The sequence below is a fragment of the Leptodactylus fuscus genome, chromosome 9, assembly GCF_031893055.1.
Source record: "Leptodactylus fuscus isolate aLepFus1 chromosome 9, aLepFus1.hap2, whole genome shotgun sequence".
In the NCBI taxonomy this organism is placed as follows: domain Eukaryota; kingdom Metazoa; phylum Chordata; class Amphibia; order Anura; family Leptodactylidae; genus Leptodactylus; species Leptodactylus fuscus.
This window is the reverse complement of record NC_134273.1, coordinates 11,644,009-11,716,097: the sequence shown is the minus strand read 5'-3', so window position 1 is coordinate 11,716,097 and position 72,089 is coordinate 11,644,009. Positions and strand designations below refer to the sequence as shown.

The window sequence follows — 72,089 nt, the reverse complement described above, 5'->3', positions numbered from 1 at the left end:
TAGGAGTCTGACTACAGTGACCCATCAGTCTATTGCTCCCTCTTATCACTAATGGGATTACAGACAGGAAATCAATGGCAATCCCCACCCCCCTATAGCACTTAGTATACGTCACATTATATAGTGAACTCACACTCACCTCTCATATAATCATACGCTAAACTCACACTCACCTCACATATAATCATATGCTAAACTCACACTCACCTCTCATATAATCGCCATCGTCTTTCCATACACTGGTCTCACACTCACCTGTAGTATGGCGAACTCACACTCACCTCTCATATAATCATACGCTAAACTCACACTCACCTCTCATATAATCACCATCGTCTTTCCATACACTAGTCTCACACTCACTTGTATTATGGTGAACTCACACTCACCTCTCATATAATGACAATTTTCTTTTATACACTGAACTCACACTCACCTGTAGTATGGCGAACTCACACTCACCTCTCATATAATCATACGCTAAACTCACACTCACCTCTCATATAATCACCATCGTCTTTCCATAAACTGGTCTCACACTCACCTGTAGTATGATGAACTCACACTCACCTCTCATATTATTACCATTATCTTTCCATACACTAGTCTCACACTCACCTGTAGTATGGTTAACTCACACTCACCTCTCATATAATCATACACTAAACTCACACTCACCTCCAATACACTATGGATATCAGCAATACTTTAAGCTCACACTCACCTCTGAAATAGTGATCACCAGCAACAAACTCAGCTAATACTAACCTCTGATCCACTAGGGTCAGCAGTGACACAGTGGACTCACACTCATCTCTGATTCACCATGCTCACTACTGCTATGGTAAACTCACACTCATTTCTTATACTGAGGATGCAATCATCTCTCGTACACTGAGCTTACACTCACCTGTAATATTCTACACTCACCATCCATATTGTGACAATCATCTAACAAACCTCGCACACTCACGTCGCATACACTGAGCTGACACACCTCTCATGCACTAATCTCGCACACTCATCTCATACATTGAGCTCACACACCTCGCACACTCACATCTCATACATTGAGCTCACACACCTCGCACACTCACATCTCATACATTGAGCTCACACACCTCGCACACTCACATCTCATACATTGAGCTCACACACCTCGCACTCACATCTCATACACTGAGCTCATCCAGTATACATAGATAATAAGACCACAAGGCGACGGGTCTTGTGCAACTGGTTTTTTTTAACTAAAATTACTTCACACTCACCTTTCATACATTCAGCTCACTCTGTTTAGTGTGAGTTCACACTTATACAATGACCACGCACTCACCATTCACACACTCAATTCCATACTACTCCATATCACAAAGTCCAGGAAAATAGATGTATACTACACAATAGTACGGTACATAAGGAGGACAGATGGCAGTGAGTGCACAGACCGCCACCACATGTGTACATCAGACCGAGGCCACTAACAGGGCGACACTCACCTCTCATTCTTTTAGCTCACTTCTGGTACACTGACTGTCATCCAGCTCACACTCATCTTTTGTACTCTCAGCTCACCATCGTCTCTTTTACACTGAGTTTACACTCACTTGTAATTCTTTAAATTGACTTCAAACCTCTTACACACTGAGCTCACACATTTTCCTTCCTTACTCACAGATTACACTCCCCTATCATACACTCAACTTACAGTATTTGTGCTCTCAGCTCACACTCACCTCTCATACACCTAGCTCATCAGCCCACACTCACTTCTCATACACCTAGTTCTTGTACCCTCAGCTCACACTCACCTCTCATAGCCTAGCTCTTGTACCCTCAGCTCACACTCACCTCTCATACACCTAGCTCATCAGCTCACACTCACCTCTCATACACCTAGCGCTTGTACCATCAGCTCACACTCACCTCTCATACACCTAGCTCTTGTACCCTCAGCTCACACTCACCTCTCATACACCTAGCGCTTGTACCATCAGCTCACACTCACCTCTCATACACCTAGCGCTTGTACCATCAGCTCACACTCACCTCTCATACACCTAGCTCTTGTACCCTCAACTCACACTCACCTCTCATACATCTAGCTCTTGTACCCTCAGCTCACACTCACCTCTCATACACCTAGCTCTTGTACCCTCAGCTCACACTCACCTCTCATACACCTAGCGCTTGTACCATCAGCTCACACTCACCTCTCATACACCTAGCTCTTGTACCATCAGCTCACACTCACCTCTCATACACCTAGCTCTTGTACCCTCAGCTCACACTCACCTCTCATACACCTAGCTCTTGTACCCTCAGCTCACACTCACCTCTCATACACCTAGCTCTTGTACCCTCAGCTCACACTCACCTCTCATACACCTAGCGCTTGTACCATCAGCTCACACTCACCTCTCATACACCTAGCGCTTGTACCATCAGCTCACACTCACCTCTCATACACCTAGCTCTTGTACCCTCAGCTCACACTCACCTCTCATACACCTAGCTCTTGTACCCTCAGCTCACACTCACCTCTCATACATCTAGCTCTTGTACCCTCAGCTCACACTCACCTCTCATACACCTAGCTCTTGTACCCTCAGCTCACACTCACCTCTCATACACCTAGCGCTTGTACCATCAGCTCACACCCACCTCTCATACACCTAGCTCTTGTACCCTCAGCTCACACTCACCTCTCATACACCTAGCTCTTGTACCCTCAGCTCACACTCACCTCTCATACACCTAGCTCTTGTACCCTCAGCTCACACTCACCTCTCATACACCTAGCGCTTGTACCATCAGCTCACACTCACCTCTCATACACCTAGCGCTTGTACCCTCAGCTCACACTCACCTCTCATACACCTAGCTCTTGTACCCTCAGCTCACACTCACCTCTCATACACCTAGCTCTTGTACCCTCAGCTCACACTCACCTCTCATACACCTAGCGCTTGTACCATCAGCTCACACTCACCTCTCATACACCTAGCTCTTGTACCATCAGCTCACACTCACCTCTCATACACCTAGCTCTTGTACCCTCAGCTCACACTCACCTCTCATACACCTAGCTCTTGTACCCTCAGCTCACACTCACCTCTCATACACCTAGCTCTTGTACCCTCAGCTCACACTCACCTCTCATACACCTAGCGCTTGTACCATCAGCTCACACTCACCTCTCATACACCTAGCGCTTGTACCATCAGCTCACACTCACCTCTCATACACCTAGCTCTTGTACCCTCAGCTCACACTCACCTCTCATACACCTAGCTCTTGTACCCTCAGCTCACACTCACCTCTCATACATCTAGCTCTTGTACCCTCAGCTCACACTCACCTCTCATACACCTAGCTCTTGTACCCTCAGCTCACACTCACCTCTCATACACCTAGCGCTTGTACCATCAGCTCACACCCACCTCTCATACACCTAGCTCTTGTACCCTCAGCTCACACTCACCTCTCATACACCTAGCTCTTGTACCCTCAGCTCACACTCACCTCTCATACACCTAGCTCTTGTACCCTCAGCTCACACTCACCTCTCATACACCTAGCGCTTGTACCATCAGCTCACACTCACCTCTCATACACCTAGCGCTTGTACCCTCAGCTCACACTCACCTCTCATACACCTAGCTCTTGTACCCTCAGCTCACACTCACCTCTCATACACCTAGCGCTTGTACCATCAGCTCACACTCACCTCTCATACACCTAGCGCTTGTACCCTCAGCTCACTCACCTCTCATACACCTAGCTCTTGTACCCTCAGCTCACACTCACCTCTCATACACCTAGCTCTTGTACCCTCAGCTCACACTCACCTCTCATACACCTAGCTCTTGTACCCTCAGCTCACACTCACCTCTCATACACCTAGCGCTTGTACCATCAGCTCACACTCACCTCTCATACACCTAGCTCTTGTACCCTCAGCTCACACTCACCTCTCATACACCTAGCTCATCAGCTCACACTCACCTCTCATACACCTAGCGCTTGTACCCTCAGCTCACACTCACCTCTCATACACCTAGATCATCAGCTCACACTCACCTCTCATACACCTAGCGCTTGTACCATCAGCTCACACTCACCTCTCATACACCTAGCTCATCAGCTCACACTCACCTCTCATACACCTAGCTCTTGTACCCTCAGCTCACACTCACCTCTCATACACCTAGCGCTTGTACCATCAGCTCACACTCACCTCTCATACACCTAGATCATCAGCTCACACTCACCTCTCATACACCTAGCGCTTGTACCATCAGCTCACACTCACCTCTCATACACCTAGCTCATCAGCTCACACTCACCTCTCATACACCTAGCTCTTGTACCCTCAGCTCACACTCACCTCTCATACACCTAGATCATCAGCTCACACTCACCTCTCATACACCTAGCGCTTGTACCATCAGCTCACACTCACCTCTCATACACCTAGCTCATCAGCTCACACTCACCTCTCATACACCTAGCTCTTGTACCCTCAGCTCACACTCACCTCTCATACACCTAGCGCTTGTACCATCAGCTCACACTCACCTCTCATACACCTAGATCATCAGCTCACACTCACCTCTCATACACCTAGCTCTTGTACCCTCAGCTCACACTCACCTCTCATACACCTAGCTCTTGTACCATCAGCTCACACTCACCTCTCATACACCTAGATCATCAGCTCACACTCACCTCTCATACACCTAGCTCTTGTACCCTCAGCTCACACTCACCTCTCATACACCTAGATCATCAGCTCACACTCACCTCTCATACACCTAGCTCTTGTACCCTCAGCTCACACTCACCTCTCATACACCTAGCTCATCAGCTCACACTCACCTCTCATACACCTAGCACTTGTACTATCAGCTCACACTCACCTTATAATTTCAGCTCACCTGTTACACACAGCTCACACACATCCCTCATACTCTTACCGTAATTCACAGTTCTCATACTCTGCTCACATCATACACTCACCTCATATTCTCAGTTCACTGACGATAGACTCACCTCACACTCACCCCTCATAAACTCAGCTCACACTCATATCTTACACACAGCTCCCACTCACCTCATCCTCTCAGCTTCCATACACCCCTCATACTCATCTCACACTCACCTCATCCTCTCCGCTCACACTCGGCTCTGTCATCTTCTCCCTCCATGCCCAGCATCCCGCCTGTCTGAGCCCCGCAGTCCTCCATCTCCTCCCGGCTCCCTTCGTCCTCTAACACAGCGGTTACCTTCAGGATGCCGGCCATGTCCTCGCCGTCCCAGGATTCCTCCGGCACGATCAGGCGGTCGCTCCTTCCAGCTCAGCCCGAGAAGCGGCCATCCGTGGCCGGGTACCGAGCTCCTGCTTCCCGGCTGCGGCGCCACCTCCCTCCCCGCAATGAGAGCCAGTGGCCTGGAGCCAGCGCGGCGCCTCCCCCGGTCACATGGGGCTCGGTGTACCCCCTGCCCACTACTAGTATATATACAGCGTACCCCCTGCCCACTACTAGTCTATATACAGCGTACCCCCTGCCCACTACTAGTATATATACAGCGTACCCCCTGCCCACTACTAGTATATATACAGCGTACCCCCTGCCCACTACTAGTATATATACAGCGTACCCCCTGCCCACTACTAGTATATATACAGCGTACCCCCTGCCCACTACTAGTCTATATACAGCGTACCCCCTGCCCACTACTAGTATATATACAGCGTACCCCCTGCCCACTACTAGTCTATATACAGCGTACCCCCTGCCCACTACTAGTCTATATACAGCGTACCCCCTGCCCACTACTAGTATATATACAGCGTACCCCCTGCCCACTACTAGTATATATACAGCGTACCCCCTGCCCACTACTAGTCTATATACAGCGTACCCCCTGCCCACTACTAGTCTATATACAGCGTACCCCCTGCCCACTACTAGTCTATATACACTGTACCCCCTGCCCACTACTAGTCTATATACAGCGTACCCCCTGCCCACTACTAGTCTATATACAGCGTACCCCCTGCCCACTACTAGTCTATATACAGCGTACCCCCTGCCCACTACTAGTCTATATACAGCGTACCCCCTGCCCACTACTAGTATATATACAGCGTACCCCCTGCCCACTACTAGTCTATATACAGCGTACCCCCTGCCCACTACTAGTCTATATACAGCGTACCCCCTGCCCACTACTAGTCTATATACAGCGTACCCCCTGCCCACTACTAGTCTATATACACTGTACCCCCTGCCCACTACTAGTCTATATACAGCGTACCCCCTGCCCACTACTAGTATATATACAGCGTACCCCCTGCCCACTACTAGTCTATATACAGCGTACCCCCTGCCCACTACTAGTCTATATACACTGTACCCCCTGCCCACTACTAGTCTATATACACTGTACCCCCTGCCCACTACTAGTATATATACAGCGTACCCCCTGCCCACTACTAGTATATATACAGCGTACCCCCTGCCCACTACTAGTATATATACAGCGTACCCCCTGCCCACTACTAGTATATATACAGCGTACCCCCTGCCCACTACTAGTATATATACAGCGTACCCCCTGCCCACTACTAGTATATATACAGCGTACCCCCTGCCCACTACTAGTATATATACAGCGTACCCCCTGCCCACTACTAGTATATATACAGCGTACCCCCTGCCCACTACTAGTATATATACAGCGTACCCCCTGCCCACTACTAGTATATATACAGCGTACCCCCTGCCCACTACTAGTATATATACAGCGTACCCCCTGCCCACTACTAGTATATATACAGCGTACCCCCTGCCCACTACTAGTATATATACAGCGTACCCCCTGCCCACTACTAGTATATATACAGCGTACCCCCTGCCCACTACTAGTATATATACAGCGTACCCCCTGCCCACTACTAGTATATATACAGCGTACCCCCTGCCCACTACTAGTCTATATACAGCGTACCCCCTGCCCACTACTAGTCTATATACAGCGTACCCCCTGCCCACTACTAGTCTATATACAGCGTACCCCCTGCCCACTACTAGTCTATATACAGCGTACCCCCTGCCCACTACTAGTCTATATACAGCGTACCCCCTGCCCACTACTAGTATATATACAGCGTACCCCCTGCCCACTACTAGTCTATATACAGCGTACCCCCTGCCCACTACTAGTCTATATACAGCGTACCCCCTGCCCACTACTAGTCTATATACACTGTACCCCCTGCCCACTACTAGTCTATATACAGCGTACCCCCTGCCCACTACTAGTATATATACAGCGTACCCCCTGCCCACTACTAGTATATATACAGCGTACCCCCTGCCCACTACTAGTATATATACAGCGTACCCCCTGCCCACTACTAGTATATATACAGCGTACCCCCTGCCCACTACTAGTATATATACACTGTACCCCCTGCCCACTACTAGTATATATACACTGTACCCCCTGTCCACTACTAGTATATATACACTGTACCCCCTGCCCACTACTAGTATATATACACTGTACCCCCTGCCCACTACTAGTATATATACAGCGTACCCCCTGCCCACTACTAGTATATATACAGCGTACCCCCTGCCCACTACTAGTATATATACAGCGTACCCCCTGCCCACTACTAGTATATATACAGCGTACCCCCTGCCCACTACTAGTATATATACAGCGTACCCCCTGCCCACTACTAGTATATATACAGCGTACCCCCTGCCCACTACTAGTATATATACAGCGTACCCCCTGCCCACTACTAGTATATATACAGCGTACCCCCTGCCCACTACTAGTATATATACAGCGTACCCCCTGCCCACTACTAGTATATATACAGCGTACCCCCTGCCCACTACTAGTATATATACAGCGTACCCCCTGCCCACTACTAGTATATATACAGCGTACCCCCTGCCCACTACTAGTATATATACAGCGTACCCCCTGCCCACTACTAGTATATATACAGCGTACCCCCTGCCCACTACTAGTATATATACAGCGTACCCCCTGCCCACTACTAGTATATATACAGCGTACCCCCTGCCCACTACTAGTATATATACAGCGTACCCCCTGCCCACTACTAGTATATATACAGCGTACCCCCTGCCCACTACTAGTATATATACAGCGTACCCCCTGCCCACTACTAGTATATATACAGCGTACCCCCTGCCCACTACTAGTATATATACAGCGTACCCCCTGCCCACTACTAGTATATATACAGCGTACCCCCTGCCCACTACTAGTATATATACAGCGTACCCCCTGCCCACTACTAGTATATATACAGCGTACCCCCTGCCCACTACTAGTATATATACAGCGTACCCCCTGCCCACTACTAGTATATATACAGCGTACCCCCTGCCCACTACTAGTATATATACAGCGTACCCCCTGCCCACTACTAGTATATATACAGCGTACCCCCTGCCCACTACTAGTATATATACAGCGTACCCCCTGCCCACTACTAGTATATATACAGCGTACCCCCTGCCCACTACTAGTATATATACAGCGTACCCCCTGCCCACTACTAGTATATATACAGCGTACCCCCTGCCCACTACTAGTATATATACAGCGTACCCCCTGCCCACTACTAGTATATATACAGCGTACCCCCTGCCCACTACTAGTATATATACAGCGTACCCCCTGCCCACTACTAGTATATATACAGCGTACCCCCTGCCCACTACTAGTATATATACAGCGTACCCCCTGCCCACTACTAGTATATATACAGCGTACCCCCTGCCCACTACTAGTATATATACAGCGTACCCCCTGCCCACTACTAGTATATATACAGCGTACCCCCTGCCCACTACTAGTATATATACAGCGTACCCCCTGCCCACTACTAGTATATATACAGCGTACCCCCTGCCCACTACTAGTATATATACAGCGTACCCCCTGCCCACTACTAGTATATATACAGCGTACCCCCTGCCCACTACTAGTATATATACAGCGTACCCCCTGCCCACTACTAGTATATATACAGCGTACCCCCTGCCCACTACTAGTATATATACAGCGTACCCCCTGCCCACTACTAGTATATATACAGCGTACCCCCTGCCCACTACTAGTATATATACAGCGTACCCCCTGCCCACTACTAGTATATATACAGCGTACCCCCTGCCCACTACTAGTATATATACAGCGTACCCCCTGCCCACTACTAGTATATATACAGCGTACCCCCTGCCCACTACTAGTATATATACAGCGTACCCCCTGCCCACTACTAGTATATATACACTGTACCCCCTGCCCACTACTAGTATATATACACTGTACCCCCTGCCCACTACTAGTATATATACACTGTACCCCCTGCCCACTACTAGTGTATATACAGCGTACCCCCTGCCCACTACTAGTATATATACAGCGTACCCCCTGCCCACTACTAGTATATATACAGCGTACCCCCTGCCCACTACTAGTGTATATACAGCGTACCCCCTGCCCACTACTAGTGTATATACAGTCACCTTCTGTTGTGCTAACATACCAGACCATTAAAGGGATTCTACCATTAAAATCAATTTTTTGCTCACTACCACGTAGGAATAGCCGTAAGAAAGGCTTTGTGTCTCCTACCTTTAGATGTCTTCTCCGCGCTGCCATTCGGTATATAATCCGGTTTTCTTTGGTATGCAAATGAGTTCTCTTGCAGCACTGGGGGCGGGCCCAATGCTTTGAGAGAACTCTCCAGCGCCGCCTCCGTCCTCTTCACCCGTCTTCTTCCAGCGCAGGCTTCAAACTTCTAGGCCTCAGGCAGAGCCGACTGCGCATGGCCACAGGCCACAAGAAAATGGCCGCTTACTTGAGAACTCATTTGCATACCGACGAAAACTGGGACTTCTACCCATTCTAGATAGTCACCGGAGCGTAGGGAGGATGACATGGACTGCAGGGTGTAAAGTTAAATCAAGTGTCTTACCTTCCCCTACTTTCTCTTTTGCAGAGCTGTCCTGGTTCTACGCTAAGTTTCCTTCTTCTTTAACTTGTCACTTCCTCTCTCCTCCTCTGAGGTTTGCTGGGTAATCCCCCTGCTTAGCAGTGGGGCTATGGTATGCTCCGCATATGTTTTAGGTGGACACGCCTCCTCCATCGTCCTCCCCCCTCCCCCCCTGCTAGGGGGGCGGGGTTTTGATTTGGTACATCCCGGATGGTCTTAAACTGGGACAGGCGGCCATTTTATCCTCTCCGGCTGCCTGTCACCGACGAGTTGCCCACCTTCCTTCCCTTATGGCGGTGGTTTACTCGGTGGGATTTTATTAAAATAAAAAAAAAAATGTAATTCCGGTTGGGTTTTTTCCGGGAATGACCGAGGTGTTACTGTCGGCAGCTCTGTTGGTTTTGGTTTTGCTGTTGAACGCAAAAAATAAAAAACAATACTGGTTATATTTGGTTTTGCTTACGGGAAGATCGTTGGCCTTGATTTTCGTATGAGCTGCTTATGGTCTCTTTTGTTTTGCAGTCAATCCGCGTTTCTTGATGTCAAATCACAGCCGGCGTGCGGTACTTCAAAGGAGATAAGGGCCGGAAGCGGGGACGGGCTTAGCTCACCGGTTTATTGACAATACCTCTACAGTTGTTTTGATACAGTTAAATTTGCATAATTTTGCATAAACAGGTTATTGATAACATGGTTAATTATTAACCCCTTCCCGACATGCGCCGTAATAGTACGGCGCATGTCGGGTCTGTAACTAAGCAGTAGACAATCGGCTCTAATGCCTCCGATCGGTCCCCGGAGGCGCCATTTTCCCGGCGGCGCATGGGCGCCGCCATTTGGCCTGGGATCGCCGGCTCCTGGAGCATGGCATTAGTGATCAGACCCCCTGGGGTTCAACACCCCTAGGGGGTCTAATAAATGCAAAAATAAAATAAAAAAAGTAAAAAAAATATAAAAAGTATTAAAAGTTCAAATCACCCCCCCTTTCCCTAGAACACATATAAAAGTAGTTAAAAACTGTGAAACATATACATGTTAGGTATCCCCGCGTCCGAAATCGCCCGCTCTACAAATCTATAAAAATATTTTTCCTGTTCGGTAAACGCCGTAGCGGGAAAAATAGTCAAAAGTGCCAAACCGCCGTTTTTTCACTGTTTTGATTCCGATAAAAATTTGAATAAAAAGTGATCAAAGCAATAACATTTCCCGAAAACGGTAGAACTAAAAATTTCACCCGACCCCGCAAAAAAAGATGCCATATACATCCCCGTACACGCACGTATAAAAAAGTTACGGCTGTCGGAATATGGCGTCTTTTAGAAAAACATTTTTTTAACACAGTTTTGGAAATTTTTTTAGGGGTCAAAATGTAACTAAAACCATATAAATTTGGTATCCCCGGAATCGTAATGAAACACAGAATACAGGGGACATGTCATTTTGGTTGCACAGTGAACGCCGTAAAACCAAAGCCCGTAAGAAATTCGCAGAAATGCATTTTTTCTTCAAATCCTCCCCCATTCTGAATTTTTTTCCTGCTTCCCAGTACATTATATAGAATAATTAATGGTAGCATCATGAAGAAAAATTTGTCCCGCAAAAATTAAGACCTCATATGGCTCTGGGAGCGGAGAAATAAAAAAGTTATGGGGTTTAGAAGGAGGGGAGTCAAAAACGAAAATCAAAAAATGCCATCGGCGGGAAGGGGTTAAAGCCGTGGCCACCACTCGCCCACTTAAAAGAATCTACAGTGTCTTGTCTTTATTTCAGGTGAATCAAAAAGGGGGAGGGAAAAGGTTGGTTTGGGTTTACTTCATCCCTGCAGTCTACAGCAATCAGAGGGGGATTCGGCGCTCCAACCAGTATAAAGATATTCTGTGTTTATCTGGAAACAGTCAGCAAGCTGCTTCTGACAGATCTTCATATAATTTGGGCTTTGGGTACATAAGGGTGTCCTGTTGTTGGTCTTATCAGCTCAATTAAAAGGGACATTTTAATTACCTATTGCAAGATTTCGGTATCCACAAGCTACCTGGTGTCAACCTGCTTGCTGATGGTTTCCATACTGTAAACTCTTTCTTACTATACCGTATAGATACAAATAGCCTGACAATCCTCCGCTCTGCAGACGCGCCGGCGCGGCAGCTTCCATGTCCTGTATTTTCTGCCTCTCTGACATGATACGTCCAGCTCTTACCGATACGGCGGCGATGATTTCTTCTCAGTGTCGAGGATTATTATTGGTGCGTTTTATCATGAACATATCTCCTGCTGCACACACGGCTGACGGCAGATACCGCCGCCGTGATAGACCGCGCTGCCACGACTGACATTATCGCTGCTTTGCATCTTTTTTCCGTATTTTTTTCAGATGCCGCTTTGCTTTTCTCGTTGATGGATTTATCTGTTATTGCATTTTTCAGCTGGAATAATACGGTCACTTAGATATGGAAGCCACGGAACAGCGAGGAGCGCGCGGCAGAGGCGCTCACTAATATATTACTATAGGAGAAGATATCTACTAGACCCCCAGCCCCGGTCCCTTCACCAGCACTGATATAGTCTGACAACCACATGGAGATAAAACACAGCGGAAGAACGGCAGCTTGTATTGTTATTTTACTGCTTTTCTGCTGCAGATTTCATTTTTGCCGCCGCACTTCCCCAAATCACACACATGTGGTACCTGCATTTGTCACAGACACCAGATGTACCCATTCATTGAAATTCAGGTCTGCAAAAAAACAGCACCTTCTTTATTTTCAGAGATGACTACAGGCCAGGGTCGGACTGGCCTGCCGGTGTACCGGGGAATCCCCCGGTGGGCCCCGACTCCCGGTGTGCATTTTTTCAGATACATTGGTCAGGGGCCCTGACCAATGCATCTGCATACCTCCCGTGCCCACACATCACTCACTAACCGGGAATCCGGTACAGGATTCCTTGTTAGTGAGTGATAGCTGCTTTCAGCGGTATGTACAAATGTACTTACCACTGAAAGCTGTCAGTCGGGCTGCGGTCGCGCGGACCACAGCCTACACTGACTGCAGAATGACCTCTGCCCTGATGACTGACGTCATCAGCACTTGCAGCCAGAAGATGGAGGAGGACGCGCGGCTGCTCTTCGTGGGACGTGAGACTTAAGGTAAGTTTAATACTCGGGGTGTGGGGGGCCCACTGTGGGGCAAACAATACTGTGTGTGGGGGCCCCCACTGTGGTGCATATAATACTCTGTGGGGGCCCAAAATGTATTATTTAATACTGCATGGGGAGGGGGCCACTGTGAAGCATATAATACTGAAGGTGTGGGGGTATGAAACTGGGGGCAGAGATGGAGGTTGGCGGATGAAAGGGGGCAGAGATGGAGGGGTATAAGAAACTGGGGAAAGAAATGGAGGGGTACATGAAACTGGGGGAACAGATGGAGGTCGGCGGATGAAAGGGGGCAGAGATGGAGGGGTATAAGAAACTGGGGAAAGAAATGGAGGGGGGACATGAAACTGGGGAAAGAGATGGAGGTAGGCGGATGAAAGGGGGCAGAGATGGAGGGGTATATGAAACTGGGAGCAGAGATGGAGGTCGGCGGATGAAAGGGGGCAGAGATGGAGTGGTATATGAAACTGGGGAAAGAGATGGAGGGGTACATGAAACTGGGGAAAGAGATGGAGGGGTACATGAAACTGGGGAAATAGATGGAGGGGTACATGAAACTGGGGAAAGAGATGGAGGGGTACATGAAACTGGGGAAAGAGATGGAGGGGTACTTGAAACTGGGGAAAGAGATGGAGGGGTACATGAAACTGGGGGAACTGATGGGTTCACCTCCCTTAGGCTAATTGTAAAAAAAAAAAAAAAAAAGATTATACTGGACAACCTCTTTAAAGTGTCGCACATTAGCAGGTGTATATTAAAGGGGTCGTCCAGGCATAATTTTTTATGGTTTATCCTCAGGATAGGCCAGTGATACCTGATCTGTACGGGGCCGATACCCAGCCCTTGGACTGATAAGCTGTACAGAGCCACTTCTGGCACCAGTCCTGTACACAAAATGGGGCCAGAAGCAGAAAGTTCAGTCTACTGTATATCAGCCGACACCTTCACTGCATCTCAGCATTTATTGAAGTCAGTGGGAGCTGAGCTGCAGTGAAGGCGCTGGGTGGCTAAACAGCGGATGGAGTTTTCTGCTTCTAGGCCTGCATTGTGTAAAGAACAGGGGCCAGAAGTGGCTCCATACAGCTGATGGGACCATGTGTCAGCCCCCTACTGATCAGGCATTTATGCCCTATACTGAGCAAAGGACGTAAAAAAGATTGACATTGATTTGGACAAATCGCACATTTTAATGTTCAGTCTCATGGCGACGCCTCATTTCTGGAAATCCTGTACCTAATTGGTCTTTACAGTTACATGAGGTGCAGGACTCCCAGCAAGAAGGCGCTGGCACAAGACTGAATGGACATTAGCAGTGGACAACAGTGTGCCGGGGACTGATGAGTATGCTTTTTATTTATTTATTTTACACCTCATGCCTTCCACATCGGTTGCTCCTCTGCAGATCAGCTTTCCAGGACAGAGCAGCTACAGGTAATGGTAACAATTCTAGGAGTCACGCTGTTCACTTTCCATCCAGGGTGTTGCAGTAGGTTTAGGTAGTGCGTTGTTCCACATGGTATAATGGGTGAGCAGCATGGCTCCCGACCTGTTATTACCTTTAGCTGCCCTGTCTCGGTACCGCTGGTCAGCAAGGGTCTAGATGGTGGGCCCCTAGAAACAATTCCATTGGTGGGCCCTAGACATCCCAGTCCGACCCTGCTACAGGCCATGAGAAAATGGCCGCTTACAATACTGTGCAAGCGGCCATTTTATAGTGGCCTGTAGGCATGCGCAGTCTGCTCTGCCCAAGGCGCCTTAGAAGTTACAAGCCACCGCCAGAAGAAGAGGCTGAAGATGACGCTGCTGAAGAAGAGGAGGCGGCGCTGGAGAGAGTTCTCTTGCAGCATTGCGGACGCCCCCAGTGCTGTCTGAGCGCTGGGGCCCGCCCCCAGTGCTGTGAGAGAGCTAATTTACATACCAAGAAAAACTGGGATAGTAGGCGAACGGCGGCCCTGAGAAGACATCTAAAGGTAGCAGAAGACTAGCCTTTCTTAAGGCTATTCCGACGTGGTACCTACAAAAAATTGTGTCTGACTGATAGGATCCCTTTAAAGGGATTCTATCATTAAAATCACACTTTTTTCTTGATTGCACATAGGAATAGCCTTAAGAAAGGCTAGTCTTCGCCTACCTTTAGATGTCTTCTCCACGCTGCCATTCGGTCGAAATCAAAGTTTTCTTCGGTATGCAAATGAGTTCTCTCGCAGCACTGGGGGCGTCCCCAATGCTGCAGGAGAATTCTCCAGGGCCGCCTCCATCTTCTTCAGGAACAGCCTCTTCACACGTCTTCTTCCTGAGTTGGGTACAAACTTCTAGGCCTCGGGCAGAGCTGACTGCGCATGCCCACAGGCCACAAGAAAATGGCCCCTTGCACAGCTTACGGTGTAAGCAGCCATTTTTCTTGTGCCCGCGGGCATGTGGCTGCAGGGCCCGGTGCAATTGCACTATTGTGTTGGAACTATTGTTTAAAGCGACCTTGCTCCAAGGCATATTCTGCCTGAAATTGGCACAAGGTTCACGACTCCGCACTAATTTGGCCTTTTCATCATCGGTGGAAAGCTGTGAGGGAATGCAAAAGCCATTACCGAAAAAGTAATTCCTCTTCATTTTCCACCATGTTAATGGCCCCAAGTCTGGAAAGTCTATGGCAGGGTATACACCAGTATATATCCAGTATGTGAGGACATGGCCCCAAATCTAAGGCAGGGAATACACCAGTATATATCCAGTATATGAGGACATGGCCCAAATCTATGGCAGGGAATACACCAGTATATATCCAGTATATGAGGACATGACCCCAAATCTATGGCAGGGAATACACCAGTATATATCCAGTATATGAGGACATGGCCCAAATCTATGGCAGGGAATACACCACACCAGTATATATCCAGTATATGAGGACATGACCCCAAATCTATGGCAGGGAATACACCAGTATATATCCAGTATATGAGGACATGACCCCAAATCTATGGCAGGGAATACACCAGTATATATCCAGTATATGAGGACATGACCCCAAATCTATGGCAGGGAATACACCAGTATATATCCAGTATGTGAGGACTGGTGAAATATCAGAAGGCAGAGACACCTAGTGGCCATTCTGTATAAAATTCTCAACCATGTTCAGTTCCAAATCTCTGCAACGTCCGTCTCCTTTCTAACAATAGTTAAGTCCATGGACACGTATTCTCCAATAATCCTGCTCTCCCCACCATGAAAGACGTTTCAAAGTCTACGAAATAAAAGCCTGATTAAACTGCGCACCGTCCGCCGGCCGAATGCTAAAGAGGCGCGACATATTGTCACTCTCCGGTTGAGATGACTTATTGTACGCCTGTCATTGTTTTAATGATGCCGCGTGCGGTCGCGCCGTTAATGGACTGAGCCGCCTGTACACTGAGTATTTACCCGCTTTTCGTCTTTATGCGCCATATGTTTGCCCGGCCCGACCTCCGTCTAGACGTTACAGTCTGAAATGTTAATATTCTTATCAGGTATAAAGGTAGATTTTGATTCGGCAATCCGTATTACAGCATTAACTTCGAAGATATGCCTTTTAGGATCCCGGGAAGGCTGGGTAACAACACTGTGTTCCTGGGACCCTGAAAGGAATAGCGGTCAAATTAAGGAACAATTCCAGAAGGTTTCCAATGTATCCAAAGTGCTCTGCAGAGGTGACCCCATTTGTAAATTGATAGACACCCCCCAAATGTGTATGTGTCTCCCTACTTTTATATGTATTCGAGGGAAAGGGAAGTGATTCATATTTTTAATTATTTTTATATATTTTTTTATACTGTATTTCCTAGATCTCTTAGCAGAGACTGATAACTGTTGCAATGCAGAGGAAACCCCTGCGGTCTTTCTGTGAAAGTGAAGTGGGAAAAACCGCAACGCGTTTCCACCACCGTTTGTTCCCGCAGCGCTTTTTTGTTGCGACTCGTTCCGAAAATGGTTGAAGAAAATCTGAAACTCTGCAAAGTTATTAAAATTTGCAAAAAAATTGTAAATTTAAACATGTGAAATGCGATTCTAGAGTATTCAGTAAGGTTTTCCTATTTGATTTTTGATGTGCAATTCCTAATTTTACCAGTGGGGGTGCTGTAGAGGAGAAACGTCCTTTCTGGATCCCTTCTATCCTTATCAATATCAGGTTTTTGGGAATTTTGTCAATCTCTAATGGTCGTGTGAATGTAGCCAAACTGACACTCCATCTACACTACAATGTCCAGTCGTGATGGTGCAGGACAACATTGTGATGTATGGATATGACTAAGGCTAGCTTCACACCCGTTCCCAGTCTCCGTTTGGGATTTCTGTCCCAAACGGACCCCGCGAATGGAAAAGCGAACACAGGTAGAACCTCGCTGCCAGTGGACATGCTACCGCCATGTGTGCAGGGCAGACAACTGATATTTTTCAGCCTGAATCCACAAGATGGGTCACCAATATGTGTCCGAGAGTCAAACCGGCACAAATCAGGTGTTGCAGTGGCCTCTGGGTCTGGAAGCTGCTATTAGACTGGGAGGGTATGTAGCATTACTCTTATTCATGTAATAGGATTGGTGCTTCAGTTCCCCAGGACCACCACTAATCAGTGGGTGGAGCTGCTGCACCAGTGCCCTTCCAGCACTATGAGGCAGCTGCAAGTGTTGATCTGTGTGGCGTCCTGAGAATAGGTCATTAGTATAACAATTATTATAAAAGATCCCTGAGTATAATGATCAGAGGACCAGAGAAGGTGCGCAAACATAAAAACCAGTGTTACTCACCCCTCCTGGGCTCCGGCGGGACTCCCTGCTGCCTGTGGGCCTCTTTAGTGACATCACAAACGTCACATGGGTCAGGTCGGTGTCATGACACATAATGTCACTAGCATAAATGACATCATTGAAGAGAACTAGGAACAGCAGGAAGCCGCGCTGGAGCCCAGGAGAGGTGAGTAACATTGATTTTTATGCTTGTCACCTCCCCCAGGCCTCTGATCATTATACTCCCAGTATAATAATAGTTTATGGGTGGTGTACCCCAAAAATTTTGGGTTCTGCTGAACCCAAAATTTTTGCAATATCTGTAATCAACACCGTAGGGGCCACTATGGGGCATAATACTGTGTGCAGGGGCCACTATGGGACATTATACTGTGTGCAGGGGCCACTATGGGATATTATACTGTGTGCAGGGGCTGTTATGGGGCATAATACTGTGTGCAGGGGCCACTATGGGACATTATACTAAGTGTAGGGGCCGTTATGGGACATTACAGTGTATGTAAATAGGGCATTCTACCGTGTGGGGGCCAGGGAAAAGGCTGTTATGTCATGTAGGGGCCCTAAGTCAAAAGTTTGCTATGGGGCCCAGTCTTTGCTAGTTATACCCCTGATGCCACCTGGAACTTTTATTGCCCACCCACCCCAAATGTATACCAGGCCCCTAATATATGCATCCACTGCCGCTTCCATACCGTTCCTGACTTTTCGATCTTGTTATTGTTTGCGCCTAGATTGCATACCAGATCTTACAAGGTAACCTACCTGGATTTTGCTAAACTTTTGGGTAGTGCGACACTTGGACACGTATCCTCCAATCCTCCTTCTCTCCCCACCATGAAAGACGTTTCAAAGTCTACGACATAAAAGCCTGATTAAACGGCGCACGGTCCGCCGGCCGAATGCTAAAGAGGCGCGACATATTGTCACTCTCCGGTTGAGATGACTTATGGTTTTAATGACGCCACGTGCGGTCGCGCCGTTAATGGACTGAGCCGCCCGTACACTGAGCATTCGCTCGCTCTTGGTCTTTTTGCGCCATATGTTTCCCCAGCCCGACTTCCGCGTAAACGTTACAATCTGAAATACTAATATTCTCATCAGCGGCGTTAATGTTAATGGCAGTTTGTGTTAATTCACCTCTGACGAGTTTTTAATGAGTTGCGGCAGCCAAGGGCAGAGTCAGCGGACCTGAAAACTGCTAAACTGGAAGGAGAAAGGCGCCATTAACATTCATGGGCGGTCATTGTTCCACAAGTAACTGGACCTCTGTGTGCCCGGCTGATCTCTCCATTCTACTTCACCCTCGCTGCTCGCTCAGAGCGCGCCCGGCGCAGACAAGGAGCCTTTGTTTAATAATGAACAATCAGTTTTAGGAGGAGAAGTACCTAAGATGTTGGCGACGATATCACAGCGGCTTCTCCTGACCTATATTCAGTTCTTCAGCTCTTTTCATCCTTTATTGACTTTGAAAGTGGAAAACGGATTTATATAGAACCTCTATCACCGCCGCGGCCCTGGAACCTGCAGATTTTATCATTATACTGTCACGGTCAACTTTCCCCTTTGAATTCTAATTCGCCTCCGAAATCTGAAAATTTAAAGAGACTTTCCCATAAAAGGTAAGTCTGTGGATTCCGGCGATGATCACTTTGTGGTTGGAAACTTCAGGAACCGGAAATCTGAAGATCTAAGGAAGGAGCTAAGTACGAGGAAGGAATTGACTCCAGCTCCTATCTTCCATGTCCGCCATTTTGGCTTTAACCATGTCCACCTCTTCCTCCAAACTGTATGGGCGTCAATGAGTTGGTTATGGGAGGGAGTGAGCTCACCCATCCTATGCCCTAGGTCAGGGGTAGGGAACCTTCGGCTCTCCAGCTGCTGTGAGACTACAACTCCCATCATGCTCCATTCACTTCCATGGGAGTTCCAAGAACAGCAGAGCCAGTATGCATGCTGGGAGTTGTAGTTTTGCAACAGCTGGAGAGCCGGACGTTCCCTACCCCTGCCCTAGGTGATTTACTCGGCCTCCCAAGTCAGATATGGAGGCCTTTAATTAATAAATTATTCCGAGGCCGTTTGATAGTAATCTGCAAAAGGGTCTGTGTTAGTGAGAGACAGAGGTTTGGTGCTTCGGCCCATGGGGGTACTGGAGTGCTTGCGTGGTCGTCTCTTCTCCCGGATGTGTGGCATTTGCACCCGCCATATTCTGAGAGGTACCTGCAGGTGGGAGTCTCAGTGAATGCAGCATAGGAGGAGGTAAGTACCGCCGTGGGTCATACAGTTCTCTGGTATTAGTCAAGTGACCTTACTGGGGATCTGGATTGTCACTTAGAGTCCCCGAGTCAGGTCTATGAAGAGAGAAGGCTGAGCAGGAGAAAAATGGTGTCTCCTGTGCATGAGAAGAGTGCAAAACTAAAAAGTCTGGGGGCAACACGGTGGCTCAGTGGTTAGCACTGCAGCGCTGGAGTCCTGGGTTCAAATCCCACCAGGAACAACATCTGCAAGGAGTTTGTATGTTCTCCCCGTGTTTGTGTGGATTTCCTCCCATTCTACAAAAGACATACTGATAGGAAAAAGAGGTAATTGATATTGATGATCTGTCCACTGCTGGGTCATCACTATCAGATCGGTTGGGGTCTGACACCAGATCCCACCATATCAATTGTATTGGCTTCCAGAAGCCATAAACTAGATATATACAGCCTGAAGAAGGCCTGCTCCTATACAAGTGAATGAGAGCGGGGCTGCAGTACCAGATCTTACCACTACATGGCACAGCAGCCCCGCTCTCATTCACTGGACCAATGTGATACTGTAGATCAGGTATCTTCAGGTCCTGGACAACCCCTTTAATGGCTCCATGTTCTCAGTTATCTGCCTATGGCCCCAAAACACTTGGTCCCACCCCTGCAGTGAGAGGTGACTCTGGATAGTGAACCTGGAGATGAACCAAAACCACACATGAAATGCGATGATTGTGAGACATAGCGGCTACGACTAGGCCGGCTCTGAGACTATAGGTGCAGCGACTACTGGATCAGTTGTACGTGAGAGTCCCTGCTACCCTACGCTGCTGAATTTACTTAGACTACCATGCGCCTGTACTCCATACACCTGGACTGTGCTGCAAATAGGTGTGAACTGAGCCACAAGAATGCATTTAATTTGGTATGATGCAATAGCAGCATTGACCACATGAGGTCACTGTAACATATCACACAGGATTTATTAGGGGTCGACGTTCTGTCTTTTTGGATTTTTTAATAAAATCAAATTATTTTTTAAAAAATCTTATATAACTTCTTAGTGTCTGCAAATTCCTGATGGGGATTGGTGAGGACTATATTATTTAGTATTAGAATTGCCTGCATATAGTGAATGCAATCCAGCATGGATAGATTTTGCATACCTGCCAACCGTCCCGATTTCCACGGGACATTCACGAATTCGGTGTCCTGTCCCGTGATCCCGGTCGGCGGGAGGTATGTCTCGATTTCAACTCATCGGCTTCCTCCGGACGTCGATGAGTTGAACATATAAGCAAGTAAAGCAAGAGGTGTCGCAGCTCAACACCTGCCTTACCGCTGTGCTCCAGCTTCGGCACGTGTAGGCACGATGTGAGGATGTCACATCAGGACTACAACTATGTGAGTGGAGTGAGAGAGTGGCGGGGGAGCGTTGGAAGGTGAGTATAAGTATTTGCTTGTGTTAAACATTGAGGGGAACATAATGTAGGGGGCCTATGAAACTTGGGGAATATGGGGGGGGGGAGAACGGCATGACACTGGGGCAGATGAAGGGGCAGAGAACGGCATGACACTGGGGCAGATGAAGGGGCAGAGAACGGCATGACACTGGGGCATATGAAGGCAGGAGACATGAATCTGGGGGAAGAGATGAGGGGGGACATGAAACTGGGGCAGTGATGGGGGGACATGAAACTGAGGGCAGAGATGGGGGGACATGAATCTGGGGCAGAGATGGGGGGACGTGAAACTGGGGGCAGATAAAGGGGTTATATGAAACTGGGAGAGATGGAGGGGGGATATAATTTACAGGTGACTGTAGGAAGATTATACTGTGTGCGGGCACATGAAAAATGAATGAGAATGGGCGGAGTCAACAAAATTGGGCGGAGCTAAGTTTGGCGCAGGGCACGCCGCATATTTTGTCCCTCTTTCGGCTCTTCAAAAGTTGGGAGGTATGGATTTTGGCTGTCACATCCCTTTCAGGTCACAAGGTGACCATGTTCTGATCTCACCATCATCCAGTCTGTCTGGGATGACACGGAGACAGACAGATTGGAGCAAGCAACATCCACAGAAGATCTGTGCTTAGTTCTTCAAGATGGCGGCAGGAACAACCTCCCTGTTGAGCACCTATGTATGTCTGAACCAGGGCTGTCACAAGTCCTGGCTTGCTGACTTCCTCTCTCGGTTGCTGCCCTCAATCTGCAGTGTACGATACAATTGTGACAATTTAATAAAATGAAATCCATTCTCAGCTCTGCTACATCTGTACACCTAACACTTCATAGCTGGATACTGTAATATAAGCCGTATACAGAAGTGTGTCCCCCCCCCCCCCCCCCCCCCCGACAACCCTGCCTGACTATAGTCCCCCGCATAGGGCTTTGTCCCTCAGGCCAATCTCTCGGCAAATCACAATGTTTGTGTCCCTTGTGCTTTGTTTGATAGTTACCAATCACAGCTTTGCCCTCATTGTGCGGCTCTAGGTGCCTGCAGACATTTTTAGGACCTTGTGACTTACATGTTCGTCTATGAGCCTGCAAAACAGAGAGTCCTGTCTCAATGCAAGGACAAAACATACAGAAGTGACAAGCGAAGAGACCGCACAGCCTAAGACCCCCCCGGCGCTGAACCAGCATGTTCTTCAACTTAGTGGGGGAAAATTTCCTTAAAGCTCAAGTGCAAAACCATTACGAGAAGATTCGCTGCGATCTCTACATCGAGGGCGTCACCAAATGACACGTCCACTCCTTAGCTGGTATCAACCAGGGTATCAAAGAGGTGAGGGACATCTTAAAGGATATCCGGTCAAGTTCTGGACACTGTAATGAGACAGAGCCCAAATCCAAGGCGGGATGGAGCGCGGGGATGAACCAGCCAAATGGCGGACATCTGGGCGAAAGCGAAACACAAGCGAGAAGTGAGAATTTGGAATTGAGTGTAAGTAAGATGACAGAGAAAAATGGAGGGAATGTTCTAGAAGAAATGGAATATTCCATGCAAGGGAAGAAAGGAGCAGACGGTGATATGAATGGGGACAGGAGTGACATTGTCCCGGCTGGACGGTTGCTGAGAGATGAAATCCTGATGCTAACAGACAGCAGGAATGTGAGCGACAGGCAGGGGACAGACCCCAGCCCCAGTGCAAGAAACACCAATATCAAGGGATCGCAACTAAAATCCATCTCATCAGCCCATGGTGGCGACTTCCACAACACAACCTCTACCAAACCTACTGCAAAGAAGTTAGGATCCCTCACCGCCAGGACAGACACCCCCCTGGAATCTGCCAGACCTAACACTGCGCCAAGGAAAGCGATGGCCAAGGGCGAACTCAAAGAAAATTCCAGATCAAGATACTTGTCTGACACTGATGTGAAGAAAGTGAAAGTTCACGTGAGCTTTTCCAAGGCGGAGAGGAAGAAGATCCTGCAGGGGTTAATCTCCAGCTGCATGGTGCCCTGTGACAGGGGCGCGCTGGAACGGGAACGCCAGAGGCGGCTGCAAGAGAAAATTCACAAGTTTTTTGAGCTGTTGTTTGAGCAGGATGAGCTGGATGACGGCAGTGATATATCAGGGGACCAGTAATGGACTCACTGTGGTGCTAATGTGATATTTGCAAAGAAGTTGAATAGAAAGGGTAAGGCAAAGACAATCATATTAAGGAAGGGGGGGGTCACGTACTGAAAAAGTTGCATTTTTGTGGCCCCCTGTAACGTTCCATTATACCTATAGGAATACCGCCAGTACTAACATGATGCAATTTCCATAACTGCAGCGGTTTTGTAAATCACAACATATCCGCTGCACATATTTTTCCACGTCCCCTTCTCTGTATTTTTTAAGGGGAAACAGCACTTTTCTCTCTGCATTTTCCATACGGAAATCACACGGACCCCATTATAGTCTATGGGGTCTGTCGTGAGTTTCCTTAGGTATTTGCTTTTTTTTGCGTATTAGGTTTCTGTTGGGGGGGGTGTCTCCGAACAGAAACCCATGCACAGATGTGAACCAGGCCTTAGATCTCCTCCATGGTTAATAAACAGTAACCCCTCTCCCATTAATCCAATATATTCTACCAGGGCAGGCTGTGAGGACTGGACACCCTGCGATAGCTTTGTCAGATATGACGCAGCCAGCTCTGCTACGTACGTTACGTACCGATGTAAATGCATTCGTGGAAAATAAAGCTTCTGGGTTATGTGACAAATGTACAAACTGACTGTCTGTGAAAAGCAAATCCACTTTTTTTATTTCATTTTCTATACCTCACACGTCTCATTCATCCCTTTTTTTTTGCACGAAACAAAGACTTTCCTTGGTGCGACGCATCAGCAAAAGAAGAAAAAAAATATAGAACTTAAAGAGAACCTGTCACATGGTCATCAATGTGCGGTATTATATACCTCTAGAGCAGGGGTAGGGAACGTCCGGCTCTCCAGCTGTTGCAAAACTACAACTCCCAGCATACATACTGGCTCTGCTGTTCTGGGAACTCCCATGGAAGTGAATGGAGCATGCTGGGAGTTGTAGTTTCACAGCAGCTGGAGAGCCAAAGGTTCCCTACCCCTGCTCTAGAGAGTCGGCTTTGCGCTGATTTCAGCTCTGCCAGCTTTCCCGGTCTGTACCCCGATGATAGTGATATCTCCCCACTGTCAGAAAGGCAGGATCTTACAGCCTCTCGCCATCGCTGACAGTAGAAGTCTATGAAAGAGTACAGTTGGGGTTCCTCACAGCTCAGTGATGACGCTGAGGTTGTAAGGCCCAGCCCTTCTGACGGTGGAGAGATATCGGTGCCAAAGGGGTTGTGTCTTACTTATTGCACCTATCTGCGGTCACATATTAGGTTGGACAGGTGAACGCTCCGCTCCTGCGCAGTCCGTGAAATATTTGCTTTTCAGTTGCTTCATATAAGTTCTCAGACCGTCCGAGTCCAGCTGTGAATTCTTTGCGACCTGTAGGAGTCTTAGAGCTAGGTTATAGTCCGCCGTCTGTCTGGCGCTCTCCGGGTTGTTGCTTTGCTTTTGCTGTAAAGTAATTGATATTAAAGGCAAACTATGAGGGCACAGTATGGGTGAGGGGGGCATACACAGCTGGTAATTATAAGATATAAGGGTCCGACCACTGACATGCTAACCAATCATGAGAACAGGGGTCCTGGTGCCTCGTTTGAATAGAAAGACAGGAAACACATCGCTTGGCGATCTCCAGCTGTCAAATAGAAGTGACACATAAGCAAGCTTACAAAACCTACGTACATAGGATCCCAGTTCTCATAATGGGTGGGGGTCTCAGCAGTCATGACTCCATTCATCCTCTAGATTGTGCATTGAGGATAACTTGTAAATAATGGAACAGCCCTTTAAGTGACTGATCACTGGAGACTTGGAATAGGGGATATCTCTTTAAAGGGGTTGACTACTATTATAATAATGGGCCTGCTTATATTCCAGATACAGCGTCACATCCACCCATGGGTGGCTCTACTATTCTGGTATATAGGACTGAGCTACAAACCATATATAGCCTATGGTGGTGCTGTTTCTGACTTAGGCCTTAAAATTCACTTGACTTACTAGAATCTTGTCTGCGATCAGCCTTGAGAGTTCACTGGCATCCTTCAAGACTGAGAGGGGTAAAGAAGAAAGTGACGCAGCCTTTAAACCTAACAAAACAGGATATTAGTAAAGTAAAACAGAAATGTAGAAGAGACGGATAGAAGCGGCCGCAGTGACACGTCTTGTTACCATAATTCTTCTCCGCCGTCTGCCCTTCTGATAGCAGATACGTGTACAAGATGGAGCCCTCGCTGCCAGACTTGTCTCCCGCGTGCTTGACATCGAAGTGAAAGTTCTGCACATTAGGATACATCGTACCAAGGTGACACAGCTCCAAGAAATGGGTTGCAAAAAGTATAAAAGCCTGAAAGCACAAAAATGTCAAATTGCATCCAAAATAAAAATTGGTCCTGAAATAGTTAAGTTACAAGAATATGGCGGAGTGTTATTTCCTAAACCCCAAACCAGACAGATACAGGGTCAGAGAGAGATCGAATGTCTATGAACTGGACACCTCTCCTGCTTTAGTAAATCCTGCATTGCCTATAGAAACCAATTCTGAAGGATATTTTTTAAAACTTTGCATGATATGTTCCTCTGTTATTCCTCCTGGCAATGTGTGAATGGGTGTACCCTACATAGCCTGACACCGTCAGTAACGAAAGATACCTTAGATCTTATAAGGTGCTCACAGATTGCATAGCAGATGCCGATGCCTTCCTCAGCGCTGGTGCCTCGTCCCAGTTCATCAATTATTATCAAGGACTTGTCATTTGCGTTCTGTATAATGTATGTAATCTTTAAGAAAAGCAAAAATGGGAGAATTTAGAAGACAACCCTAGCCCCCTGATCACCCTCCATAAACCAGCGGTCAGAGGCATTCCTGCAAAAATCTCCATAGGTCTCCCATTGTAAAGGTTGAAAGCCACGGGGTAAACCTGCAGCATAAAATGACACACAATGGGTTAAAAATCTTTTTATGCTGCAGGTCTTAGGCCCACTTCACATCTGCGTTGGGTATTCTGTTCGGGGAGTCTGCTTGGGGACCCCCTGAACACAAACCTATATGCATTAAGAACCACACGGACCCCATAGACTGTAATGGGATCCGTGTGGTGTCCGGACGAAACATACGGCGTGGAAAGTGCTGCTTGTACAGATGTGGACCAGGCCTTAGCGGAAGCTTGTAGATGAGATTTTCTATCATGTCACCACTGTGCTCACACTATATAATGCAGCTGACCAGGGGTATGAGAAGGCAGGTACTAGGATCACTATGATGTAAGGCAGGGGTAGGGAACCTCAGCTCTCCGGCTGCTGTGAAACTACAACTCCCAGCATGCTCCATTCACTTCAGTTCCAAGAACAGCAGAGCAAGTAGGCATGCTGGGAGTTGTAGTTTTGTAACAGCTGGAGAGTCAAGGTTCCCTATCCCTGATGTAAGGAGTCCCGATCTCCTGACTGGGTTCGGGTCAGGAAGTCCAAGTGATGTTCAGATCCAGTTTCCATGCCCAGACTCCCTTGTGTGTATGGCGCCTTACACCAGCCAATTTCTGGCCAGACCAAGGTTTCGTCTTGTAATAAACCTCATCTCTTAGGATAGAATTGCAGTCTTTGTTACTGTATATGTTTTAGGATTTCTGTATTTAATGCAGTTTAGGTGGTACCTACAATTTTGCTATATTTTTTCTAATACCTCTTTCATTTCCTTCATGAACGTAGAGGCGTTTGTTTCCATGTCGTCGTCCATTCCGATTCGGGTGAATATCTGCTCAGCGATTCTGACGGAAGCGAATTCTGCGGGCACGAATGAGCCTGTAATAGATAAAGCGCTCGGTGTGTTATTGTGTATCCGTCATGTATAGCGCTCAGTGATTTCTACTGAAGACTATGGCAACACTGTATTGTGTTGTAGCTGTTCTGGATACAAGTTCTAACTTCTTATTCACATTGCACCGAGCTGCTTATTACAGCACATTCCTGATCTCAGCGAGGCGACATTCCACAAGACTCCCGTTACCTACTTGTCTTTATTCAGACTACGAACTGGTGCAAAAGAAATAATAAAAAAGGAAGGACCTTTAAGAAAAGATCAATGTCCAGGTCACTACTAGGCAAGTTGTGTAATGTCAATTGTGTTTTGAGTCAGGCCCTTGTTTCCATCTTGTCTTGTGGCCGCGTCTTACCTATTTGTGCCATGATCTGACACAGCGCAATCTGTTTTAGGTAAGTGGATTTTCCGCTCATATTCGGTCCGGTGAGTATAATAAAATTTTTCCCTTCGCTTATAAAGCTGTCGTTAGGAACTGGTTTCCCCAGCGCTATCATTTCTAGGATCGGGTGCCAGCCCTGCTTTATAGCTGTTGTATCTGTAAATTGTGGACGAACTGCGGAGAGAAGAGCGTATGAAGTCGTCATAAAGAAGCCATTATTATCATTCATCTTATGGCTGAGAAGTCACATCTAGGCTTTATGCTGATGACTAATAGTAAGGCTAAGGATTGGTTCACATCTGCGTTGGTATTCCGTTCGGGGGAGTCTGCATGAGGAATACCAAATGCAACTGCTGTGCAGTAAAAGCACATGGACCCCATAGACTATAATGGGGTCCGGGTTCTTGCTGCCAGATCTCCGCACGAATCATGCGGACAGGAAAGTAGTTCACAATCTACTTTCCTGTCCACATGATTTGTGCGGGCAGTAAGCACACGGACCCCATTATAGTCAATGGGGTCCATGTGCTTTTACTGCACGGCTTTGCATTTGGTATTCTTTTCGTGGGTCCCCATGCGGACTCCCCCAGACAGAATACCAATGCAGATGTGGACAAGGGGTAAGTCCCCACATAGATAAAAAAAAATGCAACCAAAAAAAGTAGATTTTTTTTTCCCACAATGTTTTTCATTGCACTTTTGCTGCATTTTCTCTCCGATATTAATGAGCTATCCTTAGGGTAGGTCCTAAACCCAGAACCCTTACAGATCAGCTGTGCAAGTGCTGTAACCTCTTGCATGCTGTCTGATTCATAACGGCCGCGACGACATCCTGACCTGAAACGACATCCCATGGCCACAATGAATCAGACGGCACGTGATCTAAACAATAAATAGGTCATCAATAAAAAATTAACAGTAAAAACCCTTACCATTGAAACTCGGTTCTTACCATATTCAGAAAATGTACAAACATTGGCAAAGGACAGCAGCATGTCCAGCATGGAGACCGTGTCTGACAACTTATAGAGGCAATGGATGTGTGTGTAGATATCATTGAGGAGCTTACATACGATTCTGAAAATACAGAAGACAAGATAAGAGTCAGAATATTTATTTTACTGACTGTATCCCAGACTGTAACATGTTTCATGGACTGTCTCTGTACATGCAGAAGTTAGGTTACGTTCACCAAAAATCCTCAACAATGTAGGATGCAAATGCATGGGGTTAAAAATCCTCATCTAGGCTAAGGCCACATGTGTCAGGTCCGCTGCGGGAGGTCAAAAACCTGATTTTCACTGTGGCTTTCATATGCAATTCCCAGACGACTGGACTTGGCTTACAACCTATGTAAGATGAAGGCAATAATGGACATGTTGTGTGTTCAAAACCCACAGTGTAAGATGCTATTCACTGTAGATGCCTTTACACCACCACCAAACATAAAGCTGCAGTGTAAAGCACAGAGTAAAACCTAACTGGATATAAAATAAGAGACAAGCTTAAAAAACAGTAATAAATCTTACAGATAAGACATATGATAGATTTCTTTTAGAGATTCTTGACACCTTTCGTTCATCTTAATCAGGTCCACCGATGTAAAGCTGTAGGTGTTCTTTGCTCGTGTCACCTGTTACAAGAAGAAAGAAAGTAAAGTCATCAATGACAAGTGAAAGTTTCTGCTATACCCAAGACCTCCATAATACACATCATATAGATCTTTGCACATTGACTGAACATGCTGTGGAAGTGGTCAGCCATGTTGGGTCAAGAAGTTTGTGAAGGTTTCAATGTTCCCCTTTAATCTTGTAGGTTCTCCTCTCAGCCTGTGCACCAGAACATTTGTCAGGCTCACATACAATGACGCCATCTAGTGGCCATGACCAGCACCTACAGAGAGACAGAAACCTATGGATTCGCAGTCACTCTGAGGGTGCATTCACACTGAGTAAACGCTAGCTTATTCTGAACGTAAAACACGTTCAGAATAAGCGGCGTCTAAAGCAGCTCCATTGATTTCTATGGGAGCCGGCATACGAGCGCTCCCCATAGAAATGCATGGGCTGCTTCTTTCACTCCGTGCAGTCCCATTGAAGTGAATGGGGAGTGACGGCGTATACGGCAAGCTCTGCTCATGCCGGAGCGTACACGCCGGCACTCCCCATTCACTTCAATGGGACTGCACGGAGTGAAAGAAGCAGCCCATTCATTTCTATGGGGAGCGCTCGTATCCCCGCTCCCATAGAAATGAATGGAGCTGCTTTAGACGCCGCTTATTCTGAACGTGTTTTACGTTCAGAATAAGCTAGCGTTTACTCAGTGTGAATGCACCCTGATATAGGTTCAGGTTATTCCACAGGACTATAAATGAGCTCTCTATCATGTCTTATACAGAACCCTTTAAACCAAATAGTCTATATAAAAATAATGCAAGAATGAGGGTCTGTGCACAGGGGGGACTTGTTTTTTACCCCTATAAATCGCATCCACTTGGCCAGGACTATAAAATGCTGCAAATTTACCGCCTGCAAAATTAGAAAGATAATCCACAATGTATATCCTGTGCAGAAAAAAATCCATATCAATTTATATTCACATCATCTTAGCTTATGTGTGGCTAATACAGAGAAGGCGGTGTCGTACAACCTATGAACAAACCTCCATAATAAAAATCTGATAGGACAAGCCAAACACGTTAAGCCAACCCTTTATGTGAACCCGGAGGCCTACAGAGGTACAGTATAAGCCCACTGGTTTCTCGGCCATGTGACAGATTTGTAGACTCTGTAGCAGTGTGAATATGCCCCTAACCCAATACCAAGTCTAGAATTATTCCTAATATAACACCATAGGCAAAGACCTAGTCTGGTCCTAGTAGCCTATGAGAAGGCTATACCTTAATAAACTCCGCAGGGAGGGTTTGCTGTACATTTCCGTCCATGTTCATCTGAACGAAGAATCCTCGTGTGGTGCTGAAACTGGTCTTTAATGGTAAATTGTACTTATCCGAGAGCTGCGATATCATCCCTGTACACAGATATGGAAACCAGTCACGGCTAATAAAGGCTACAAGATATGACAGAGTGGTCTAGTGGATGACAGAAAAATATTACAGATGTTTCACATCATTTCAGGAGCTGGCATACCATAAAACTGGTGTGAATTATATTAAATCTGTCATGGCTGTCCTGGCATTGCTTGTGGGACATGTCTGATGGAAGAAAGGGCCTTATGCCAAACGGGCACCTCAATGTCATCCTTTTATGCCGTAAAATAGGCGCAGAGGGATTAAAGAATTCCCCCATTGTGTCTAGAGATATATTGGAAATATAATACCAAGCTTATGTCCCTGAGACCTGCACCGCCCTTGTTATAGGTCCCATCTCCTGTACTATAGGGTGGCAGAACCTCTGTAGGATTTCCCGTTACAGATCTGCATTGTCGGTATAAAAAAGGGTGGAAATTGACACAAGGGTTAAAGGGGAAGTGATAAAGGGGTCACCAGTACTTCTGTGTCGTGTGGTATAACTGGGCACCACAGCGGGGTCATTGGGATACTGGCCACTTAATCCCCTCTATCACATCCACCGCTACAAGCCCAAGAACCGCTAATAGTAACCGAATGAATGAGAAGATGAATGTGTGTAATATTAGAATATAAGAGAACTATGCCAGGTCTCCGGATTAAACAATACACAGATAGAAAGTAAGAGGAAAGTGTTTTCTGGCTGAGGCCAATACCAGCAATGTCGTCTATAGATTCGGCATAAGTCTTTCTGGCAATATCGAGGAACTCATTTATATTTGGCTTTACCGCGTAACACTTCTGAGTCCTCGTGTTGAGGCATCCGCGGCTGTATCGCGTGTCGTCATTGACTACTGTTTTAATTTTTTCTAGTATGATGGTAAACCTGAAAAAAAACAACAAAAAACATCATCAATGTCAATGACACAAAGCCTTGTGATTGGCAGAAGCCTTGGGATGGGTTCACACTAGTGTTATTTAATGTCCGTCACAGGAGGAGAGCAACGGACATTAAAGGACAGAGGCAGAAGGAGCCTCCTCTATCTGGTGTCCATCAGCTTTAACCCTGTGTAAAAAAAAAATTACAGACGCCATATTTTTTACTTTTCTGACTACTACTGTATCCGCCTCAAAATCCTGACCAAAAAGACGTCTCCCATTGAAATCAACCAATCAAAAAGAAGATACATGCTCATTCTTTCAGGCAGATTCGCCTCCCACCTGACTAGGCCCAGTCATTTGGGCCTAATCCGGAGCAGAGTGCCCGACTGGATGCCGATGCAGTATTTTGGACCGGAACCTGTGGCGGCCTCCGCCTTAGCTTCCGGTCCAAAAACCACCATGTGAACTTACGCTAAAGGTGCCTATACCTCTTCATCAGCTCTCAGCCACCCGTTATTCCTCCTGACCCCCATACACACGGTGTGGAGTAGCTGCGGCCAGACCCCTCTTACCTCCAGGTATACAGCCCACTATTCAGACTTGACAGCATTCATCCTCACTCACCTGGGATCGTCCATCGATGAGTAATAGGCTTGCAGGAGGGGAGTTTTGCATTTTTTCAGTACAGTCTATAAAAAACAGAATTACTGCGCATCTGAAAATAAATGCGGTATATTTGGCAGACTACTGTATTTTCACTTTGTATATCAAGAGCATAAAATAAATCTGGTCCTGGCAGAATATCATAGATCCCAGTTACTGTGCCATTCATCACATTCAGTATCTGTAAAAGCAGAGTCCTGTCTTAAAGGGGTTGCTTCATGTCGATGTCCATACACAATACATGATCATCAGCCAAACTTGCAGATTTTGTTGGGGCTGGTGGACCATGTAGTGTATATGGAGGTGTCCACCGACAGCAGATCTTGGAGGTAAGATGGATAAGGATGTCGGCGTTTAATATGCAGGAAAAGCACATGAACCCCATAGACTATAATGGGGTCCGTGTGCTTACCGCCTGCTGCCCGCATGAATCATGCGGACAGGAAAGTAGTTCACCATCTACTTTCCTGTCTGCATGATTTGTGTGGGCAGTGCGCGACAAGCACACGGACCCCATTACAGTCTATGGTGTCCGCATGCTTTTACAGCACAGCGCTTGCAATTGCATTTGTATTCCGTTCAGGGGGTGTCCATGCAGACTCTCCCCAGATGGAATACAAAAGCAGATGTGAACTAGGCCTTAAAGAGGGTCTGTCACCACAATCCAGGTCCGTAGACTGATCAATAGGTCAGGGTCACTGTACTCAATCTCTGTGTCCCCCTTGTGAATTGCTGCCTCTGTTGCCAGGATATCCCTGTTTTTGTCAATATGCAAGTGAGTACTTTGAAGCAATGAGGGTGCGGCCACTTACCTCCTCGGAGCAATAACAACACCATCATTACTCCAAAGAGGTCATTTCCACATTGACAAAAACAACAATATCTCTGCAACACAGGCAGCGATTCACCAGGGGAAACACTGTATGATTCAGGTGACCCTAACCTAGCTTCAGGGCGCAGGTGACAGTCTGGGTTCTGGTGAGACACTCCCTTTAAGCTATCATATATAATACTGTTATTATTGTAGCTAACTAAACAATACCTTTAAGGGCTCCACAAGTTCTAGGGTATGCTTGAGTGAGATTAGGTAGGATATCTTCGTATCTGCAGCTTTCTCCTGTGAAATATATTATTGTCATTCCATTAAATACAGTCAGCTTAATTCTTATGACATTAACGTAAGGACATGTGAATTGTAAACGTGAAGTAACTAATGAGACTCCATCCAGGACACAGATGTCAATTGTGCACGGCCGGCTTTAATAGGCAGGTAGTAGTAAATCTGACAGTAATGAATGAGTGACGACTGCTGTAAGTAAAGGCAATGTGTATGAGAACACAAGTGCTCTGATAGGTTAAAGAAGGAACGGAAGGTTCAATATCCATTTGTTCCTCCTGTAACCTGTCAGAGCTCTTGGTTTCTCTTTAATCACAAGAGATTATTCTGATCTGTGCATTGTATTACATGTATAATCTGCAATCTGCAATACGGCCGTTGTGAATAAGACATAATATAAGGTGTGTGAAACACCAAGGGTTCCTTTTGTGGGATAATCTATTTAATGCTAGACTAGCAAACATTGATTGTACTCGTGGGCGAGGTCATGTAGATGTCACAGAGAGATTGCAGATTTTGATGTGGATTCACTTCTGCTACATTGAAAGGGATCATTAAAATTCTGCACTAGAAATTGCCATGCTGCGAGTTTTACAATCTATGCTGAAAAGTCCTCAGAATGGTAATGCAATCTGTATACAAATCCCTATATAAAACAACGAGCTTGTGAATGAGAACATTTGGTGCAATTTTAGTGTGACGAGTGGGCAACCCGATTGTGTGTGGGGCCCTAGCCTAATACCACAAACACCTAATAGACCATAATGTCAGACCAGCCGCCGTAGATGTCACAGCACCAGATATCACATTTATATACCTACCGTGTCTTGCTTTGGAATCTGTATGAGATTAGAAAGAAGTTGTTCTGTGTCTAAAAACCTTGAGAGAACTAGACGAGAAATAGAAAACATATAATTTCTTAGAAATGATTTCTACAGCTGCTGAAAGTGTCAGAACAATCTGAAATGAGGAAACTATTAAGCTGTGAATCTTTCTGGTTACATAAGGCAAAGAGACGATGCCGCCTTAGTAATTGTCATATTTTCGGTTGAGGCCTGTCCATCGCTGACTGCGCCCCACTTATCCCCACATTAAACACATTCACAATAACCTTATTACCACTGACGAAGTATGATGATGGCTCTGCCCCGCAGCCTGGGGTGTCATCTGTGTCATGAGATTTAGTGTCCCTGAGAACAACTGTAAGTATCATGCACACGAGTATTGTCAATGAGTCTTAAATAGGAGTGTGAGCAGACCTGGAGGGACACTGAGGCCGGCGATTGTCTGCAGTGATCACACGAGTATACAGAGAGAGGACTGCCTCATTTACCTGTACTTCAAGACCCACAGAAGTCAATGGAGCACAGGCCAAACATCTGCAACACCACTACATTCACATAGAGCAGGGGTAGGGAACCTTCAGCTCTCCAGCTGCTGTGAAACTACAACTCCCAGCATGCACCGTTCACTTCCATGGGAGTTCCAAGAACGGCAGAGCAAGTATGCATGCTGGGAGTTGTAGCTTTGCAACAGCTGGAGAGCCGTACGGTCCCTACCCCTAGCCTAGAGCATTCGTGATTCCCAGCAGTTGGACCCACAAAGGTCAGATATTTGTTTATATAATGGGATATAATCCCCATTATCTGTAACCCTTTTCATGGATTTAAGGCCAAGACTATAATTGATTTTAAACCCTACGGCAAAGCCAGGTACCTGACTGAAGACTGAAGAAAAGTTCCTCATCTGCAAGAAATTCTTGGACGCAGTCCAGTCTTGTGTTGATGGTGTCCAGATCAATCAGAGGTTCCAGGATATTTGATCTGAGTCTTCGGCTTCCACCTGGAGTTTTAGTATTATTCAGGACCCCAAAGAGGGTGTGATTATTTCTTGAAAGTGAATGAATTGATGAATAAGTAAATAGATGAATGTGAAGACTCAGGGACAGGATTACACTGCTACAGTATGTCCCAACTGAAGGAAGGAAACTGCAGTCTACATAACAACCCCAACACTGAGAGTCAGAGACAATAGTGTGCCCATAAAGAGTCATCCTGCCCTACCTTACCAGGACACATCAGTGTTTATTATTGCCACGTGAACAGAAGTATACAGAGGGAGGATATCTTCATTTATGCCTTAGTCACATATTGGTTGTAAAAAGTACGTACCATACGTATCATTATTATTTTTTTTTTTTACTTTATGTAATAGCATATAGTCTGATATGGTTCCCCATACTGCACAAAACTGGTCAACATAGCCAAAAGGACACTACTTGGCATCGGTCAGGGCTAAATGATAAACTTCAAAAGGGCAAATATGGCCTGGAATATATGGACAGTATACTGGTTGCATTTCCCAGACTGGATGTGGTTTGGAGACCTGGCCTCCCTAGTCCCTGCCTCCTATATACAGCACTGTGCCATACGGTATATTAGGAGAGTAGCGCTGTGGTGAGGAGAGACCAGCAGTATTATAAATGGGGGTTTTTCACCAGCTATGGCCGCACCTGGAATCTCTACTATTCACCAGAAGTTCAAGGTTCTGAGCAGACGCAGAGTCGATCATAGCGGTTTGTTCGCTTCCTTGAAATCGAATCTTGAGAGATTTTGGAGCATACACTGAATTCTGAGTATGTTCCACATATTTCAGCAACGCAGCAACTGCAGCTAGACAATAGTATCTAGAAGATAAAGGTAAAATGACACTCACATATAACATAGACAACATGGATAAAACAACCGGGCAGATTTATTAATCCTGTTAATACAACCTATTAGTTTACTGTCTGCCAAATATTTGTGCCCGGATTTGGATGCAATTCTAGTGTAGGAGGTTAAGACCCCACATTGCATCCCGCACCAAAAAAACACTGTGGCCGTAACTAGAGATAAGCAATGGGATTCACTAGAATCTATGGCCCTGCTGTCTGGTTCTTGCTTTGAACTAGGGCCCTCTTAGCTCTGAGAGCCCAGCATATGTGCCCATATAATAGCAGACCTTATGCAGCAGCGAGAGGCAGCAAGATTATTGGGGCCGCTGCAGTGATTGAGAAGATGGGGCACAGGGAAGGAGGATACTGGTTGGCCTGACTATGCACCTACACCTTTTATACAGTATACAAAATAAACTGGATAGTGTCTTAAATAACTTACCCAGTGTATTGTTGTACAGCCTGGTTCAGATGTGTTTGAGTATAAGTATGAAGTGCAATGAGTGTACTCTTCCATGCCATGGTGATCTAGGGGCCCATCTGGTTCAGGGGCCTTTCAAGGGATTGACTTGTTTGCCTGTGGGCCAGTCTGAGCCTGTAATTCTAGTGACTTCTGTAGGACAATTCCTACTTTAGGCTGAGGTCCCACGTTGCGGAAAAAAGCTTTTATTGTTGCAGATTTTGTTGCGTTTTTTTGAGCCAAAGCCACAAATGGCTACAAGAGGAACGGGAGATATGCATAAAGTACTTATACTTCTCCCCTCTGCTCAATGCACTCTTGGCTTTGGCTCATAAAACCGCAACTAAATCTGCAACAAAAAAAACTGCGTTTCTGCAACGTGTGGCCTTAGCCTTACGGGTCTTTTAAATCCTCATTTCAGAAAGCATACATACTTAGACTTAACCTCCATTAATACGGTGCTGAATTCTGGGGCACATAATTGTTCGATGTATTCCACGCCTTTTGTTTCATTGAAATATCTCCTCTGTATAGTGGTAAAGGAAAAGTCCTGCAAGTCACAAAATATCCCATTGTTACACAATGCACCATGTAATGCAGATATGGCAATAATAGATTATAGACACATCACAGTCTTACTTCCGGATTATTTTTTTTTACCTTTACCTTGAGCTACAGTTCCCAAAATTGAAGATAGATAGATAGATAGATAGATAGATAGATAGATAGATAGATAGATAGATAGATAGATGGGTAACCTCCAAGGTGAAATCACCTGGTGCTTGTACAAGCGATTGTAATGTCAGCTAGGATATGAGTGAAATGCCCCACAGGCTTGTTATCTTAGTACAGAGGCAGGATACACTGCAATACCAAGGTACTGTAGTGTATGGAGCAACATGGTGGCTCAGTTGTTAGCACTGCAACCTTGCAGAGCTGGAGTCCTGGGTTCAAATCCCGCCAGGAACAACATCTGCAAGGAGTTTGTATGTTCTCCCTGTGTTTGCATGGATTTCCTAGATTTAATAGTGCAAAAATTATAGCAACAGAGTTGCAAAGTGACCGCCCTTGAGCGTCTTCTGCCTCTCTGCCGCGAAACCATTTTTTTAAACTGGACACAAAGTTGGACATGCAGGACTTTGTATCCAGTTAAAAAAACGGTTTCGCCGCGGAGAGGCAGAAGACGCTCACGGGCAGACACTTTGCAAACCCATTCAAGTGAATGGCTATGAAAACTGACCGCCGGGTTTCCATCTCCTGTCCAGTTTCTTGGGCAGAAGACGGAAACCCACAAAGCGGAGACCAGGCATAGGTGTGAACCCGCCTTAACTGTAAATGGCTAGAAATGTTTTCGTCCCAAAAAGTTCCCATAAATGTAACACAATATTATTGAGTACCTTAAAGTTTTCACTGATAAGGCGGAGCAGTTCTGAGCTCTTTGCACTTTCATAGGCCGTATTCGGCACCAGTATTTCTAGAGGTGACAGAATCTGGAGTTTCGTTATTACCTGCAGTATAGAGAAAACAATCATGAATATCACCAATACTACCAGAGTGGAACGGAAAAAAAAAGGGCATCATAACAGAAATGAAAAAAAATGCTCAAAATTATGTTATCGACATGTGCACATATGAAGGACGCTGTGCGTGTACATCCATGCTTGGGGCCACAGAAACGAATGGGTCCCTGTGCTAGCCTACAGCCCTAAACACACAACTATATTGTCTATATGGCCTTAAAGCAAAGGTTCACTCCTCAGCCCTGGTCTGAAGATATAGAGTCAGTAATATTTCACCTTCACATAAATGCTGCTGTCCGTAAACTGAGACAAAACCACGTCGGGATTCCTTAAATCCAAGCTAGCCATGCCCACTTCTCCTCTGGCGAGCCCTCTCCCCTCCACTAATGCCACAAAAACAGAGGACGTGGAACGCGCTGATGCTGAAGAGGATGTGGTCGCTGGAAAATACAAGAATTATTTGTTAGACTCAAGAATACACACGGGTAAAAAAATAGCTACAAATAAATCCGGCTTATACACGTTGCATTTTCCTCTGTATTTTTTCTTCCCCTATTAGATCTATAGGTATAACCCAGCTTTTCTGTAGCTTTCTTTTTTTCACAATCCCCTCACTCCACTGAAGGAAGGGGTTAGACGCAGCGTCCACATGCTGTAATGTTATATACGTCAGCGCTACCTGTACATCCCGTCACAGGAGTCTGGAGTCTGGATTTTGTGAAGTAGCCACCAATTGGTTTTCTGACACAGGGACTGGTGGGAGCCTTCCATGAAGAACCGCTTGTAGCAGAGGCGACATTGAAGGCGCTGGTACTTTCCATAAAGGAGCTTTTATCTGCAAAGTAGGGTTCTGTGGGGGAAAAATCACATAAAGGAAAATTATAATAGCCAAGTAAGATGTTTTGGAAAGTGGATTTTTCTGCCGAAGTGAATCATTCTGGTCAGCAACTTTCTGATGCACACCATTGCAATGCACAATATAATCTCTGCAAATATAAAACACCAATTAATACAATTAATGGGTTGGATGTCTGCACCAGTTTAGTACTTTGAGGGAATATTCTATTTTTTTGTCAAAGGAAGTTGGAATTTTCTCTCTAGCCCCCTCCATTCCTGAGCAATCATTGCTGTTAGTTTTGGTGCTATTTAGACTCAGTACTGTCAGGTGGGCAGTGTCACACAGGAGCAGACAAGGGGGTGTGATTCTGAGCTCTGACACTGGATCTTTCAGGGCTCGTTCACATCTGCGCCCAGTCTCCATTTTGCAGGTTTCCGTTTCCTGCACAAAACAGAGGCAGGATACGGAAACCCGCAGGACTCTTCCTCACCCATTCATTTGAATGGGTGAGAAAGCTGTCCGGCCGTGAGTGGCGGTGAGTGTTTTATGCTCTCCGCCGCTAAATCGTTTTTTTTAATCCGGACACAGAGTCGGACATGCAGTACTCTGTGTCCGGATTTAAAAAAAACGGTTTCGCGGCAGAGAGCATAAAACGCTCACCGCCGCTCACGGCCGGACCCGGTCTGTGCTTTCCGTCTTCTTGCATGCAGAAGAAGGAAACCACAGAACGGAGACCAGAATGCAGGTGTGAACCTAGCGTCAGATTGGAGCTCTGAATCACATGTATGTACAAGGGACTGGTATATTCACTGATGTCAGATGCCATATCAACTCCAAAGACATACTGATATGGCCAGTGACTGACAATGTCTGTACAGCGCTGTGGAATATGGTGGTGATGTATAACAGAAACCAATAAACAATGATGTGTGGGTCAGACGTATGCGATGGCACTCCATTTATGGCTATGGGACTGTCAAAGCCAAGTACAATGAATGGCTATCTCTGCAAATCCCATAAAACTGAGGGTGGGTTTACACCTGCGCCCGGTCTCCGCTTTGCGGGTTTCTGTCTTCTACCCGGGAAACTGCAATCAGTAACCGTCCGTGAGCGTCTTCTGGTCACCGCGGCGAAACCGGGTTTTTTTCTAACTGGGCACAAAGTCCTGCATGTCCGACTTTCTGTCTGGTTAAAAAAAACGGTTTCACTGCAGAAGCAGAAGACGCTCACGGGCGGTCACTTTGCAAACCCATTAAAGTGAATGGGTATGGAAACTGACTGCCGGGTTTCCGTCTCCTGTCCAGTTTCTCGGGCAGAAGACGGAAACCTGCAAAGCCGAGACCGGGCGCTGGTGTGAACCCGCGGCAACACAACTGTGCTATTATATGGGGCACACTAGACCCTGATTTTTGGGATTAGTGGGGTTTCTGCAGATTATATATATATATATGTGTGTGTGTATCCTGTATATAGGAGATGTATTTATCAGAATATCCCTTTAACATATCATCTATAAAAGCTAGAAGTGACCCGACATCTGCCAGTGTAGATGTTTTGGGACATATTTTAGATACATGGCGCGTACAGTGCCGTCCGGATCGGTAAAGCCACCTGACCTACTCCATGGCTCCACCAGACGTTTACTCATTCACCATAAATCAGGACATTTTGGACAGATTGATGAAAACCAGAGCAGGCCCGTTGCAACCAATCAGATCGCAGCTTTCATCCTCCAAACGGCCTCAGCAAAATGAGAGCTGTGATCTGATTGGTTGGTCCATTGCACTAGTTTTGATAAAGCTGCAGCAATTTCCGTGCGCTGTGCCCGTGTAGTACAGCCCCATTATGTCGGGCTCTAGTCCTCACCCTTGTTTAGCACTGGCCCCCTGCCCACAGGAGTCACCCGGGTGACGGACACAGGGGAGGACTGACTACTGCTGGTGGTGGTGCTGTCCGCCGGGGTCCCCGGGAGGGAGCAAGACCGCGGGCCTGTGGACGGAGCAGACTCCCGGCCTGAGTAACAGGAGGAGTCTGACAGGGTCGGGGTGTGATAGGAGGTCCCGGGGAAGCCGGAGCGATCCGGTGTAACATTGGCCATGTTATGGGGGGCGGCAGAGAACCCGACAGACAGACAGAGAGCAGGAGCCGACAGCACGGTGACGTCACCGAAAAGTGGCGGGAAAGTCATTACCTCACAGCTCCGTCTGATCCCTGTACACACTATCTGCGTCTTAGGAGCATAACGTTATATTTTAATAAACTCTAGTTGTCTGTTTATTGCCTGTTATGGCTCTGTCACACGTATTTGCTGCACTAAGACTCCACATAGTGAAATGCAGCAAAAAAACTGCAAAAATAAACGCATCGCCTTTTTTCCCCGCAGTGTTTTTCACGGACACCTTCCAGAACTTTCTTCTGCGGACTCTCTGACTCTATTATACTTATACGGAAAACGCCAGCGTATCCGCAGGTATAATAGACATGCCGCCATTTTCAAAAACCCAGCTTTCCTGCTGCGTCCATTTTCCTGCCTTGTGTGGAAGGGATTAGCCAGAATCCGTTTTGCAGATACCGTTAAACTCACGTTTTTTTCATGTGGCGTTTCCACAACAAGGGGAATAATTGCGCAAAGTACAAATACAGAGGGACATAGCGACCAATGGACTGCGTACGGCGGTACATAGAGGTGAACGCCGTGCGTCACGCGACCGTCCTACTACGTGGACGTATCGCCTGTGGGGGAAAAAATCGCAGCCCGTAGGACATATTTACTCCGTCACATCCGTAGTCATCACTTACCATATGTATGAAGAATTGTCCAAATTTTTCATGTTTGCAAGAACCCGACCTAAGGACTCCTTCGCCATGCCATAATCTGACCACACGTTAGCGTCCGTCTTGCGGTGACAACTTCTAAAGAATGACCCAACCTTACAGGACCACAACGCTGCTCATTCGGATTACCAGACCTGCGGACAGGACAGAATTTGGGGCCGTAATATGGACGGCCTGAAGGACATCTAAGGGAGGGTTCACACGGAGTTACGTGCCGCGTGATGTGGCACGTGTACGCCACGTGAGCTTTTGCGGGCCATTCACGCTCGCATTGATTTCAATGGGAGCGTGGATCGTATACGTGGCGCTATTTTGCGGCCTCAAAATCCCAGCCGCAAAATAGCGCCACGTATATGATCCACGCTCCCATTGAAATCAATGGGAGCGTATACGGCCCGCAAAAGCTCCCGCGGCATACACGTGCCAGATTATGAGCCAAAAGACATCGTGTGAACCCTCCCTAAGGGCTTATTCACAATGGTCTGCAAACAGAGCCCGCAGTGGAGTATACTATAATATAAGCGGTTTCGGTGCACGCACTATTACATGCCATATCACAGAGGATAAACATGGAGACAGTTGTATGGCTGGAATGATTCTTCATACCTCTACCGCCTATGGCTGCTTTCATGCAGCCATAATGCAGGTGCCCATATGTGCCCTCACTATACTAACACTTGTTTCGTATAACCTGTGGGCACTCCAGGCACATATTACTAATGGGGATTTTAGTCATAGGTCAATGGCGTCTGTGGGTAAACGCTGTTTTAGCAGTCTGGCTCTCTGTTGACTTGAAAGACGGAGAGTCCGGCACAAATCTATCCATCTGCATGCTGGCGGCGTTGCAGGATAGTGACGCTTTATTTCATACAAATGATTAGGACAACACTGCAATGCTCTGCGCAGCCATTACAATGTCATTAGACTCAACCCCGCCAGACAGCTGATGCTTGGGGGGTTTTTGAGTTTCGGACCTGCACCCATTCGATATGGCTGGCTCTCAATATTCTGATCTTGGAGAATTCAGATCGCACTGTTATCAGAGAGAGGAGATCTCTGACAACAGGATTTGTGCTACATGCATTATAAATCAATGGGATTCATAGGGGCGTCTGTCACATGGCTGCAGCTCCTTGGGGTATTCAGTGTAAGTAGAAAGCATAATGCAAGTGTGAATATATCCTTTAGAAGACTTTGAGATTCACCTCAGATCAATGTATCGTGTTTTTTTCCCGCAGCGCTTAGGATTTTTTTTGCAATGGCAACATCTCTGCTGCGGATATTTTTCTGCAATGTGTGGATCAGATTAGCTAGAATCCCACCGACTTTGCAGGTACAGTGAAATGGCAGAATCGTGGTGTTTACATTACGCTAGGCCTCAGCCTTAGGACCCGTGCACACGGCGTAAACGCGCGCTCATTTTTGCATAATACAAGTGTAAAGAATGTCATTTAAGTCAATGGGAGTCTGATTTTGACACGTGTATTCTTTACACTTGTATGATGCAAATATGAGCACGTGTTTACTCCGTGTGCACGGGCCCTGACAGGGCTTTCCTGGGACTCGATTTAGTTCATCAATATGTCATGGATCAAAAGGTTGACGAAGCCGCAGCGTTCGAGTCAGCGTTGTGACCTCTCCACGGAGTACCAAGCACAATGTTATACATATCATGGGAATTGTGCTTGGTGGTGCAACTCAACTCCTTTCACTCGAATGGGACTGAGCTGCCACTGTATCATATAACATCACTGGCACAAGTAAGAGGCTGCAGTGCTAAGTACTACAGCGTCTTCAAACATCGTCAGGGATTATCCAAAGTCAGACCTCACTGTTTATAGGTTTATGATCTTTTCTAAGGTCATCAGAAACCCCCTTTAATGGTGCAAGATGGAAATGTGGAAGGGCTCAGCCAACCATCCAATGTGTACTGGGGTCTCCAGCAAAGGTAAAGAAGGATCGCCTGTGGATCTCAGCTGGCCCTATCCTTTGTTAGAGGTATCTGGTACATGCATACCCAGCTGAGGCCACATGAGCAGCCTCTAGTACATGATGTCTATACAGTGACACAATCTGGCTGCCATATACAATCCCTTATAGACAGATAAGTTATAACACAGACGCAGAAGCTTCAGGTCTTGCTTTTCTCCCATTCACCTGCACACACGTCTTTATTGCGCTCCTTGTGCACAGATAAGAGACTTATTCCAAAATCCATTCAGTGCAGTCCATGGTCAGATGGTTGTTAAAAAAAAAAGAACAACAAATACATAGAAATTAACTTAAAAGCTATACAATGAGCGGACACAAACGTTCCTGACCCGGCCCCTTGTTCTTTCTATAGTGCCAGAGCAGGGGGACAATAGCAGCTGATCATGGCGACGCTTTTCTCCGCGCAGGTCTCAGCTCAGCAGCTCCGGCTGCACATTAACCCTGCGCAGGACCTCCTCCGGCATACAGAACACTGGATTCACTGGTTTGATTCCTTCTTCTCCCAGGAGGGACAATCCGGCAATGCCAAACAGGGTATGAAATGGATCCACCTGGAAATAGGAAGAAACGTCTTCACTAATCTACACCGTCAGAGGCTGCCGATAACACACAGTGAATGGGGGCTAGTCACATGACCGTTATTTATTTTGGCTGTTTTCACGGATCTCTCCATGCACTGAAATGTATAGGAAATCTATGAAAATGTGTGTCCCATGGATTTCACAACCAATTTGCACCTCTTTCAAGTGAATCTAGCCTAAGTGTCTCATTACTGGGGGTCCAACCACCGGGTCCCCCGCAATCAGGAGAACTGGGGACCTGAAGTCCCCTTTGAAGGGATTCTACTACTAAATCGCTTTTTTTTGTGCTTTAGACGTCGAAATAGCCTTTAGAAAGGCTATTCGTCTCTTACCTTTAGACGTGGTCTCCGCAGCGCCGTTCCTTAGAAATACCGGTTTTAACCGGTATGCAAATGAGTTCTCCGGAGCAATGGGGGTGGGCACCAGTGCTCAAACAGCGATGGGGGCGTCCCCACTGCTGCCAGAGAGCTCTCTCCAGCACCGCCTCCTTCTTCAGCTGCATCCCCTCCTCTTCTGTCTCTGTCCAAACTTTCGACGCCTGCGCAGTACGCTCCTGTATTGAACTACAAGAGCAAGAGCGGCCTCCCAAAAATGGCTGCTGGCCGGCCGCAGTACGCCCCTGTATTGAACTACAAGAGCAAGAGCGGCCTCCCAAAAATGGCTGCTGCCCGGCCACAGTACGCCCCTGTATTGAACTACAAGAGCAAGAGTGGCCTCTTGCTCTTGTAGTTCAATACAGGAGCGTACTGCGCAGGCGTCGAAAGGTTGGATAGAGACGGAAGACAGAAGAGGCGGGGTTGCAGATGAAGATGGAGGTGTCGCTGGAGAGAGCTCTCTGGCAGCAGTGGGGATGCCCCCATCGCTGTTTGAGCGCTGGGGCCCGCCCTCATTGCTGCGCAGAACTCATTAGCATACCGGTAAAAAACTGTATTTCTAAGGAACGGCGCCGCGGAGACCACGTCTAAAGGTAAGAGACGAATAGCCTTTCTAAAGGCTATTCCGACGTCTAAAGCACAAAAAAAAGCGATTTAGTGGTAGAATCCCTTTAACGCCTCCTTGTGAATGGAACACCAGTGCATTGGCGAGACCAGCAATCTATTCACTGCTAAGAGTCTGCCAGAGGCTTTAGGGGGCTTTTAGGCCCCTGTTTTCATGAAAGTTTGTGGTCAGACCCCCAGCAACTGAACACTTATCCCGTATCCTGTATATCGGGCTAATCGTCCTTAAAGGAGTTATCCCACAAAGTCTGTAGGACCTTTGTCCTGCTCCACATGCAACCTGTCAGAATGTAGACGGGACTGGTGGCTTCTCAGGCGCTCCGACCACCAGCAGTCCTGCCCACATTGTGCCTGGCTGTGGAGGTCCTGCAGACTTTAATTCGTGAGACAACCCCTTTAATGCCACAACCATTTTAAAGAGTTTATTCAGGCTTATCAACTGATGTCCTATAGGACAGGTCATCCATAGTAGGGGTCCAACACCGGGACCACCAAGGATCAACCATTTGAAGACTATGTGAACTCACATTCATTGGTCACATGGACGGTTTGCAGCTCAGTCCCATTCAAGTGCATGTGGATGACACATGCTCATTGTAAAATGTACAGTGCTGTGCTTGGATTTGTGTGCGAGGCTGTGGTCTCTAAACAGCTGATCAGGAGGGGTCCAGGTGTCAGACCCCCAATCCTAAGGATAGGTCATCAATTGATAAGCCTAGAAAAATGCTTTAAATTTAAAGAAATATCCATCTGATCAATCATCCCCCCACCCCCGCAGTAACTCACCATATCTCCGGGCCGGTCTGCAAAGCCCCCGGTCTCCTCATCCTGGCAGGCCAGAATAAACAGCCGCAGCTTCTCTCGGTCTATCCAGTGCAGTCTGCCAATTATTTTTAGAGAAGCCAAAACCCACCATGAATAGCAGACGTCCGGGAGCTGGAACACAAGACAGTCCTTATAGATCAGTGTACAGCCAGATGGATGATGGGTAGGACGGGTGAAATAATTGGCTGCGCGGTGACACTTCTGCTGACACAGGATTTTTTGCAGGAATTTTACAAATTGAGAAGCGTTATCTTGGCAGCGTATAGCGGGAGATTTCGCATATTACTCTAGCACATATTTAAATTGTGAATTATAGTTCCAAGTCATAGCTAAGTGCTTGTTAACCCCTTCCTGACATAGACACTTTTTTTGGGGGGGGGTTTCCCCATTACCCACCAAGAGCCATCATTTATACTTTGGCATTGACCCCGTGAGGACTCGTATTTCTGTGGGACATTTTATATAAAGCATTGCAAATGTGAAAAATTCCTATTCCAGACTTATTAAAGGGATCCTATCATTAAAACTAATTTTTTTCTGCCTACTACATAGGAATAGCCTTAAGAAAGACGATGCTTCTCCTACCTTTAGATGTCTTCTCCACGCCGCCGTTCAGTATATAATCCAGTTTTCGTCGATACGCAAATGAGTTCTCTTACAGCACTGGGGGCGTCCCCAATGCTGCAAGAGAAATCTCCAGCACCGCCTCCATCTTATTCAGGAATGGGTCTTCTTCCAGCGGTGGCTTCAAACTTCTAGGCCTAGGGCAAAGCTGACTGTGCATGCCCGCGGCCACAAGAAAAATGACCACTTACGCAGTAAGTAAGCGGTCATTTTCTTGTGGCCTGTGGGCGTGCGCAGTCGTCTCTGCTCTAGGTCCAGAAGTTTGAACCCAGTTCAAGAAGAAGATGCGCAGAGAGGCCGTTCCTGAAGAAGACGGAGGTGGCGCTGGAGATTTTTCTCTCAGCATTGGAGACGCCCCCAGTGCTGTTTGAGCGCTGGGGCCCGCCCCCAGTGCTGCGAGAGAGCTAATTTACATAACAAGAAAAACCGGGATTGTAGGAGAACGGTGGCGCAGAGAAGACGACGAAAGGTAGGAGACGAATAGCCTTTCTTAAGGCTATTCCGACGTGGTACCTACAAAAAATTGTGTCTGACTGATAGAATCCCTTTAAAGGGATACTATCATTAAATTCACACTTTTTTCTTGATCGCACGTAGGAATAGCCTTAACAAAGGCTAGTCTCCTACATTAGATGTCTTCTCTGTTTCACCGTTCGGTAGAAATTTGAGTTTTCTTCGGTATGCAAATTAATTCTCTTGCAGCACTGGGGTGTCCCCAATGCTGCGAGAGAACTCTCCAGTGCCACCTCCATCTTCGTCAGGAACGGCCTCTCTGCACGTCTTTGCATAATGGAGAAAACTAGGATTTCTACTGAACGGCAGCGCGGAGAAGACATGTAACGGTAGGAGAAGAATAGTCTTTCTTAAGGCTATCCCTACGTGTTATCTAGAAAAAAAATTGATTTTAATGATAGGATCCCTTTAAGCCACGTCTGAATCATTAATAGGAATTGGCACAGGGGTCCCCCAGTGATCAGGAGGACGGGTGACCAAAAGTCTCCCTAAGGCCTCCTTGTGAATGGAGCACCAGCGCGCCAATGTAACCGGCTCTCCATTGACTTCTATGGGGCTGCGAGCGCTGCCGAAAGATTTTTATATTCTAATAGCTTTCACTGTAGGAGGACAAACATCATTAATACATTACTATCCCCCTTTTTGTAATATTACATAAATTCAAAAAAAAATTAAATAAAAAACACCTTTACTTCTTTAGGACCATTCCCACCTTTTCTGGGCGTCCGTTGAGTCCCCCCGACGGCAGCTGCCGCTCACAAAGCCACCAGCCTAGTAAATCTGCGTTGATTTGGTGCAGTTGGTTTGTGACAGCCAGAAATCCTGTGCAACAATAGATCTAGAATTACAAACACAACATTGTCACGTGACCTTCCGAAACGTGTAACATGCGTACAACAGTAGCCCTATAGGAAGGCAATGACCGTAAAACGCAATACATGACCCTGCAGTTAGTATACACGTGTCCTACCTGTCCAGCGTGAGACTCCGAGCCCGGTCTGCAGCCAAAACCGCCATCAAAGTTCATACAGGATAAGACGAACTCTATAGCTTTCTCTATGTGAACGGCATCGAGCTTCCCCTGAAGGAACAAATAAGAGGAACAATTATACTTGATATACTTGCTGTAAAATTTCACTGATGATTATTTATTCCATAATATAGTAAATTCCTCTAATCCAACATTTACAGGGGTTTTCCTGGCCTAGATATTGATAGGTCACCAGAGGAAGCCCATAGATCAGCTTATTGAAGCAGCAGCACTCAGGTGAGCACAGGCAATGTGACATCATGTTCATCGGTGACAAGTTCTATCTGCAGCTCAGTCTCATTCAAGCGAACGGGACTGAGCTGCGATACCGAGCACAGCCACTAGTCAATGGATGGCGCTGTGTTTTAGGGACTAGTGAAGTCAGCACATAGCTGATCAGAAGGGATCCCGGGCGTCGGATTTTCCTGGAAACTCAGTTATTGTGAGTTAGGGGCTCTGAAGTTTGATGCCAGCGCCAGAGGAAGACGCGCAGAGAGGTCGTTCCTGAAGAAGATGGAGGCGTCGCTGGAGATTTCTCTCGCAGCATTGGGGACCGCCCCCAGTGCTGCGAGATAACTCATTTGCATACTGAAGAAAATCCGGATTTGTACCGAACAGCAGCACGGAGAAGACATGTAAAGGTAGGAGAAGAATAGCCTTTCTTAAGGCTATTCCTACGTGTTAGTCAGGAAAAAATTGCATTTTAATAATAGAATCCCTTTAAGACATAAAAATATCAATGATAGACGTATAAGCTTTGTACTTACTAACTCATTAAACCTACCAAAAGTGCAAGCGTTGCAACAGCACAGAAGGAGAACCGGGTGTCAATTTCCCCTGTAAGAACACAGAGAGCACAGGTGAGCCCTGAATCCTCATAGCCGGTGCAGGTCACCATCATGGCACAACTACAGGATGTGAAAAGAAGTGAAATCCTGACCACCACCTAGCCTTGCACACCTCTACATAAATGCAACTCTGCCAGGCCATGCCCCTGTGATGGGATCTACGCCTGCTTGTAGCGGCTGTCAGTTTCAGTCGTCAATGGACGCCAGTTAAATGTGGCGCAGCTCCCAGGCCCCATTTGCTTTCATGACAGTGGCGTGAGAAGTGCAAAAATACTAGTTTCGATAACAATTGTCGCAACCAGCCTCTAAAAAGTCACAAACCTGAGGCGTGCACTCATTAATAGATATGTCCCTAAGTCTAGGAGCTGATCGGTGCAGGGGCTGGCTGGGAGGGACCCTACCAATCGGATACGGATGATCTCCCGCCATCAATATCTTTTCTTATACAACCTCTTTGCAGTAATTACCCCATTTGTCTCCAGAAAACGATCCGTCTTCTTTCTGCAGGGACTTCACATACTCCACGACTTTATCTGTGTCTACTTCAGAAAGGCTGTCAAAAAGTGTCAGGATCTGCAAAGCAAAGACAGATGAATTTGACATGAATCCCTTCTACACACGGCCTACAAACATGGCGACGCAATGTAAGGTACCTGCACGGCGCTCAGAGTATACAGGAGATGGGGGTCGTGTCCGATACTGGCGCTGAAGCCGCCACATTCGTGCTGACAGGACTTGATAAAGTTCAGGATCTCCTCTTTGTTCATACGATGAAGCTCCCCCATCAGATCCATGACGGTCAAGCCCCAGTACACTCCGCTCATCCGCAGGTACTCCGACATACAGTATTCCTGCAGAGGCACGGACAGATAGCAGGTATCACAGACCATGGAGAGAAGGCGACATCCATTCCCTATCTATAGACAGTCCAGGATTTCCACAACTACTACTCACATAGTCATCTTTCTTAGCTCCATAGGACTCAATGTACTCAGAGTGTTTCTCCAGCAGGAGGGTTTGGGGGGCATCAGCTTTAATGAGAACATCCTTCTGTGGGGTCCCCTGTAATCAAATAAGAGAATACGGTATATAGAGGATAGCTTACTCTCTAAACATTTACCAGTATATATATTCTTTATAATAAGACGTGTCTCCATACAAATATGCCAGGAAATAACAACTTTAGTAAGATCAGTTGCTGTGTCCAACAGTCACCACTAGGGGGAGCTTAATGACTATGGAATAATAATAATAATAAATAATACATTTTATATAATACTGATCCATTCACTCTAATTATTGGAACAACATGTTGTGAGCGTTGCGTTTGTATGTTTTATAATGTCCGTGGTTTAACTCTTTGTTATTTTTCTCCATACACAGTAACATTCAGTGAGAGGCAGAAACAGCTCTCAATATAGAAGCAAAGGGAAGAGTGAAAAAATGCAAAATGCAGGATCGCACAAAGGATCCAAAATGTGTTGATAAAGTATATTATATTATTATCACTATATTAATGACACAAATACTGCCAGAAAACCAAATGCTGTCAAAAAGTTCAGCTACACTTTAAAGGATAGCAGCGGAATAAGCGGACATGCTGCGATTTCCATAACCATAATCCTAGCAGGTCTATTTTATGTACAGAAACGCAGCCAGTTTCCCTATAGGTATCAGTGAGGAAGAAAGTCTGCAGAGGAAACCAATGTGAACTTTCTGTGCAAAGTGCTGCGAGAAGGACCGCGATGAGTTGCTGCCACAGTTTTTCCCGCAGCACGCCATGTGGGGCCTAAGCCCTAACAGCACTTTGTATACCAATGATGTATCTACAGGATAGGCAGTCAGTATCTGATCAGTGGCGTTTGATACCCAGACCCTGCACTGATCCAGATGACAGAGGCTATTGCTGTAGATGGGGCTGGAAGTAGCTCCAACCCTACTTAATAACAGCAACCGTCCACTACATAGCGCAATGCAGCCCGTCACTATATAGCAGGGTACTACTGCCCATCCACTATATAGCAGGGTACTACTGCCCATCCACTATATAGCAGGGTACTACTGCCCATCCACTATATAGCAGGGTACTACTGCCCATCCACTATATAGCAGGGTACTACTGCCCATCCACTATATAGCAGGGTACTACTGCCCATCCACTATATAGCAGGGTACTACTGCCCATCCACTATATAGCAGGGTACTACTGCCCATTCACTATATAGCAGGGTACTACTGCCCATCCACTATATAGCAGGGTAGTGCAGCCCATCCACTATATAGCAGGGTAGTGCAGCCCATCCACTATATAGCATGGTAGTGCAGCCCATCCACTATATAGCAGGATACTGCAGCCCATCCACTATATAGCAGGGTACTACTGCCCATCCACTATATAGCAGGGTACTACTGCCCATCCACTATATAGCAGGGTACTACTGCCCATCCACTATATAGCAGGGTACTACTGCCCATCCACTATATAGCAGGGTACTACTGCCCATCCACTATATAGCAGGGTAGTGCAGCCCATCCACTATATGGCAGGGTAGTGCAACCCATCCACTATATAGCAGGGTAGTGCAGCCCATCCACTATATAGCAGGATACTGCAGCCCATCCACTATATAGCAGGGTACCGTAGCCCGTCCACTATATAGCAGGATACTGCAGCCCATCCACTATATAGCAGGGTAGTGCAGCCCATCCACTATATAGCAGGATACTGCAGCCCATCCACTATATAGCAGGGTAGTGCAGCCCATCCACTATATAGCAGGGTAGTGCAGCCCATCCACTATATAGCAGGGTACTGCAGCCCATCCACTATATAGCAGGGTAGTGCAGCCCGTCCACTATATATCAGGGTACCGTAGCCCGTCCACTATATAGCAGGGTACCGTAGCCCGTCCACTATATGGCAGGGTAGTGCAGCCCATCCACTATATAGCAGGGTAGTGCAGCCCGTCACTATATAGCAGGGTACCGCAGCCCGTCCACTATATAGCAGGGTACCGTAGCCCGTCCACTATATGGCAGGGTAGTGCAGCCCATCCACTATATAGTAGGGTAGTGCAGCCCATCCACTATATAGCAGGATACTGCAGCCCATCCACTATATAGCAGGGTAGTGCAGCCCATCCACTATATAGCAGGATACTGCAGCCCATCCACTATATAGCAGGGTAGTGCAGCCCATCCACTATATGGCAGGGTAGTGCAGCCCATCCACTATATAGCAGGATACTGCAGCCCATCCACTATATAGCAGGGTAGTGCAGCCCATCCACTATATAGCAGGATACTGCAGCCCATCCAGTATATAGCAGGGTACCGTAGCCCGTCCACTATATGGCAGGATACTGCAGCCCATCCACTATATAGCAGGGTACCGTAGCCCGTCCACTATATGGCAGGGTAGTGCAGCCCATCCACTATATAGCAGGGTAGTGCAGCCCGTCACTATATAGCAGGGTACCGCAGCCCGTCCACTATATAGCAGGGTACCGTAGCCCGTCCACTATATGGCAGGGTAGTGCAGCCCATCCACTATATAGTAGGGTAGTGCAGCCCGTCCACTATATGGCAGGGTAGTGCAGCCCATCCACTATATAGCAGGGTAGTGCAGCCCGTCACTATATAGCAGGGTACCGCAGCCCGTCCACTATATAGCAGGGTACCGTAGCCCGTCCACTATATGGCAGGGTACTGCAGCCCATCCACTATATAGCAGGATACTGCAGCCCATCCACTATATAGCAGGGTAGTGCAGCCCGTCCACTATATAGCAGGATACTGCAGCCCATCCACTATATAGCAGGGTACCGTAGCCCGTCCACTATATGGCAGGGTAGTGCAGCCCATCCACTATATAGTAGGGTAGTGCAGCCCATCCACTATATGGCAGGGTACTGCAGCCCATCCACTATATAGCAGGATACTGCAGCCCATCCACTATATAGCAGGGTAGTGCAGCCCGTCCACTATATAGCAGGATACTGCAGCCCATCCACTATATAGCAGGGTACCGTAGCCCGTCCACTATATGGCAGGGTAGTGCAGCCCATCCACTATATAGTAGGGTAGTGCAGCCCATCCACTATATAGCAGGGTACTACTGCCCATCCACTATATAGCAGGGTAGTGCAGCCCGTCACTATATAGCAGGGTACCGCAGCCCGTCCACTATATAGCAGGGTACCGTAGCCCGTCCACTATATGGCAGGGTAGTGCAGCCCATCCACTATATAGTAGGGTAGTGCAGCCCATCCACTATATGGCAGGGTACTGCAGCTTGCACCATGCTTGCAGAAGTGCAGAGCTGTGTCCATCCCACAGCAGTGGTTTCTTGTGCAGATGGATCAGTTATTTGGTGCAGGGTCACGTCATATACAGATGACCGATGCTGTGGATAGATGATCAGTATAAAGACCTGTGTGGGATCATAAATCAGACTGCTAGCATTGCTCTGAATGGTCAGAATAATCCGGGTAGTGATAGAAATCTCTAAGCCATGTCGCAGGGTTCTGTGTGGAGAGCTCTGGTGCTGAGCACAGCTCATACATGTCATCTCCTAGAAGGGTCTATAACATTAGTAGATGATTTGGGCCAGACCTCACCATAGGCTTCAGCTGCTGAGACCAAGTCCTGTGTGCCTGGTGCAGAGGTGCTGATGTGTAATTCTCAGGTCGGCCCTATAGCAGTGAATGGAGCGGTGCTCCGGCACTCACATGGGGCGCTCAGGACCCCATTTTTCTGATAGACACAATTAATAGAGGACAAGGGGTGTAAGTTAGAAACCCGCTGTAAGCAAAGCAGTTCTGAAGCAGCTGAGACTGTAGGGGGCGCAGTGTAATGATTGGCTGGGGGGGTCTCTGCAAACAAACCAGCTGAAACTCTCAACATGTCAGCCACAGCATGCTGGAAGTTATGGGTGGCACAGGACTGGCAGGGGCAGGTGGGCACTACAGGGAGGGCAATGATGAGGAGCCCAGGATGGGGGAAGGGGTCAGACCCGGTGACCGATACGGGGAGGAGTCACAAGCCCGCCGGGGGGCGCCCTGAACCTGCACAGTCCCCCGCACCTACAACTCACCATGACCGTCCTGGGCGGAGCCTCTGCCAGTCACTGCTCGCTAGGACCCCGCTGAGAGACGGGGATTGGAAGGATGTCACATAGGCGACTACATCACTGCCTGTCTAAACATCGGCATACTGGTTATATCGTAGTACTGCCAGGCTATAGCGACTAATACTCCACTCTGTAAGGACCTATAGTTATCTATATAGCACTGATAGTGTCACACTGACACACTCCGGCACAGCATAGACAGCTATTCGCAGGGAGCCATGGTTCCACCTGTCATGAGGGCAGAGGTCCTATCAGGGGCTTGTCAGAGATTTACAGGTGTCCTGTGCGATGCCTGAATGTTCTGTACTCTTATGTTTAACCCCTTCCTGCTACTTTCTTTTAATTTTTCCTTTCACTCCTCATTTTTTAATTTTTTTTTATTTGCTGGACAGATAGTCTTCATAATGCCACCATTAAATATTCTATACAATGTTACGGGAAGGTGGGGAAAAGACTCAGAATGAAGCAGAATTAGAAAAAAGTGTCACTTGCGCTGTATTCTTATGGGATTTCTTTTTACCTCCTTCATTGTGCAGTGAAAACAACATGTTGCCCATATCCTGCGGCTCGCTACGATCACGGCGATACCAAATTTATAGATCTGGTCAAGTGAAATGAAAATACGACGATTTAGCCATTTTGAATTTTCTTTCCTGCTACAACATTCACTAGATGGGGTGAATGGCTTTATATTTTATTGCGTACAAGGCGTAAAAAGTCATCATCTTAGGTAAATCCAGCAGGGCCGTGTTTTACACCATCAATTGGTTGTAAATTACAGGGAAAATGTGCGATCCTCCATAGCAGTATGGCCACATATGCCCAAGATCCCTGGTAGGATCTGACAAGGGTCCCACGTTGCTGCATTTCATCCAAGTGTGCGAGGTTCTTGTACCTTATGCCCTTAATAATCACAGTCCCGTTACCGCCAGTCACAATGCTCCTATAACAATCATTAGTCACAATGACCAGTGCACCAGTCATAAAATCCCATATACAACTTGTCTCCTCAGACTCTGCGGTCTATGGTGGGCACTAAATTGGGCAATTACCCAGTACTCCCCCCCCCCCTCCTCCAACACCCACAGATTCATTCTCCTCCCTTTATAGACTCTCTCTGCCAATAACTACCTTGTGGTGTCTTCTTCCAATGCAGTTCTGCCTGAGTCAGACTAGCACCCACAGTCATTGTAGAGATCTGCAGCAGCTACAACTTTACAGTGGAATTTGGATGTGTTAGTCTTTTACATCTAGGGCTACACATCAACTTTTGCCATGACTTCAATTGCATGACTAAAGACCATCATGTCTATTCTTTCACTAATGTAAGTGAATGGATCTGCATTGCAATCGAGTGTATGTTGCAAAAATCTATGTTTTTCTGCAACTAGGAATTGCGGTCACAACATACAGTAGGTTGCAACTTGACTCCATTCACTTACATTGGTAAAGCAGTTGTAATGTGACACCATGATCTTTGGTTGCACAACAGATGTTGCAGCCATGTTGCTGTGTAGGCCCCAGCTTATAGCCATTTTTTGTTTAGCGGCCCTGCATGGTTGCATGTAACTTCATCTTCTAGTACCAGACAATGATCTACACCAGCAAGGGGTTGAGATGAATGGCACGCCATGACAGCACCTTATCACATCATTAATGATAGCTAGAATCTTACTGGTTGCTATACAGTATGTTATATGCAATGACAACACTCACAACTTAGACTAATGTATTTAATAAAAAACAACGTTTTTATAACCAGAAACCAAAAGCACAAAGCTTGAATATCACAGTTTAAATGGTTTATTTTTTTTTACAATTTTCTGAATGGATTAGAGTTGCATTGTCACAAGTTGCTCTGTTGCTACGACATTCATAGGATATGACAGCTCAATGTACAGAACCTTATAAAACCGATGGATACAATCATAAAGACATGTGTCTGCAGTCAGTCATACTGTGCAAAGTGATAAAAAATCAGTTTACTAAAAAAAAAACTCCTGAAGCATATAAACCCAAACTTGTCATTAAGGCCAGGGGTGAAGGAGAACAGTCCAGAGCGGTGAAGGCAGGCGACAAGTTCTTTACTCCTTGTACTTGCCTAAGTGTTCCCGAGCAATGATGAGTCTTTGGATCTGGGCTGTGCCTTCATAGATCTGTAATGCAGACAGGAAAGATTCCACCCATTATCACCATCTCATACAGTATAGGCAACACACCTGCTACATACTATTCTACTCCTGGTGTCTCTGTATGGCTTCCCTGTCTCATCGCAGATGTCCAACAATGGCTCATGGGAAGCTGTGTATAAGTCACAGAGCCCCAAACTAAGACAGTGGAAAAGAAGGGGAGGTGTGTGTGTGTGTGTGTGTATATATAGGGGTTATCTGTGACCTACAGACATCTTAGGATGATCTCTGCAGCGCAAGGCTTAATAAATCCCCCATTGGTCACTGCTGGCCAAACCCTGCATGCCAAAAAATTTCAACACTCCCATACAGGTATAAACACATCAACAGAAAGCATCAAACAGTAAATTATGGTAAAATTCTATTCATCTGGCATCCAATAATCCAAAAAGATTTATAAATTAAGACAGATCGACAAGACTAAATAAATCTGATTAAAAAAACAAAACACAAAAGCTGCAGAATGTATGTTTGTTTTTTTGTAAGCTCTCCGGTGATCACCACTTCACACAGTAATGTGTTCATCGGTTACATGGCCTGTTTGCAGCACAGTTATACCGTATTTTTCGGACTATAAGACGCACCTAGGTTTTAGAGGAGGAAAATAGGGAAAAAAATTTTTGAAGCAAAAAATGGTAAAATATTTAATATATGGGAGTTGTAGTTTTGCAACAGCTGCAAGGCCACATTGACAGGTGACCCTGCAGCTGTACGGGGACGCATAGAGCGTTTTTTTTTATGGGGCCAGCTGTACTTTTTAGTTATACCATTTTGGGGAATATCTATTGCTTAGATCACCTTGTATTGAAAAAAAACCCGGGGGTTTATGATATATATATATATATATATATATATATATATATATATATATATATATATATATATATATATATATATATACACTCACCGGCCACTTTATTAGGTACACCATGCTAGTAACGGGTTGGACCCCCTTTTGCCTTCAGAACTGCCTCAATTCTTCGTGGCATAGATTCAACAAGGTGCTGGAAGCATTCCTCAGAGATTTTGGTCCATATTGACATGATGGCATCACACAGTTGCCGCAGATTTGTCGGCTGCACATCCATGATGCGAATCTCCCGTTCCACCACATCCCAAAGATGCTCCTCTATTGGATTGAGATCTGGTGACTGTGGAGGCCATTGGAGTACAGTGAACTCATTGTCATGTTCAAGAAACCAGTTTGAGATGATTCCAGCTTTATGACATGGCATTGCATTATCCTGCTGAAAGTAGCCATCAGATGTTGGGTACATTGTGGTCATAAAGGGATGGACATGGTCAGCAACAATACTCAGGTAGGCTTTGGCGTTGCAACGATGCTCAATTGGTACCAAGGGGCCCAAAGAGTGCCAAGAAAATATTCCCCACACCATGACACCACCACCACCAGCCTGAACCGTTACCAATACAAGGCAGGATGGATCCATGCTTTCATGTTGTTGACGCCAAATTCTGACCCTACCATCCGAATGTCGCAGCAGAAATCGAGACTCATCAGACCAGGCAACGTTTTTCCAATCTTCAATTGTCCAATTTCGATGAGCTTGTGCAAATTGTAGCCTCAGTTTCCTGTTCTTAGCTGAAAGGAGTGGCCCCCGGTGTGGTCTTCTGCTGCTGTAGCCCATCTGCCTCAAAGTGCGACGTACTGTGCGGCGTTCAGAGATGCTCTTCTGGCTACCTTGGTTGTAACGGGTGGCTATTTGAGTCACTGTTGCCTTTCTATCAGCTCGAACCAGTCTGGCCATTCTCCTCTGACCTCTGGCATCGACAACGCATTTCCGCCCACAGAACTGCCGCTCACTGGATGTTTTTTCTTTTTCGGACCATTCTCTGTAAACCCTAGAGATGGTTGTGCGCGAAAATCCCAGTAGATCAGCAGTTTCTGAAATACTCAGACCAGCCCTTCTGGCACCAACAACCATGCCACGTTCAAAGGCACTCAAATCACCTTTCTTCCCCATACTGATACTCGGTTTGAACTGCAGGAGATTGTCTTGACCATGTCTACATGCCTAAATGCACTGAGTTGCCGCCATGTGATTGGCTGATTAGAAATTAAGTGTTAACGAGCAGTTGGACAGGTGTACCTAATAAAGTAGCCGGTGAGTGTATATATATATATATATATATATATATATATATATATATATATATATATATATATATATATAATTTATTTTTTTTCTAGGGACAGGAGGTGATTTAGAACTTTTATTTATATTTTTAAAGCTTTTTTTTTTTTTTTTTACTATTTTATTCCCCCCCGGGGGCTTGAACCTGCGGTCACTTGATTGCAAGTCCCATAGATGGCAATACAACTGTATTGCCGTCTATGGGACATTCTGTGTATTAGTATTACGGCTGGTCATAGACCCAGCCGCAATACTAATACAGCAGTGACAGGCCTGGGAGCCTCATTAGGCTCCCGGCTGTCACCCGAACAGGTCGGCTCCTGCGATATCGCCGCGCAGGAGCCGGCCTGCAACTCTACAGGTACGGGGCCGGTGGGGACCGGCCCCGGGGGAGAAGGGGCCACTGATACTGACCCGGCATCCGCTGTACTAGAGAGGCGGATGCCGGGGAGGGATAGACGCTGGCACAGGTGCCGGGCCTGAGACATCGCTGCACTCCACTGTCCTGCCTGAAGCCAGCGGCGGGGGGACGGAGGAGCGGAATAGCATCACTCCTCCTGCTGCTGGCTTCATGCAGGGCAGAGGAGCACAGCGATGTCTCAGGCCCCGGCGTCTATCCCTTTCCGGCTTCCGCCTCTCTAGTACAGCGGGTGCCAGGCGCCACATTTGGACTATAAGACGCACCCTTCTTTTCCCCCCAAATTTTGGGGGGAAAAAGTGCGTCTTATAGTCCGAAAAATACGGTAATTCAAGTGAACACGGCCGAGCTGCAATACCAAACACAGCCACTATACAATGCATGGCGCTGTGCTTGGCAAGCAGTGAAGAGGCTTTAGATCTGAACCTAAAACTAGTCACTTCAAACAGCCTATCACAGGGGTGCTGGACCCCCACCCATCTTGTACTGACCACCTATTCTAAGGTTAAGCCATCAATTTTTTAACTATGGTACAGCCCTGAACACAAATACATTTAGATATGTACATTCTGTAGTAAGCCAAAGCACTGATTTTAAGTATCTCAGCGACAGTTTCCCTCCTTACTAATGGGTTCCTCTTACCTGGTAGATTTTTGCATCTCTCATGAGCTTTTCCACAGGATAATCACTGTTGAATCCGTTTCCTCCGAAAACCTGGACAGCGTCTGAGGCCACCTGATTGGCGATGTCACCTGCAAACGCCTTAGCAATGGAGGCATAGTACGTGTTCCTTCTTCCGCTGTCCACCTCCCAAGCTGCCCTCTGATATGCCATGCGGGCAAGCTCCACTTTCATGGCCATCTCGGCCAGTAAGAAGGACACGGCTTGATGCTGAATAAATATGAACAAAAGGTGGAGATTACAGATTTGTAAGAATGAGGATTATAGGAGTTATCTGGCACCATAAAACAGAGTGATAGAGCCTTACATTGTGGAGCGCCTGCTGCTACTGCAGCTCAGACCCATTCAAGTCCTAAAATAACCCCCTAAGGATAGATCACTGGAATCTCCTTCCCGATCTGACATCCATTGCAGGACGCTCAAGTATAGCTGGTTGGTGCTATATCTAAAGCAGGGGTCGGGAACCTTCAGCACTCCAGCTGTTGTAAAACTACAACTTCCAGCATGCATATTTGCTCTGCTGTTCTTGGAACTCCCATGGAAGTGACTGGAGCATGTTGGGAGTTGTAGTTTCCCTGCAGTTGGAGCGCTGAAGGTTGCTGCCCCTGATCTAATGTATATGGGTTCTGCAAGGAGACGACTGCACCAATTTGTGGGTAAATCCTGAAGATGCCTATGCAATTACCTCGGCCAAGACTCTTCCAAAGGTCTTCCTCTCCAGAGAGTACTTTGTGGCTTCATCCAGCGCCCTCTGAGCTAATCCAACTGCACCGGCTGCCACCTATAATATATAACAGGTGAGCCATAGCGCTTGGTTCACAGAGAACCGAGATACCTCATATTGAACTGGAATATCTTACTGGTGGCCGGGTCTTATCGAACGCCCCCATGGCAATTTTAAAACCGGCACCTTCTCCGATTAGGACGTTTTCGGCAGGAACTCTGACATCTTCAAATACAATCCCCCTGGTGTCTGAGCAGCGCTGCCCCATGTTCAGCTCCTGGAAAAAACACAGATGCATTAGAGTGAACCAGCATGCTGTTCAGGCCTTGTTCACACAGCGGGGACATGTAGTAACTTAAAGGGAATATATCAAGATTATTTTTGTGACACTAAGTCACCCACGGGTACTTATGGACCAGGGAGTTTAGTGCCATCCGTGCCCGCCGCTGTACTCCTTACTCCAGTGCAGTTCTTCAATGAAGCCAGAGCAGTACACCTCGTGTTCAGTGCACGTCCTGTACCTCCAGTACTTGTACAGTGAAGCCGGGGTGTATGTCCTCAGCATCAGTGGAAAACTGCGTATGCGCCGGGAGCACCAGAGAGGAGTCCGAAGAGAGTGACCTCTAGGCAAGTATAAAGGTTTATTTTTAAAAAAAATACTGACACTGATGGTTTCTAAATCCCAAGTCTATAAGGACCTGAGGGTGGTTTAGTGTCCCAAATTGGTCTACAGGCTCCCTTCAAACAGGTTTAGGCTAGCACTAGCGATGCATGTTTGATAGATTTGGTGCATCTTAGACATGTAACAGGTTTTCTTGGACTTGCATATTGATGACAACCATATGCTATGTCCGATACAATGGACACTCGCTGATCAGCTGCTTGAAGACGTTGCACCATTCGGTTGAGCACGGTGCTGTATATATCATCGGGTCTGCACTTGGTATTGCAGCTCAGCCCCAATCACTTGAATAAGACCGAGCTGCTGCTATACCATGGGACTGATGAACGGGATGACATTGGTACAGGAAAGAGAATGCTGTGAGGTCTCTTCAAGCAGCTGACTGGTGGGGGTCCCAGTTGTCAAGACCCCGCCATATTGTTGACTTATCCTAAGAATAGGTCATCAAAAAGTTCTGGGAAAATAACCCTTTAGTGCCACCTATTGGGTGGTATACTTTAGTCCATTCACCGGTGAGTAACCAGCAATGGCTACTACAGAGTGCACAGGGGTGTCAGACCACCCCACCGATAGGATATTGTTAATAGAGATGAGCGAGTACTATTCAAAATAGTACTCGCTCATCTCTAATCGTTAACAAATCATCAATCCTTAAATCACAGAAAAACCCTTAGAATAAAAAAAGGGATGTCTGGTCACGAGAAGTTGCTCTATATCCACAGAATAAGGGGTAACTTGATGATTGTGCGGGTGCACCGCCACGCCATTCATTTTATTGGGGCTTCTGGACTTGGTCATCTCCGGAGATCCTATTGCAATGAATAGAGAGGCGTGCATATCACAGACCAGCTAATATGGGGTGCCAGTTCTCGTAATCGGAGGTCGGACTACCACTTCTCAGTAACTTCTTGTGGCCGGGCAACCCCTATTAAAGTGACAGCGTAATATACAAGTCCTCACCTTTCTCCCGATTTGTATTCCAGGACTATCGGCATCTACAATAAACCCAGTAAAAGCTTTCCCTGTTGGCGCTTTGGGGTCAGGGTTAGTACGAGCCAAAAGGAAGTACCTGCAGAATAGACAGAAGAGCCGCTTATGAGAAGGTGGTACAGTACTTACAGAGTCCCTGCAGAGCATGCATGTCCCATAAGAGAAAGAAAAAAATGGCTTACAAAGGTAATGTCCTGGGCAGACTGCTGGAGCATATGAGCATACACCCCCACCCTTCATTGGTTTAATAGAATTCTTTAATACTATAACTCTATAGTATATAACTCACTGAATGTGCCCCCTAAGCCCTCCAATGGGAAGCTGTATCATCAGCCACCAATACCAGTGTACAGTGACAGAGCTCACCAGTTAGCTTTCCCTCCATTGGTGATCCACATCTTCTGCCCATTGATGACGTACTCATTGCCCTTCTTCTCCGCTCTAGTCTTCAGACCGGCCACATCTGAGCCAGCTCCGGGCTCAGTCACACAGTAGGCCTAGAGGATAGGACACAGACACAAGGAGGGGCAGGTCAGCCATACAGAGGAGTATTATACAAATATTCAGCAGAAGCAACATGGAGATCCCTTACACACATCAGCGGCTCCTCCGTCATTCTGCCCAGGTACTTCTTCTGCTGAGCCTCATTACCTGCGATGATCACCGGCATTTGCTGCAAAAATATAAAGTGTAATACAAAATGTAACTCAGGATCAGTACAGGATAAACAGAATAGTGAGCGCAGCTCTGGGGTATAATACTGGATGTAACTCAGAATCAGTACAGGGTAAGTAATGTAATGTATGTACACCGTGACTGCACCAGCAAAATAGTGAGCGCAGCTCTGGAGTATAATACAGGATAAGTAATGTAATGTATGTACACAGTGACTGTACCAGCAGAATAGTGAGTGCAGCTCTGGAGTATAATACAGGATAAGTAATGTAATGTATGTACACAGTGACTGCACCAGCAGAATAGTGAGTGCAGCTCTGGAGTATAATAGAGGATGTAACTGTCTGACGCTGGCTTCACACTAGCACCCGGACTCAGTTATCAGGTTTCTGTCTTCTGCATGCAGAAGACAGAAACCCGTCATGCAGAGTCCGGCCATGAGCGCCGGTGAGCATTTTATGCCCTCCGTGGCGAAACTGTTTTGTTTTTTTTTTTAAACCGGACACAGAGTACTGCATGTCCGACTGTGTCCGGTTTTAAAAAAAACGGTTTCGCCACGGAGGGCATAAAACGCTCACGGCCGGACACTTTTCAAACCCATTCAAATGAATGGGTATGAAAGATGTCGGCAGGTTTCAGTCTCCTGCCCAGTTTTGTGCAGGAAACGGAAACTTGTAGAATGGAGTCCCGGGCGCAGATGTGAACGAGCGCTTGGTCAAAGATAGGTAATGTAGTTACCTGTAGCAACTTTTTTTTTTTTTTTTTTTAATTTAAAGCAGTATTCTAATACTGGACACTTACAGGATATCCTTAGAATATTTCTGGTATTCTGCTTTATGGTGAATGAATGCCAAGTTTCCTTAAAGGGATTCTACCACTAAAACACTTTTTTTTCTAGTGACCACGTCGGAATAGCCTTTAAAAAGGCTATTCGTCTCTTACCTGTAGAAGTGCTCTCCGCCGCGCCGTTCGTTCAAAATACCGGTTTGTACCGGTATGCTAATGAGTTCTCTCGCAGCGATGGGGGCGTCCCCATCGCAGGAGCAGCGATGGGGGCGTCCCCATTGCAGCTCGAAAACTCACCGCAGCGCCGCCTCTCCGGTCTTCGGTGTCCTCCCCTTGCTTCTTCAGCGTACTGTCGGACGCCTGCGCAGTACGCTCTGTTCGACGAAGATTGCCGAACGTACTGCGCATGCGCGAAATTGCGATCCCAGCTATAGTGCGGGCACCGAACTTTCGCGCATGCGCAGTACGTTCGGCAATCTTCGCCGAACAGAGAGCATACTGCGCAGGCGTCCGACAGACGCTGAAGAGGCAAGGGGAGGACACCGAAGACCGGAGAGGCGGTGCTGCGGTGAGTTTTCGAGCTGCAATGGGGACGCCCCCATCGCTGCGAGAGAACTAATTAGCATACCGGTATTTTGAACGAACGGCGCGGCGGAGAGCACTTCTACAGGTAAGAGACGAATAGCCTTTTTAAAGGCTATTCCGACGTGGTCACTAGAAAAAAAAAGTGTTTTAGTGGTAGAATCCCTTTAACTCCCCAACAACTATAATTGGATACATGACCCTTCATCAATTCAGGGATCATGTATACTTACCCCAAGGGAATTGGCCTCTATAGCAGTCTGAATACCAGTGCAGCCATAGGCGATCTCCTCTGTTATCAAACATGTGTCAAAGATGCCGAGGTTCAGGCCCCCTGTAGATAAGACATCAGTGGGACTTAAGTATAGACAGCAACGAAAACTGTCCTTGTATCTATCATCTACACAAATGTCCACATCGTCCCTTCCTGCATTCACTTCTCTTGCTGACCGTCCGTTATCATCTGACGGGAGGTCTGGGCTGTTTAGGGATCTGATACAATACCAAAGGCAACAGCAATGCCCAACTGAGGGATAACACAAAGCAAAGCTGCTGCAACTTATTTGATAGTTATGATTTACATTTCCTAAAACAGACATGTCCAGCAGAGGCGGGGGACCACTTTAAAGGGGTTTTTCCAGGACTTGCCTATATGTGGGGGTACAATATTCAAGAGCCTAGCTGATCAACTTTTTGAAGAGGCCTCTTCCCTGTGCCAATCACATCAAGTTTATTGGTCACATGGTACAGGAGTAGTTCAGTCCCATTCAAGGATCGAAGCTGCGATACCAAACACCGTCCCCGTGCTATGTGCAGTTCTGAATGCTGCGGCCTCTTCCACCGGCTGATCTATGAAGGTCCCAGGTGTTGGACCACCACCAATCACATATTGATAACCTATCCTGAAAATCCCCTTTAAGTAAAAAGTTCTGATCAGGTGACCTCCTCAATGACCAAATATACCGCACAGTACACATCCAAAGCAGCCCTAAACAAGCCTGTTGTATCCAGGGCAGAAGGCGCTTCCTTACCGCAGTGCTCAGGGATATGTCCGTTCATCAGTCCCAATTCCCAGGCTCTTTTAATAAGGGGGACCGGATACTAAGGATAGAAGAGATTCATTATTAACCATTTCATTACAGGGGAGTTCACAGAAGGCAGTCATGGCCACTCCTCTCACCTCCCCGGATTTGTCATAATCGCCGGCGACAGGTATGATCTCTTCTCTTGCAAACTTCCGGGCTGTGGCTTGGAACTCTTTCTGTTGTTCACTGAGCTCTGTACAGATGGAAAATATGCAGGATGAATCTGTGTTATTACACATATATATATATATATATAACATAGGACAAATGTTATGTACAGTATGTTATGAATTATGTATATACGGTATCGTGTCTGTCTTATGACTCGTTCATTGCAGTAGTTATGTCTGGTTGTAAGTATGAATTGCTTCTTCTGTATATGTTGTTTCAATTCACAATACACCCAAATGCCTTTGTGCGGGGTCATACCAGTGTTCGACAGCGGAATGGTTTAGGCCTGGACAAATGCAAAGGTAACAAAGGCAGGCATGTCATAATTCGTGTTGTATAACCATCTGTGCACAGGAATATGGTCAGGCAATCCATACGCCTCTCTGACCTCAAGCACCTGGACTGATAATGTTCATAACCATCCCAATGTACACATCTGCTGAAAGGATGAGGATTTCATCTTCATGTTTAGTATGCCTGGGATTGTAAAAGCATTCTTCATATTCCGATATGAAGGGCCCATGCAGAGCTATGGCATATTCCAGTGTAAGTAATGATCCAACCCCAGTCACAGGTGGGAGGTTCCTAAAAGAGGGCTGAGATCAGGCTCGTACAAAGACTGATCATGGACTAGTCATTATTGTCAGATACCTGGAGATGCAACTAAGCTTGTAGTCTGGCCGAATACTTTGTGCTGGGTCAATCCAATGCTAGGAGCCCTGTTTCTTTATATTATTCCCTTTTATCTTGTATACTGTTTGCTTGTGTGTATGTGTGGAAATATGGCCTGGTCAGATGGAGCTAGATTTCTGTAGCACCCTGATGATAAGAGGGGCAGAATTTGGTACAAGCATTGGATGACCCCTTGTAGCCATTTAGTCAGAGGTGGTCTGGCCTGCTACTCTCTAATAAGTTGGCTATTTAGTGTATACGGTAAGTTTACATTACACACAGAAGCTCCTGAGCATAATATATATATATGTATATACACAGTATTGTATAACTCCTCAGCATTATCCTGTTTACTTGTAGATCCTGTTTAGCAGCTACACAAATAAAGTGAATCCTTGCCTTGTCGGGTGATTGCCAGATCTTGTGCAGGATTCTTCTTGTATTTATCAGCAGCCAAATATATGATGCTATCTGATACTTACCAAAGCTGAAGCCAGGGTGGGAGGAGGACCCCGCATTGGCAGCCTGAGGAGCCGTGGACTGGGCTCTCCAGCCGGTCTTGGCAATGTGCTGCAGCACCTGGAGGAAAAGAATAAAAATAAGACGTCTTTATTTATATAGCGCCAACATATTCTGCAGCACACGTGAGAAGAGATGCAAGATATAAAAACGTCCTCCACCCATAGACTTGTACAGAGCTACAGCCTGAGGCTGCACTACTATCATTCAGAGGAATACATGACCTCTTTTGATCTCAGGATCACACCACCATTGTTTTGCGCCATAGATGCACCATTTTGTAACTCTTCTGCCTGGCTCATGACTGTTTTAGCCTACAGGAGGGGCGCTCACAGTCAAAGGGGTTGTCCAGGATCTGAAGATCTGACTAAGCCACAGGATAAGTCGTCAGTATCAGATCGGTTGGAGTCCAACAACAGACCCTGCGCCGATCAGCTGACTGTTTATAAGGTATACGGTCAGAAACAGCCCTGCTCCTATTCAAGTGAATGGGAGTGAGACTGCAGTTCCAGGCACCAGCACTACAGTATAAAGACTGGGAGCTCTTCATAGCGTATAGAGCTCTGTACACTGTAGCAGTGATGCCTGGACCTGAAGTCCCGCTCCTAAAATAGGAACAGGGCTGCTTATATATGGCTTCTGGCGGCCATATCAACTGATCTCTGCGGGGTCCGGGTGGTATCCGATACTGATAACCTGTCCTTTGGATGTATTCGTTATCCTCAGACCCTGGACATGCACTTTAAAGGGGTTGTCTGGGATAAAATGATCTTTCAAATCTAAGCTAACCAACCCCTGCACCTCCGCTAACCTTCTAAATTACTTAGGTTATCAAAAATCGTATTCACCTAGAGTGCCAGGGCGGTCATGTGACCACCCCAGACACAATTTCCAATTTCCCGGTGACGTCCCGTTTCTGGAAACGGAACGTCACCATTTCAAACCCACTTCTCCACCCCATCATACTTATCTGTCTACCTGCCCGGATGTACTGGGCATGGCCCATGCACAGCGCTGAGTTAAAGAGAGCCTTCCAAGTCCTCGGGCACATGTGGATTTATATATCGCTAGAAAGCCAACAGTGCACTGAATTCAGCGCCTCGTTATGTGCCCCGCGACAGAAGATATCGGTGTCATTACTGATGTCTCTTCACCTTCAGACAGGCGTTCCTGACTGTGTAGCCGGGCTGTGAGGACCCGCCCCTCCTGACAGTACTGTCCATAGCTCTGTATGGTTCCTTACCGCCCAGCCAATAGTGAAGAAACTGCACCAAAAACTGCATGCTTTAATGCAATTTTAACTGCGCTGTGTGCATGCATCCTTATTTCCAGAGTCAGTAACACATCTATAACAGTATTCTGGTCTAGATGTTTTGCATCTCACACCAGTGATGTGACGCATCAGACGTTCTAACATTGCTCACCACTTTCCGTTACAGTGGACAAGGATGCCTTGCACACGTCAGACCCTTTATCAAGGCTAACGTCCAAAACACCGGTCTTAATAAATCTGCCCCATTGTCTTTCAAGGCTCCACCATGTCCAAGACCTCTGTTTTCCGTCACAGAATGAGAACAACCTTGTAGCAATATTAGGGTGTTAACCAGAGGGGGAATATAGCCCGTACAGGCTCTGCATTCACCCCAACCAGGGGCTTCTCTTTTAAGTTAGACAAGATGCCAGGGGTCTGCACACATCTCTTAGGGGCAGGTATATCCAGAAGGTGGGGTGAGGTTGCAGTTTTTACTGTATAGAAGACAATTCTAATAATGGTTTGCTTACATAAACGTCAGGAGGTTTCTATTATGCAACTACGCGTGTGCCCCTAAGCAGTGAGAGCAGACCCTATATACTGCCCGCTTCACCCCACTGCAGGTCATACATGTCCCAGGGCTATGCTGTCAGTAGTACAATACGTAGTGGAGGAGGGGGTAATATGATCTGTAATCTCAGCTGTCCGCGGAGCAGACCTTGTTGTACTAGGAGAACCTTTGCCCTAGAAACGTGACATATGAGTCATTACGTGTGAGCGGGTCCATAGAGCAGCAAGGTCGGGGGTCACAGGCCTTAAAGGGAAAGTCTCAGACAACCCGAATCATCCATGCATGTCAATAGGCGGCATGTAATACTATATAATACCCCGGCTAATACGCTTAGCCTCACCGCAGGAGCTTATACAAGGACAAGCATTGCCTTAAAGGTGCAGGGAATAGGAGCAATCTCATTCACTGACAGCAAGCAGAGACCTCTAAGATGTGAGCGTTTGGGGTGCATTCACATGGCGCAGTTTCTTAGTTTTCCAGGTGAAAAGGAATCAGAAATGGGGTTCAAATGTAAAAGTGCAGACAGTTTTCTCAATGCAATGTTCAATGCACAATGTGAATGCGTCCTTACACCCAGAGACCTGACTGTACTGCTCACTGCTGCAGGTTTGCTACAATTACATCTGGAGACAAAAACTAAATGCACCCTAAGGGAGTGTACAGACATGACAGCTACAACACAGCCGCAGTCACTGACAGCAAGCAGAGACAAGTCAACTATTGGTCTGCACTGCATGCTGGGAGTTGTAGTCCCACAATACACCCTGTGCACAGCATCAATGTAGCTGCCATGCTGGGACTTGTAGTTCCACACGACGTATGCTCAGCTGTCTACAGAGGTCAATCTCCAGGCCCAGCCCTAGGTAGTGACCAGTGAGGACCCCCAGGACTCGGTCACACTCCCAGCAGCCCCCGATCCCCGCTTACCCTGGTCACCCTGAGAGCGGACATGACACCGGCTCCTGACTCCAAGAAAGGACGTTTGATGACATAAGATCCACGTGACCGCTCTGTGCCAATCCGGACCCAGGGGGCGTGGCGCTGACATCGAGCTGGCAGAGCCGGACTGAGGGGCTGTAGTGCGCATGCGCTTAAAGTGGTAGGAATGTTGATAAAGAAGGGTCACGGTCACCTCAGGGCCAGACATAGGCAGGCCGGTGCACGGGTGTCTTATAGCAGCCAAGTAAATGGGAAAAACTGCTTAAGTCGGATGTCCATTGTGTCAGGTGACGGTGCATTCTGCTAAAACAAAGCCATGGCCTTTAGGGTTGTTCCTAGGTTATAGGGGGAGTTGGGTGGCTTGGCAGGCTAATACCCCCCCCCCCCCCCTTAGTATTTGGGGCGGCTTAATAAGTGAAAATACCTCTCCTGACTACAACCATAACCCCAACATGTCTACTGTGATGTGCCCCATTGTCCAGACCATCGCTCCGCCCCATTGTCCAGACCATCACTCCACCCCATTGTCCAGACCATTGATCCACCCCATTGTCCAGACCATCGCTCCGCCCCATTGTCCAGACCATCACTCCACCCCATTGTCCAGACCATCGCTCCGCCCCATTGTCCAGACCATCACTCCACCCCATTGTCCAGACCATCGCTCCGCCCCATTGTCCAGACCATCACTCCACCCCATTGTCCAGACCATCGCTCCGCCCCATTGTCCAGACCATCACTCCACCCCATTGTCCAGACCATCGCTGCGCCCCATTGTCCAGACCATCACTCCACCCCATTGTCCAGACCATCGCTCTGCTCCATTGTCCAGACCATCACTCCACCCCATTGTCCAGACCATTGCTCCGCCCCATTGTCCAGACCATCGCTCTGCTCCATTGTCCGGACCATCGCTCCACCCCATTGTTCGGACCATCGCTCTGCCTCATTGTCCAGACCATCGCTCCGCCCCATTGTCCAGACCATCGCTCCACCCCATTGTCCAGACCATCGCTCCGCCCCATTGTCCAGACCATCGCTCCGCCCCATTGTCCAGACCATCACTCCACCCCATTGTCCAGACCATCGCTCCGCCCCATTGTTCGGACCATCGCTCCACCCCATCGCTCTGCTCCATTGTCCAGACCATCACTCCACCCCATTGTCCAGACCATTGCTCCGCCCCATTGTCCAGACCATCGCTCTGCTCCATTGTCCGGACCATCGCTCCACCCCATTATTCGGACCATCGCTCTGCCTCATTGTCCAGACCATTGCTCCGCCCCATTGTCCAGACCATCACTCCACCCCATTGTCCAGACCATTGATCCACCCCATTGTCCAGACCATCGCTCCGCCCCATTGTCCAGACCATCACTCCACCCCATTGTCCAGACCATCGCTCCACCCCATTGTCCAGACCATCGCTCCGCCCCATTGTCCAGACCATCGCTCCGCCCCATTGTCCAGACCATCACTCCACCCCATTGTCCAGACCATCGCTCCGCCCCATTGTTCGGACCATCGCTCCACCCCATTGTCCAGACCATTGATCCACCCCATTGTCCAGACCATCGCTCCGCCCCATTGTCCAGACCATCACTCCACCCCATTGTCCAGACCATCGCTCCACCCCATTGTCCAGACCATCGCTCCGCCCCATTGTCCAGACCATCGCTCCGCCCCATTGTCCAGACCATCACTCCACCCCATTGTCCAGACCATCGCTCCGCCCCATTGTCCAGACCATCACTCCACCCCATTGTCCAGACCATCGCTCCGCCCCATTGTTCGGACCATCGCTCCACCCCATTGTCCAGACCATTGATCCACCCCATTGTCCAGACCATCGCTCCGCCCCATTGTCCAGACCATCACTCCACCCCATTGTCCAGACCATCGCTCCACCCCATTGTCCAGACCATCGCTCCGCCCCATTGTCCAGACCATCGCTCCGCCCCATTGTCCAGACCATCACTCCACCCCATTGTCCAGACCATCGCTCCGCCCCATTGTTCGGACCATCGCTCCACCCCATTGTCCAGACCATCGCTCTGCTCCATTGTCCGGACCATCGCTCCACCCCATTGTTCGGACCATCGCTCTGCCTCATTGTCCAGACCATTGCTCCGCCCCATTGTCCAGACCATCACTCCACCCCATTGTCCAGACCATTGATCCACCCCATTGTCCAGACCATCGCTCCGCCCCATTGTCCAGACCATCACTCCACCCCATTGTCCAGACCATCGCTCCACCCCATTGTCCAGACCATCGCTCCGCCCCATTGTCCAGACCATCGCTCCGCCCCATTGTCCAGACCATCACTCCACCCCATTGTCCAGACCATCGCTCCGCCCCATTGTTCGGACCATCGC

General features: G+C 47.1%; 4 protein-coding genes and 1 long non-coding RNA gene across 6 annotated transcripts in view; all 5 read right to left on the bottom strand.

Moving 5' to 3' along the window:
* Positions 1 to 5,429, bottom strand: part of ST6GALNAC3 (ST6 N-acetylgalactosaminide alpha-2,6-sialyltransferase 3) — a 161,087-nt gene extending 155,658 nt beyond the window's left edge. The window contains exon 1 of one of the 2 annotated variants that reach the window (XM_075287806.1): positions 5,289 to 5,429. In XM_075287806.1, coding sequence (XP_075143907.1) covers positions 5,289 to 5,306 — 18 coding nt within the window. In that variant the 5' untranslated portion in view covers positions 5,307 to 5,429. The remainder of the gene's footprint in view (positions 1 to 5,288) is intronic. The other variant, XM_075287807.1, reaches the window with a different exon arrangement.
* On the bottom strand, positions 1,605 to 4,965 carry LOC142218850 (uncharacterized). Its single transcript, XR_012717474.1, has 3 exons — positions 4,923 to 4,965; positions 4,668 to 4,697; positions 1,605 to 1,747 (listed from the first exon to the last, which is right to left on the bottom strand). It is a non-coding gene; the product is annotated as an uncharacterized LOC142218850 (long non-coding RNA).
* Positions 5,430 to 25,082: 19,653 nt separating the features above from the next.
* Positions 25,083 to 41,340, bottom strand: MSH4 (mutS homolog 4). Its single transcript, XM_075287170.1, has 20 exons — positions 41,109 to 41,340; positions 39,084 to 39,254; positions 38,681 to 38,844; positions 38,282 to 38,392; positions 37,319 to 37,434; positions 36,221 to 36,394; positions 35,425 to 35,597; positions 34,530 to 34,597; positions 33,634 to 33,708; positions 32,553 to 32,617; positions 31,763 to 31,932; positions 30,918 to 31,048; positions 29,548 to 29,651; positions 28,971 to 29,095; positions 27,992 to 28,192; positions 27,502 to 27,620; positions 26,475 to 26,603; positions 25,995 to 26,169; positions 25,824 to 25,912; positions 25,083 to 25,274 (listed from the first exon to the last, which is right to left on the bottom strand). Exons 1-20 carry the CDS (start codon positions 41,338 to 41,340, stop codon positions 25,083 to 25,085), a joined length of 2,784 nt encoding a protein of 927 aa, XP_075143271.1.
* Positions 41,341 to 44,222: 2,882 nt separating this feature from the next.
* RABGGTB (Rab geranylgeranyltransferase subunit beta) lies at positions 44,223 to 54,639 on the bottom strand. The gene is made up of 9 exons (XM_075287261.1): positions 54,584 to 54,639; positions 50,443 to 50,550; positions 50,142 to 50,339; positions 49,956 to 50,061; positions 49,425 to 49,477; positions 48,581 to 48,691; positions 48,323 to 48,448; positions 46,435 to 46,584; positions 44,223 to 44,620 (listed from the first exon to the last, which is right to left on the bottom strand). Exons 1-9 carry the CDS (start codon positions 54,584 to 54,586, stop codon positions 44,480 to 44,482), a joined length of 996 nt encoding a protein of 331 aa, XP_075143362.1. The 5' UTR covers positions 54,587 to 54,639; the 3' UTR covers positions 44,223 to 44,479.
* A 1,699-nt stretch (positions 54,640 to 56,338) lies between these two features.
* Positions 56,339 to 69,775, bottom strand: ACADM (acyl-CoA dehydrogenase medium chain). Its single transcript, XM_075287951.1, has 12 exons — positions 69,700 to 69,775; positions 66,913 to 67,009; positions 65,683 to 65,780; positions 65,534 to 65,603; positions 64,736 to 64,836; positions 63,052 to 63,132; positions 62,826 to 62,956; positions 62,430 to 62,538; positions 60,924 to 61,064; positions 60,749 to 60,844; positions 60,025 to 60,273; positions 56,339 to 56,775 (listed from the first exon to the last, which is right to left on the bottom strand). The coding sequence occupies exons 1-12, from the start codon at positions 69,721 to 69,723 to the stop codon at positions 56,704 to 56,706; spliced, it is 1,269 nt and encodes a 422-aa protein (XP_075144052.1). The 5' UTR covers positions 69,724 to 69,775; the 3' UTR covers positions 56,339 to 56,703.
* Between the last annotated feature and the right edge of the window lie 2,314 nt (positions 69,776 to 72,089).

Bases quoted from the DNA above. Each gene is read 5' to 3' on its own strand.
- ACADM (XM_075287951.1), bottom strand. From the start codon at position 69,723: ATGTCCGCTCTCAGGGTGACCAGG. The intron at 67,010-69,699 runs GTAAGCGGGGAT...CTTTTCCTCCAG, and splicing joins CCGCTCTCAGGGTGACCAGG to GTGCTGCAGCACATTGCCAA. The intron at 62,957-63,051 runs GTAAGGGATCTC...CCTATCCTCTAG, and splicing joins CGGAGGAGCCGCTGATGTGT to GCCTACTGTGTGACTGAGCC.
- RABGGTB (XM_075287261.1), bottom strand. The intron at 50,062-50,141 runs GTACCTTACATT...TTTGCTTTGCAG, and splicing joins ATACTCTGAGCGCCGTGCAG to ATCCTGACACTTTTTGACAG. The intron at 46,585-48,322 runs GTGGGAATGGTC...CTTGTGTTCCAG, and splicing joins TCAACGGACGCCCAGAAAAG to CTCCCGGACGTCTGCTATTC.
- MSH4 (XM_075287170.1), bottom strand. From the start codon at position 41,340: ATGGCCAATGTTACACCGGATCGCTCCGGCTTCCCCGGGACCTCCTAT. The intron at 38,845-39,083 runs GTAGCGCTGACG...TGTATTTTCCAG, and splicing joins TCCTGTGACGGGATGTACAG to CGACCACATCCTCTTCAGCA. The intron at 33,709-34,529 runs GTAGGTATATAA...TATATTTCACAG, and splicing joins AGATTCCAAAGCAAGACACG to GAGAAAGCTGCAGATACGAA.